A 72089-nucleotide genomic window follows, 5' to 3' on the forward strand; every position below is an offset into this window, starting at 1 on the left:
GTAAATTAATTAATAATTTCTCATTCATTAATTGATTTAAAAAAATAGGAGGAATTAATTAGCCAATTAAATAAACATTTAATTGTGACAAGAAGACTTAGGATAAATAAATAAATTATTTAACCTAAAGGGAAAATGCCAAACAAGATTAAATGAATAAATCATAAAACCTTGGAAGATGAATTAGAAATGCAAAGATGACAATTAGGTCTTAACAAAAGATAATTGATATCGATTCGATCATGATTTTGAATTGATAAATGACCAGTGTTGATAAATGATTTGATTGAGAAAATGCGCCAATTGACGAGGAACAATGACAAATTGATCCAAATTGACACGATTGAGAAGGACGATGATCGATGGCAAATTGATCATTAAATGACAAGATCGAACATGACAACGATCGATGACAAATCGATCGTTAAAATGACAAGATTGAAGGATTGATGATAAATAGACTAGATTGATAAGAGGACAATGATCAATGACAAATCGATCGCAAGATTGATAGGAGGACAAAACCCTAAATTAGGATTGACGATGTCCAAAATAATGACAAATGAGCATGCACATTGATGCAATAAGATAAGATTGATCAAAATCATGACTGGATAGCATTGTCAACAAGACCAAATTCGAGAGCGAGATAAATGAAGAATGTAGAAGAATGACTCGATGTTCGCAAATGATAAAAACCAAGTACGAATCATAGGAGAAATGTTAATGCGACACAAAAACCTAAAATGAGGCAATGCGCCAATGTTAAAGTATGACTCTGCAAGCGTTGACCATTTTTAGGTGTCTACATTTTGCCCCTCTTTGAGACAATGCGATTTTAAGCGTTGTTTCAAAGAACAATAATGAAAATGCCCCAGACGCTGACAATGACATATGAAAATGCCCCAGACAATAACAATGATATATGCATGCCCCCTCGAGGAATTGGTCGGAAACATGCAGAAAAGAGGCCAATTGATCGATAAAAATGATAAGATCGAACGGACGGACAATCGGAGATCGGATGCATGAAGGAAAAGCACTTGAAGATGCAAAAGACTGCGACCAACATAAGATGGAGAAGACGCACGTCCATCTATGCAATGACAAAGAGCTATAAATGAGACCAAGAGAGTGAAAATTTGCTCATTTCCACTAGACAAGGAGGAGAATTTGTTGCTCTGGACAAGGACACTTGCAGATAGATGGCGAAAATTCCCATGACGGATCAGCTAGGGGAATGTGTACGCACATTCAGACGACCGGAGGATGCAGGAGCAGCGGTATCTATCTCGAAAACCCATGTTTTCAATTTGATGAATTTGACTTGTTTGCGAGACATTGCAGGGCCCACAGGGGATGCAAAAGAGGACTTCTGCGCTTGTGTAGTCTAATTCTGCGCTTGTGTCATGTCTTCTACACTTGTGTAGGAAGACACAAGCGCAAGTTACCTGACACAGGCGCAGGTTCTCTGACACAGGCGCAAGTGTGCATTGGAAACTCTAATTTTGGTCAAAAAGGCATGCAAATGCTCCGGAAAGGGGGGACAAGGATAGGATAGGTCAAATGAGATGAAAAACACCCTGATTAGACATGAAAATGAGGAAATGCAACCCATAGGAGCAAACCCTAAAACTGACAAAATTTGCCCCAATTATGATGCAGAGTCGACAGTATTCGTTGATCACACGGGAGAACTGACCGGATTGCTTTATGCTATGACATAGACTCAGGAGCACAGAGAGAGATACTTTAGCAGGACTGGGGATATACTATGTCACATTCATGCCGGAGATTAGGGCAAACACAGGACTACTTACCGCATTGGCAGAGCAATGGCATTCAGAGACCTCGTCATTCCATCTGGCGACCGGAGAGGCGACGGTGACACTAGAGGATGTATGGCGTATCCTCCGCATTCCGATTCATGGAGAGATGATAGAGTATGACCCAATGATAGGGAGAGAGGCATTGTGCAGATTATTTGAGTGCGACGCAGATGAGTTGGATATCGTCGAGAGGGAGATTGGCTAGGAAACTATGGCATCAGAGTATGATCGACGATATGTGGTGATAGCACTGGTGATAGCATGTCTACTAGCAGGAGACAGACGAGGACATGGATTCCCTATTGGATGGGGAAGAGTGCTGGAGCGGATGGCGACAGAGGTGATAGTGTATGCATGGGGACCATGTGTACTGGCTATGCTGTATTTTCAGCTGCATCAGATAGCATATCAGGGAGTGCAGACTTTGAGCTGTGGAGTTACACTGCTACATGTATGGGCATTTGAGCACATAGCCATATGTCGACCGATTACAGATAGATAGGTTGTACCACACCGACCATATGTGTATTGCTATGGTGGAGCACTAAGACAGGGTCCATTTGGATACATACTATATTGGCGACATGAGCTAGACAGATTGAGAGAGTTCATATGGAGGCCATATTGTGATTGTCCGGGATGGTCAAATGATAGTGATGAGCTACCCTATTGTAGACAGGAGAGGTACCTGATTGGGTGACCGGTGAATCGGCAGAGAGTGATTGAGATGTACCTGCTAGAGAGAGTCAGACGACAGTTTGGAGAGAGGCAGGATGTACCTAGGAGGACTGCATGCTTTGCCTGATCTCACAGGGAGACGAGTCAGTGGGGGAGTATGATTCAGCCACACATAGCATATGCCGACTTTGCAGAGCTACATCAGAGACAATGGGATTGGAGGTCAGATGTGGCAGACGCCGGGACGACAGATGAGTACGAGAGATGGTTTGCACAATGACGGCCAGTGCCATTGATAGATCCGGACATTCCAGTACTGAGGCGATAGGAAGACTTCCCACTCACAGGAGAGGAGGGAGATGATGAGGACGAGGAGGATGAGGTCAGGGATGAGGATGGAGACAAGGATGAGGATAGAGATGAGGGAGGCGGGGACGAGGATGATGAGGAGCAAGAGGATGAGCCAGATTCAGGTGAGCATGAGGCATTACAGGACATACCCATAGAGCCAGGGACAGCTAGGACAGAGGAGATGGAGATATTCAGGGCTACCATAGCGAGTCAGCAGGATCACATTAAGACTTTAGAGAGAGAGCATGATCAAGTCAGAGTGAAGATAGCTAGACTCACAGTGGCTTGAGATGCAGCGATGGCTCAGGCACGGCGAGAGGGACAGAGAGTCACCAAGTTCATTGGGTCGATTAGGGATGCCAGTGCACGGGAGATGGCACAGATGCTGGTAGAGACCGGAGAGGAGAGACTGTATTGGAGGACACTATATGAGAGTGCAGTTCCATTGGAGCAGAGAGCACTATCATATTGGGCACGATTGAGGACAGAGAGCAGGTCACGCTCTCGAAGGTCATTGAGCAGCATGGGGTGAGTGGACCTATGAGACCACCACAGCTAGGACCAGGAGGGACATCATCCGTGAGACATGGCAGGGATGAGGAGGATAGATGGAGCACCCAGTGACAGAGGCACGTGCTCCTTATGACAGATAGTGGACATTATGTAGTTTGACATGTTGTAGTCAGCCTGCGGGCCATATTTAGGACAGACAGTCCGATTTTGTACTTTGATATTATTATGATATGTGATATGAAATGCATCGATATGATGGGATGCAATGTGTTATGATTTGTAGTTATTTTGCTATGTATGGATGACTTATGTACTTGTTTATGAACATGTATGGATGGATTTTTATGTATTTTTGATGTATTTATGAAATGAAATGGATAAAATGCTTGATGTGGTGCAAATGTAATGCAAATGTACTAACCAAATGGATGCAGGATGCAGCATATGTGTTTGGATATCGGAGCACTAGACCGAAGTGACTATCTAGACTGACGGAAGAAATGTTAGTAAGAAGAAATGAGACAGGGGAGATAAACATACTAATCAATAGCTCAATCACAAAAGCTCATTGCAATGATCTATCCTAAACAACACTCAATAGAGACATGAAATAAAAACATTCAAAAGCAAAGATTATGCAAACCAAAGATGTGATTTGAATGCTCCTTCATGCGGCTCCATTGTTCTTCTTTCCTCTTCAAATGGTTTGGTTGTGGATCTCACCTACAAGTGCATACACATAATTGAAAGCAAGTAGACAAGATTTTTGATCAAGAGTACTAGAAATGTGATTCGATAGTCTGATTACCAATTATTAATTAAGGGTCAAGGGATTTGATTGAAGAAATTCATCCAATTTATAGATAAATTGAAAAAATGATCAAATTAGCATGATAATGATTCGAATGGAAATTCAAATCAAGAATAGCAAAATTATGACATAGGAAATAGGAAATCATCGGGTTCACAATTGATGATTTCCTATTTCCTATTTCCTATTTTGCAGGAGTTGGCTTGGGAGGAGCTGCAGGAGCGCCTTTCAGGACTATCTTGGATCGACGAGTGGTGACTGCACAAGAAGGCTCTTGCCCCTTTATTCTCAGGGTAGAAACATACTCAGTTGAAGCACGAAAACAATTAATGACATTATTATAACTAGAACTTGCATAATTGGCCATTTGGGCAAAGTTGGAAGAAGACACTTTACCCTTGTCATGATCAAGCAAAGGAGTTTTTGCATTCAAAAATGTCCTGAAAAAATTAAAGATCATAAAAATTCAAAAATGTCCTGAAAAGATATCATAAAAATTCAAAAATGTCCTGAAAAAAGATCATAAAAATTGAAAAATGTCCTGAAATAATCCAAAAAAATCATATAATGTCCTAAAAAAATCTCTAAAAAAATTGAAAAATGTCTTGAAAAAATCCCTAAAAAGTCATATAAAGTCCTGAAAAAATGAACAAATTTTTTTTCAAAACATTAAAATCCAAAAAACATGCATTTTGCAATAAATATCTTCTTGGTGCATAAGACAGATCACTAAGCATACATCCAATGACTCGCAATCCAACATTGTGCTTTAATGAAATCATGCGTTAAAAAGATGAGCTTTTCCATCAAATCAGACATTCAAACTGATCAGAATTGTCATATCAATCAACTTCAAAATCATTCATCCTTGGCACACTATCATGGGTCTTATACAGGGTGTGGTATACTCGAAACCAGACTGTGTCTTGTCTTAAACGGGGTACCACATGTCCTGAAACCAGACAGCATGATCATCCTCTCAACACTTTCAACTTTTGACAATGAAGATCAAGATGTTTGTTTGATTTGTTGGAATTTGTGCATCTTATCTTTTTATTGGTTTATCTTTGGCTTCGATCATGTTCCTATGTTGCTCGATGATGTCACTGAGTGATTTAGAGTGACTGGGATGGTTCATGATCCTTTTCTTTTTTTTGATTGTGATTGTTGCTTGTCTATGATGTGTCTGTCTTTCGCAAAAAGGGTTGCATTTCAGCTCTGGCCTTCCATGCCATGATGCTACGCATCCATTTTGCTACATAAAAATAAAGGTTCTCACCTACAAAGTGCATTACTGAAAGCAAGTTTTTCTTTGTCTCTAACTATCCTCTGTTTCATTTTCTTCTTACTAACACTTCTTCCGTCCGGTCGGATAGTCAGTTCGGTCTAGTGCTCCGATTTCCAACCATACATACTGCATCTTGCATCCATTTGGCTAGTACATTTGCATTACATCTAGCATCCTATCAAGCATTTTATCCATTTCATACTATCAATGCATCAAAAGCGCATAAGCAAAACAATATATACATATTCCACAAAGGTCCATAAACAGTGCATGAGCCATCCATACATGGAAAATAACATAAGTCATTTGCATCTCATCATATCGATGTATATCATATCATATGTCACAATAATATCGGAGTACAAAATCGGATTGTCTATCCTAAGTATGGCCCGCAGGCTGACTACAAAATGTTAAACTACATAATGTCTACTGTTTGTCATAAGGAGCACGTGCCTCTGTCACTAGGTGCTCCCTCTGTCCTCCTCATCCCTGCCATGTCTCGTGGATGATGTCCCTCCTAGTCCTAGCTGTGGTGGTCTCATCGGTCCACTCACCCCCATGCTGCTCAATGACCTCTGAGAGCGTGCCCTGCTCTCTGTCCTCGATCGTGCCCGATATGAAGGTGCTCTCTGCTCTGGTGGAACTGCACTCTCATATAGTGTCCTCCAATGGCGTATCTCCTCTCCGGTCTCTACCAACATCTGTCCTAGCTCCCGTACACTGGCATCCCAAATCGACCCAATATACTCAGTGACTCTCTATTCCTCTCGCTGTGCTTGAGCAATCACTGCATCTTGAGCCGCTGTGAGTCTAGCTATCTCCACTCTGAACTGGTCCTCCTGTCTCTCTAAAGTCTCAATGTGATCCTGCTGACTCGTTATGGTAGCCCTGCACATCTCCATCTCCTCTGTCCTAGCTATCTCCGGCTCTATGGGTATATCCTACAATGCCTCATGCTCGCCTAAATTTGGCTCATCCTCGTCACCCCCACCATCCTCGTCTCTATCCTCATCATCCTCCTCATCCTCGTCATCCCCCTCATTCTCATCACCATCCTCCTCCTTGTCCTCCTCATCTCCCTCCTCCTCTCCTGTGAGTGGGAAGTCTTCCTATCGCCTCAGTACTGGAATATCCAGATCTGTCAATGGCACTGGCTGCCATTGTGCAAACCATCTATCATACTCATCTGTCGTCCCAGCATCCACCACATCTGACCTCCAATCCCATTGTCTCGGCTGTAGCTATGCAAAGTTGGCATAGGCTATGTGTGGCTGAATCATACTCCCCCACTGACTCATCTCTCTGTGAGATCGGGCAAAGTGTGCAATTCTCCTAGGTAAATCCTGCCTCTCTCCAAATTGTCGTCTCACTCTCTCTGGCAAGTACAACTCAATCACTCTCTGGCGGTTCACTGGTCGCCCAATCAAGTACCTCTCCTGTCTGCAATATGGTAGCTCCTCACTATCATCTAACCATCCTGGACAATCACGATATGGCCTTTATATGAACTCTCTCAGTCTGTCTAGCTCATGTCGCCAATATAGTATGTATCCAAAAGGACCCTGTCTTAGTGCTCCCCCATAGTAGTACACATATGGTCGATGTGGTACTACCTGTCTATCTATAATCGGTCGACATATGGCTATGTGCTCAAATGCCCATACCTATAGCAATGTGACTCCACAGCTCAAAGTCTGAACTCCCTGATATGCTATTTGATGCAGCTGAAAATATAGCATAGCCAGTACACATGGTCCCCATGTGTATACCATACCCTCTGTCACCATCTGCTCTAGCACTCTTCCCCATCCAATAGGGAATCTATGTCCTCGTCTGTCTCTTGCTAGTAGACATGCTATCACCACTGCTATCACCACGTATCGTCGATCATACTCTGATGCCATAGTCTCCTAGCCAATCTCCCTCTCCACGATATCCAGATCATCTGCGTCGCACTCAAACAATCTGCACAATGCGTCTCTCCCTGTCACTGGGTCATACTCTATCATTTCTCCATGAATCGGAATGCGGAGGATACGCCATACATCCTCCAGTGTCACCGTTGCCTCTCCAGTCGCCAGATGGAAGGAGGAAGTCTCTGAATGCCATCGCTTTGCCAATGCAGTAAGCAGTCTTGTGTTTGCCCTAATCTCAGGCATGAATGTGACATAGTATATCCCAAGTCCTGCTAAGGTATCTCTCTCTATGCTCCTGAGTCTATGTCGTAGCATGAAGCAGTCAGGTCGGTTCTCCCGTGTGATCAATGGATACTGTCGACTCTGTATCACAATTGGGGCAACTTTTGTTAGTTTTAGGGTTTGCTCCTATGGGTTGCATTTCCTCATTTTCATGTCTAATCAGGGTGTTTTTCATCTAATTTGACCTATCCTACCCTTGTCCCCTTTTTCCGAATCATTTGCATGTTATTTTGACCAAAATTAGGGTTTTCCATGCACTCTTGCGCCTGTGTCAAAGAACCTGCACCTGTGTCAGGTAACCTGTGCTTGTGTCTCCCTACACAAGCACAGGATTCGCCCTACACAAGCACAGGAGTCCTTTTCGGCATCCCCTGTGGGCCCCACAATGTCCCGCAAGCAATCAAAATTCATGAAATTGAAAACATGGGTATTTGAGATCCATACCGCTGCTCCTGCGTCGTCCGGTCATCTGAATGTGCGTACATGTTCGCTAAGGTGATCCACCATTGGAATGTTCGCCATCTCTCTGCAAGTGTCTTTGTCCAGAGCAACAAATTCTCCTCCTTGGCTAGTGCAAATGAGAACTTTTTCACTCTCTTGGCCTCATTTATAGATCTTTGTCAGTGCATAGATGGACGTGCACTCTCTCCATCTTATGTTGGTCTTGGTCTTTTGCATCTTCAATTGCTTGTCCTTCATGCATCCGGTATCCGATTGTCAGTCCGTTCGATCCTATCATTCTTATCGATCAATTGGCCTCTTTTCTGCATGTTTCCGGCCAATTCCTCAAGGGGGCATGCATATGTCATTATTCTCGTCCGGGGCATTTTCATTATTGTTCTTTGAAACAATGCTTAAAATTGCATTGTCTCAAAGAGGGGCAAAATGTAGACACCTAAAAATGGTCAACGCTTGCGGAGTCATACTTTAACATTTGCGCATTGCCTCATTTTAGGTTTTTTGTGTCGCATTAACATTCTCCTATGTCATGCACTTGGTTTTTATCATATGCGAGCATCGAGTCATTCTTCTACATTCTTTATTCATCTCTCTCTCAAATTTGGTCTTGTCGACAACACTATCCAATCATGATTTTGATCGATTTTATCCTGTCGCATCAATGTGTGTGCTAATTTGTCATCATTTTGGACATCGTCAATCCTAATTAGGGTTTTGTCCTCCTGTCAATCTTGCGATCAATTTGTCATCAATCGTTGTCCTCTTATCAATCTTGTCATCTGGCGATCAATTTATCATCAATCCTTCAATCTTGTCATTTAACGATCGATTTGTCATCGGTCGTTGTCATGTTCGATCTTGTCATTTTGTGATCAATTCGTCATTGATCGTGGTCATTTTCAATCCTGTCATTTTGCAATCTATTTATCATCAACTCTTGTCATCTTGTTCGATCTTGTCATTTTGCGATCGATTTGTCATCGATCGTTGTTTGTCTCAAATATGTCAATTTGGATCAATTTGTCATTGTTCCTCGTCAATTGGCATTTTATCAATTAAATCATTTATCACATTGGTCATTTATCAATCTAAAATTAAATCATGATCAAGTCAATTATCTTTCAAGACCTAATTGTCATTCTTGCATTGCTAATTCATCTTCTAGGGTTCTGTGATTTCATCATTTAACCTGATTTGTCATTTCCTCCTTTAGGATTAATAAATTATTTATTTATCCTAAGTTTTCTTGTCACAATTAAATGTTCATTTAATTGGCTATTTTATTCCTCTTTGTGAATTAATTAATAAATGACAAATTATTAATTAATTTACCTAATTTCTAATTTTCATCAATTCTCTAATTTCCTAATTTTCTAAATTCCTAATTTCAAATTCCTCCTATTTCTCTCCTAAATTCATGGAAATGACATGTCAATTTGTCATAAATTTGTCATAATTGACAATCAATCAATTTTGACATAGAAATTGTCATAATTTGTCATAATTTGTCATAAATCATCAATCAACAAATTTTGCATAGAAGGTGCATAATTTGTCATAATTGACATAATTGATTTGCAATTTCCATTTGAATTGAATCGTGCTAATCTTGTCTTTTTCTCCAATTTCTCTATAAATTGGATGAATTTCTTCAATCAATCCCCTAATCCTTAATCAGACTATCGAATTTACGCTTCTAGTACTCTTGATCAATAATCAATGTCAATCTTGCTTTCAATTGTGTATGTGCACTTGTAGGTGAGATCCACAACCAAACCATTTGAAGAGGAAAGAAGAACAATGGAGCCGCATGAAGGAGCATTCAAATGTGCTATTGGTTTGCATAGTATTTAGTTTTGAATGTTTCAATTTTCATGTCTCTATTGAATGTGTTTAGGATAGATCATTGCAATGAATGCATTTGTGATTGAGCTATTATGTTTATCTTGTCTTGTGATGATTTCCTATTTCCTATGCTACATTAATGATAATGACTCGTCGGGTTCACCAATTATCATTATCATTTCCTATTTCCTATGCTATCATTACGTTTATCATTATCATTATCATTTTCCTATGTATATATTGTTTTGCTTATGCGCTTTTGATGCATTGATAGTATGAAATGGATAAAATGCTTGATATGATGCTAGATGTAATGCAAATGTACTAACCAAATGGATGCAGGATGCAGTATGTATGGTTGGAAATCGGAGCACTAGACCGAGCTAACTATCGGACCAGATGGAAGAAGTGTTAGTAAGAAGAAAATGAAATAGAGGATAGTTAGAGACAAAGAAAAACTTGCTTTCAGTAATGCACTTTGTAGGTGAGAACCTTTATTTTTATGTAGAAAAATGGATGCGTAGCATCATGGCATGGAAGGCCAGAGCTGAAATGCAACCCTTTTTGCGAAAGATAGACACATCATAGACAAGCAACAATCACAATAAAAGAAAAAGAAAAGGATCATGAACCATCCCGGTCACTCTAAATCACTTAGTAACATCATCGAGCAACATAGGAACATGATCGAAGCCAAAGATAAACCAATAAAAAGATAAGATGCACAAATTCCAACAAATCAAACAAACATCTTGATCTTCATTGTCAAAAGTTGAAAGTGTTGAGAGGATGATCATGCTGTCTGGTTTCAGGACATGCGGTACCCCGTCTAAGACAAGGCACAGTCTGGTTTCGAGTATACCACACCCTGTATAAGACCCATGATAGTAGAGACAAGGACAAATGATTTTGAGGTTGATTGATATGACCATGTTGATCAGTTTGAACGTCTGAGTTTGATGGAAAAAGTTCACTTGTTTAAGTGTGATTTCATTAAAGCATAGTGTTTGATTGCGTGCCGTTGGATGTATACTCAGTGATCTGTCTATGCACAAAGGGATCATTTATTGCAAAATGCTTGTTTTTGGATTTTAATGGTTTGAAAAAAAATTTGTGTTCATTTTTTTCAGGACTTTTTATGATTTTTATGGATTTTCATTTTTCAATTTTTAGATATTTTTTCAGGACTTTATTCGATTTTTTTGAAGATTTTTTCAGGACATTTTTAAATGTTTCGGATTTTTTTTTTCAGGACATTTTTCATTTTTTTTGAATTATTTCAGGACATTTTTCAATTTTTATGATTTTGCCCCCAGTGTCTAGCAAGGCAAGGAATATGACAGGTGAATAGAAAGGCTTGCTGAAAAGATGGTGGATAGAGGGAAGACAAAGGCCTGTTATCATGGAGACAATGCGAATGCAATTTTCAAGGGCTATGGCATGATGGGACAAGAGACTGGATATGACAATGTAAAGCAGGAACATGGCATGAGGGACATGTCAAGAGTTTTTTGAAACCATGTTTAAATTTTGCATCCTTATGTCAGATCAAGATCAAGGAATGAAAAACAGTGTATGGATAGTGATAAGATATGGATAGGATAAGCAAGACCAAGAATGGATAAAGGACATGGACTGAAGGTCGGGATAGGATACGGAATAGTGGCAGAAAGTTGCAATAAGCTAGGGAATATGGATGAAAGGTTATGATAAGCAAATGGATAAAGACCAAAAGCTATGATAGACTGAAAGCTGTAAACAAGATGCATGATGCTCATGAAGATCCTCAGCCTTGTCAAGATCAAAGGTGGAAAGGGAAAATGGACAATAGGATATGAAGGGTAATAGGATATGAAGGAGGAAATCTGCCCCCAAGTGTGGTGTGCAAGAAGTTCATAAATTACACATGACGCCTGTTTGCCAGGTTTTCATCATGGTACTTGCCCAAGGCACCTATTTGCTAGGTTTTCACCAGTGGATGAATTTTTATTTTTCTTTACTTTTTTTTTCTTTTGTCTTGTTTTTTTTCTTTTTTTTTTTGTATTTTTTTTGTGGATTTTGACTTTTTCAATAGAAGATGGACACATGATAGGGGATGGAAGAAGAACTCAAGCATCTTTTTGTTTGGATAGTAACCTTGAAATAAATGGACCATGACCTTTAAAAGCATGCTCAAAGACGTTGATAGGATAAGGACATGGAAAAAGAGATGAAACTAAGGCAAGGATTTATGCAAAGGATGGGATCAAAGGTATCGAAGGATGGAAAATATGCATTGGATAATGGATAGGGTATTGGAAGAATTGAGCTTGAGTGGATGGAAATGAAGGCAAGATTGACATTGGCACACACCTTGAGGGGTGATGGATTGACGAAGGAAAAATGTATTTTGGATATTGAGATTTTGATGGAGGAATAGCTTGGGATTTTGGGACATAAGAGCCCAAAATGGATGAAGAAGGTGATGGAGGAACAAATTTGAGAGGGTTGGATGGAGGACTATCAATTTTGGATGCCAAGTTGGATGTTTCTTTAGGATTTTGTGCTTCAAGGATCCGCTTAGGGATCCACATGGTTTTTGACTTTTCATGCTTTTGTGGTTCGTTGGAGTGCATTGCTTGCACAAGGGATTTAGGAACCCATATAGATTTTGAATTTTGTTTTTGAGCAATGGGCCTTTGTGACCTTTTGGATTTTTCCTTTTCTTTTTGGATCATATTTTTCTTTTCTTTGACATGTTGATTAGATTGGACATGTTGATCCTTGAATACATGTGGATTTCTAGACTTATGACTTTTATACGTGGCATCCAAATTGCTTGAAGGGGGAAATGAATGCATGGATGGATATGAATGAAATGGAGTTCTTTTGGATGGATGGAAGGTTCTCCAAGATGTGTGCCTTTTCTAATGTTGCATAGGAGATGGAGGGATATAGGGACCTAGAATGGATGGAAGCGATGATGGGGAAGGTGGACATTTGGATTTTGAATTTGAAGGGATACCAACACCTTGAATGTGAGCTTTGTAGCCTTGACCATTAGTATATTCTTTGATATGAAGGGGTTCTTTCTCATGAAGGTCTACTCCTTTGCCTTTATGAATATCTTGACTTGTAGGATACTCTTTTCTTTGGGAAGAAGACGCGAGTCCATTATGAGGTGGATATGATATGAGAGAAATAATGAGATCTTGAAGTGGATCGGATTGCACCAAAGTGGAAGAACCCATTGTGCATGTCGAGGGTTCATGAACATCTTGCACTGACATGTTAGAATCATGAGGGGGATTAGGATCATGAGGGGGACTAGGATTGTGAGGGGGACTAGGATTGTGTAGTGGACATGGTTCAATGATGGGCTCTTCAAGAGATGGAATGGGAGAAATAATGGGATCATCAAAAGAAATGCGATCTTGGAGTGTATATGGAGCATTAGGACAAGGAGATGGATGAACAAGTGGATCTTGTGGAGGATCTGAAGGAATAATTTGATCTTGACAAGGAGGAAGATCATTGGAATCCTCTTTAAAGGTGCTTTGCTCTTGACTTTCAATGGGATCATCATAAAGGATGGAAAGGATATCTTGATCTTGCTCGGGGAATGGAGTGTCAATAGGACTTTGGATAGGATGGACAAGAATAGGGGAATCATCGTGAGTGTCTGGGAAGATGAGATCCTGGTCAACAATTGGATGAGATGATAAGGTTTTAGGATCTTGATCTTGATCTGTTTCAAGACACGTTTCTTCATGCTCTAAACTATCCTCTTGATATGAGGTTGGACTTTGGATATGCATGGGGGATTCTGACAAGGGATCAATGTTTTGGGATGAAGGGGATGCACTTTGAACATTTGTGATGGATTCTGGCAAGGAATCAATGCTTGAACATGAGGAAGAGGGACTTTGAATGGGGTCCTCTAAAACAGGTAATGGCAATAAAGTGCATGGTGGCATTGGGTCTTGTATTTCTAAAACATGACAAGGATGGGCATCATGAATTGGATTATCGTGGCAATCAATTATGGATAGCTCTTGGATAATTGCATCCTTGGGTGTATTGTTTGATGAGGACAATATGGAAGGTTCTTGTGAAACTTCTAGAGGTGTAGGGATAAATGCCACTGGAGAGTCAATTTGTTTGTGGGGGGATGAGGCATTGCTAGACATAAGTGTATTATCTTGATCTTCCTCAAAGAACTCACTTGGTATTTTCCTTAAGAGCATTGCAATAAAGCCACCTTTCTTTCGAGGTTTTGACATGATTGGACCTCGAATTTGAACTTGTTTGACAAGGAGTTGGTCTTGGTTTGATGTCATGTTTTTATATTGGACTTGGTTCAATTGTTTCGACATGTTTGAAACTTGGGTTGGTGTGTGCTGCAACCTTTGTTTTTGAATGTTGGGTTGACATTGATATTCCACCATTGGTTGAACCATTTGTTGACATTGTATAGTTGGTTGGACATATTGTTGAAATTGGACCATTGGTTGTGTCTGTTGGAAATGTTGGAGCTGTTGAACAATTGGTTGTGATGGTTGAAAATGTGATTGATAGTAAACACCTTCTTGTTCTTGTTGTGGAGGCACATAATGTTGAAATTGATGTTGTCTCATTTCTTGAAATTGTTTCATCATCTCTATTTGTGAGAGGAGAGCTGGTATGTCTGATCGTTCAAGAAGAGATCTTACATCAATTGGCTCAATCTTTGGATTTTGACCTGGAAATTTTTGAAACACTTTGGACATTTGTGATCTATTATTCTCAATGTTTTTCACTCTTTGTTCCAATATCTCTTGTTCTTGAGCTAGTTTCTCCTCTAGTTTTTGTATTTGGAGACTTGTTTCATCATAAAAAGTTTGATCAACGTTGCTTTGTTGTTGGGTTGGATATAATTGTGATTGCCTCAGATTAAAATTTGATTGCATTGTCGATTGATATGTCAAACTTTGTTGCATCATTGGTGCTTGGAACCTTGTTTCAATAGACATGTCACTATGCAAATGCAATATTTTTGGAATTTTTCAAGGATAATGTATGATATGCAACTAAATGCAAACTAAATAAATGAGAATGCAACCTATGGCAAGAATGCAACCTATGTTTTTTTGGTTGTTTTTCAAGATTTTGACAAACTCTTTGGAATGAAAATCTAAGAAAGAGACCCTTAGGAAATTGAAATGATGTCTAGGCCTCAAAGGACAAAAGGACCAAGTGAAAAAAGGACAAATGACAAAGTCTCCCCTATATGCTTGGATACTAAGCTAGGTTTGACCAAATGATATTGATGGCAAAAAGACAAAAGTTTGATAAGGTCTAGACTTCTTAACAATGACTTAGGGTTGTATCAAAGATTTGCATTACTCAAGTATGACAAAACCTAGTTTTGACACTATATGCTAAGGGACAATTACTAGGCAAGTGACCCTAATATGATATGATAATGACCTAAGCTTCATGAAGAGACCTAGGGTATGAAATGTATGACAATGGTATTACTCTAATACAAGAGGACACATGCAAATGGATGACCCTTATTGATATGCAAAGGAGTATGACCTAGGTGGAACCTAACCTTGGTACTTGACAATGAACTTTGCAAAATGCAAACCTAGGATGAACCTAAATCTAAGTGACATGAATGTTGAGACAAGATTTTGAACAATGTTTGACAACCATGTTTGAAGGTGCTTTTTCGAATCTTGTTGAACTTTTGTTGGATGAATGTCTCTTGTGTTTAATCTTATGTTGGATCAATTTGTTTTGTTTTTGAAATGAGATGCAATTCAACTTTTGACAAGCAAAGAATACAAGATATTGCAACTTAGACTCAAGACAATCATGCTCATTTCCACATTTCTTATGGTAGGAAAGGACATTAGGTACTTGAGAGGTAGACTCATTATAGGATTCAAGGAGAATACATAGATGCTTGACCCCACAGGCTCCCCTCCACGGCACTCACTTCTCAGGGCAGCCAAGCATCAGTCCCCATGGAAATCTCCCCATGGCGAACTTAGTATCTCTTCCAAGTATCCGAATTTGTCCTTCTCAAGCAACTAGAAGGGTTTTTGGCCTCTAAAAACAAGGTGTTTAGTAAGGATTTCTGTTAAGCATTACTCCTTGATGTCACACAAGCGTGATTGAGACATTAAACCCATCAAGATACCAAACAAATGTAGTCGCACAAGCACGATTTAGACCATGAGGTCCTACTTAGATGTTGATATGAGAAAGAGTTCAAGGGTCATCACTTCCCAAGTAACTACAATTCCCACGTAACACTTCCTTCAAAGCTTTTGCTCATCGGGTATTTTTTTATAGTGAGTTAGAATGCCAAGGTATTCTAGCCGTACTCACTTTGGGTCGTTCCCTTCTCACGATTATCACTTGCTTGCAAAAGCAAAGTGGTCGGGAAGGCAGGCCCTCTAAATGTGACAAACAATCAAAGACATGAGCATGGTATCGAAGATCTGGATTTCTGATCACCCTAAAAAGGATGAGAGCATACTCTCCTACTCCAATGTCACACTCAACAATCAAAGCAAAAACATGTTCATTCCAACCTATTTAGAAATCACTAGGTGCCTAAAACATTAATAACAAACACCAAGTTTAGTTGTTTCTCCAAGGCAACCTGCAAAAACCCAAGTTAGAAGTTTGATACGCTTATTCTTTGACTTTTGAATCTGCACAAAGCATGTTAGTAGTTTGATTTATTGTCTTTTCCATGCGTATGCCAAGATTCTACATAGATAATTAGTACCAAAAACCAAAAAACAGAAAATAGAATGCAAAAACAAGACAATTTTCAAGTAAAACACTGCATTTTTACCTCTGTTCTGGACTTTACACAGGCACAGAAGTCATGACACAGGTGCAGAAGCCATGACACAGGCACAGGTTGCTTGACACAGGCGCAGGTTGCCTTACACAAGTGCAGTTTTTTTTTTTTGTTTTTTTTTTTTTAACACAAGCGCAGAATGCATGGACACAGGCGCAAAACTCATAAAAAATGGAATTGTGTGCCTTACACAGGCGCAAAATGTCTCACACAGGCGCAGAAGTCTCCAGAAAACCCTGCACGACCTTGTTTTTGGGTTTTTGGCCTGCAAATCAACTTGAAAGCACTCAAAAACACAGTTAAGGGGTTAGATGGTTAGTGTTCACGTCGGGTTCACCAATTAATGTACGTTAGGAAATAGGAAATCATCACAAGCAAGATAAACATACTAATCAATAGCTCAATCACAAAAACTCATTGCAATGATCTATCCTAAACAACACTCAATAGAGACATGAAATAAAAACATTCAAAAGCAAAGATTATGCAAACCAAAGATGTGATTTGAATGCTCCTTCATGCGGCTCCATTGTTCTTCTTTCCTCTTCAAATGGTTTGGTTGTGGATCTCACCTACAAGTGCATACACATAATTGAAAGCAAGTAGACAAGATTTTTGATCAAGAGTACTAGAAATGTGATTCGATTGTCTGATTACCAATTATTAATTAAGGGTCAAGGGATTTGATTGAAGAAATTCATCCAATTTATAGATAAATTGGAAAAATGATCAAATTAGCATGATAATGATTCGAATGGAAATTCAAATCAAGAATAGCAAAATTATGACATGTTATGACAAATTGCTATGCAAGGATTTATGACAATTTATGACAATTTATGACAAATTGCTATGTAAGGATTTATGACATGAATTTGAAATAGAAATAGACATTTAGGAATTTAGGAGAAATTAGAAAATTAGGTTAGAAATGATGACTTGGAAATTAGGAATTGATGCAAATTAGGTAAATTAATTAATAATTTCTCATTCATTAATTAATTTACAAAAATAGGAGGAATTAATTAGCCAATTAAATAAACATTTAATTGTGACAAGAAGACTTAGGATAAATAAATAAATTATTTAACCTAAAGGGAAAATGCCAAACAAGATTAAATGAATAAATCATAAAACCTTGGAAGATGAATTAGAAATGCAAAGATGACAATTAGGTCTTGACAAAGGATAATTGATATCGATTCGATCATGATTTTGAATTGATAAATGACCAGTGTTGATAAATGATTTGATTGAGAAAATGCGCCAATTGACGAGGAACAATGACAAATTGATCCAAATTGACACGATTGAGAAGGACGATGATCGATGACAAATTGATCGTTAAATGACAAGATCGAACATGACAACGATCGATGACAAATCGATCGTTAAAATGACAAGATTGAAGGATTGATGATAAATCGACAAGATTGATAAGAGGACAACGATCAATGACAAATCGATCGCAAGATTGATAGGAGGACAAAACCCTAAATTAGGATTGACGATGTCCAAAATAATGACAAATGAGCATGCACATTGATGCAATAAGATAAGATTGATCAAAATCATGACTGGATAGCGTTGTCAACAAGACCAAATTCGAGAACGAGATAAATGAAGAATGTAGAAGAATGACTCGATGTTCGCAAATGATAAAAACCAAGTACAAATCATAGTAGAAATGTTAATGAGACGCAAAAACCTAAAATGAGGCAATGCGCCAATGTTAAAGTATGACTCCGCAAGCGTTGACCATTTTTAGGTGTCTACACATATATGAAGAACTAAATTTCCAGGGTTCTTTCCCATAGTATTATCTAAACTGCCTCGTGGAAAAATACCAGCCTTGAGATGTTGAAGATTCTCGGCCAATGTTGGAGAGAGATGGACGAAAAATTGAGATAATAAACAAGAGTAGAATGTAATATGACAAAGAGAACAATTACTTTGCTATAAATTTTATGTATTCATAGATATAATTTATACATAGTTCAATTATGAAGAACATAACTATTGCTCATTTTATAGAAAAAAATTCAAAGATCATAACTCCTTTGTTCTTTTTCTGCTATACAAAACCCTTGTTCTTCTTTTTTCATTGACTACTTCTGCAGTCTAATTCCGGGCACACCTTTTTTTTTATACATACACTTTTAAAACTACATATATTGTCTTTCTATTCGTATGCCCCATGATAAACAAAAAACATATTAAAATGAAGTTTCTAGACCACCGTGGAAAGATCTAAGAAGAAGATTTTGCAATAAAAAACATGTTGGAATTTGTCCTTTTCTTGATCAGAAGAATGGAGATGACAAGACAATATATAGTGAGAGGAAGAAAATAGATACAAAAGCATTAATTTTGGTAGTTAGTGATTAACTCCAGTACTCTCCCTTAATCACAATTGCCATCTATGATACCCAAATTGTTTATTTGATGCATAAAGCTTTCTTTTCCGAATGCATTGGTGAAGATGTCTACAAATTGATACTATGACCTGAAATGTTCCAAAATGATTTCTCCATTTGTGATCAACTCCCTGATGAAGTGATACCTTCTATCTATATACTTACTTCTTTTATGAAAAATTGGATTCTTTGACAATGTTATGGCTAAATTGTCACAATAGATCTTTGTTGGTCCTTCTTGTCTATACCATAATTCTTTCAATATTATTCTCATCCAAACTACTTGAAACAATTTCCTAGTAGTTGTTACATAATCCACTCAAGTTGATGAAAGCATAACTTTAAGTTGTTTTTTTGAGGCTCATGATACTACACCTGATCCAAAGTAAAAAACATAGCCTGAAGTACTATTCCTATCATCTATACTCCCTTCACAATCACTATCAGTATATCCTATCAGCTTGAAATCCTTTGACCTTGTGTTAAATATTCTATAATTCCTCGTTCCACTAACATATTTCAAAATTCTTTTTCCAGCTTGCCAATGTGATACTTTTGGATACTCCATGAACCTTGAAATGAGACTAAATCCAAACATTATATCTATCCTTGTTGTTGTTAAGTACATGAGACTTCCAACAAGTTTTTTGCACAAAGTTGAATCAACTTTAGATCCTTTATCATCCTTGCTCAATTTCAAACCTATGACAATTGGTGTTGGGGTTGATTTACAATTTATCATGTTAAACCTCTTCAAAATATCAGTTGCATACTTTGACTGTAAAATGAATATACCTTTTTCATTTTGATTTACTTCAGTGCCAAGAAAGTACTTCATTAAACCCAAATCAGTTATCTCAAATTCTATTTTCATAGCTAATTTGAACATGTCAATTGACAAATCATTTGTGAATACAAAGTCATCAACATATAAACAAACAATTATGATCTCACCTTGCTCATTCATGTTGTTATACAATGTAGACTCACTATTGCACCTATTGAAGCCATTTTGCAAAAGATGAGTCAATTCTTCTATACCATGCTCTTGGGGCTTGTTTGAGTCCATATAGTGTCTTCTTGAGCTTGTAAACCTTGTTTTCATGACCCAAAAATTCAAATCGAGGTGGCTATTCTACATAGACCTCTTCTTCTAAAATGCCATTCAAGAAAGCTAATTTCACATCCATTTGATATACTACCCACTTGTTTTGAGCTACTTTGGCTAGTATTGTTCTCATAGTGTCTAGATGAGCCACTAGTGCAAATGTATCATTGTAGTCTATCCTGGGTTGTTGTGAATAACCTTTTACTACAAGTCTTGCCTTTTGTCTTTGCACATTACCATTTGCATTCAATTTAGTTTTGTAAACCCATTTCACACCTATCAATTATTTTCCTTGTGGAAGGTTAACTGACTCCCATGTTTCATTCTTTTCATTAGCGTCTATTTCTTCATTCATTGCATGTACCTATTTTTATTCCTTAATAGCTTCTTTAAAATGAATTAGATCACTAACATGTGAGTATAAAGGAAAAAGAGAATTCTAACCTGCATTATTTCCACCTTCATTTCGCTCATAAATCTCTCTTAAACTTCTAATTTTTTGTCTCCTTGAGCTTGCTATTTTAGGATTCGACATGTCACTTGAATTTGTTGAATGTGGGTTGGATGGTCCAGCACCAAGACTGCTATTTAATGATGGAGTTTGTTGCATATTTGATGGTGTATTTGTTTGTATTTGTGGGGTTGTCCTTACACTTAATGGTATCATTTGATGTCCACTTTGTTGACCTTGAATAACTATAGGAGGAGTCATATTTGAAGGAGTAATTGCTGATATTAAATCTTTATTTTCTTCTTGTGGTAAATTGGCTACAATATTGATTCTTTTATCCAGAGTTCCATCCCATGCTTCATCTTCTACAAACTGCACATCTTTGCCGATAATAACCCTTTTGCTAATTGGATTGTATAGCTTGTATGCCTTTGACTCATCACTATATCCCATAAATATACATTTTTCTACTTTTTTGTCGAACTTTCTTCTTAACTCATTTGGTACATGTGCATAAGCCACATATCCAAATACTCTCATATGAGAAAAAAATTGTTTTCTTCCACTCCATGCTTCTTCCAAAATCATGTTAATGACACTTTTGGTGGGACACCTATTAATTATATATACTACGCATGTTACAGCTTCAACCCATTATTTATTTAACAAATGTTTTGCCTTCAACATGTTTCTTGCCATTTCCATAATTGTTATATTTTTCCTTTCAACTACACCATTTTGTTGAGGGGTGCATCTAGTGGTAAACTGCTTATGGATTCCATGGTCTTCACAAAATCTAATGAAGTCATTTGAAATGTATTCACCACCTCTATCTATTCTCAATGCTTTGATGTGATGCTCACTTTGCTTCTAAACTCGAGCCTTGAATTGACAAAAATAATCAAACATCTCATTCTTATGTTTTTGAAAGTAGACCCATATTTTTTTTGTGAAGTCATCAATGAATATCAAGAAGTACTAGTTCCCACCAATTGAGGGTGTTTTCATTGGTTACACAAATTTGAATGAACTATCTATAATGGTTTGTTTGCCCTTATTCACTTTCCTATTGGGAATGATTCTTTATGTTGTTTACCCAAAATGCATGCTTCACACATTCTATCCGGTTTTCCTATTAGTGGCAACCTCTTCACCATTCTTTTTTTATGCAATAAGTTTAAGCTTCCAAAGTTGAGATTCCCAAATCTTATATGTCATTACCAATTTTTATCTTTAATTTCAGCTTGATAAATTAATTGGAGAAGTGCTGCAACTTTTTCTTTAGGTACTTGTGGGTTCATTTAGGGGTGTTCTTGAGCAAGCTCTACCCTCAAATCTAGTTTTATCCTTAGGGGAAACATTCTATTTCTTGTCATTTGGACTTTTCTATGAGATGATTACTTGAAAATTTATCTAAAATTGTGCATTCTTTGTTTTTGAAATAGACTCTATACCTCTTTTGAATGAGCTACCCTATACTCATTAAGTTATGCTTCAACATAGGAACAAAATATACATTTCAAATTAAACTTTTTCTCCCCCTTTTTGGTTGGAATATTGACACTTCCTTTACCAATGACTGAAACTTTGTTGTCATTTCCCAATGTTACATCTGATTTCACTCTCTTATCTAAACTTGAAAACATTTCTAAGTTTCCACTCATATGATTGCTACAATCTGAGCCTATAAACCATATCTATTTCTCACTTTTTTGTGCAACATTACAAGATATGAACATTTTGTCTTGAGTTTGATTTTCCTCGGTAAAATTTGCACTTTGTTTCCTAGAATCATATTGCTTCTTTCTAAATTCACTTAAATAATGCCCAAATTTCTTGTAGTAATGACATTGGACTAAAAATTTATCATACCTTTGACTTTGGGGCTGATTTTGAGTTGATGTTTGATGGTTGCCTCTTCCACTTGAGCTTGATGGGCTTCTACCTCTTCCACTTGAGTTTGATGGTTTGCTTCTTCCACCTCTATATGAATTTCTTCCTCTACTTTTAAAATTGTTCTTCCCCTGCCTCTACCATGGCTGATTGAAACTTGTGTCTTGAATGCATACTCCAAATTTGAATTTTCTGACCCACTCAGCCTGTACTTGTAAGAAATGAGAGATGCATGTAGCTCATCAACCGAGAATTGTGAAAGATCCTTTTTTTCTTCTATGGCCACCACAATAGATTCAAATCTTGTAGGTAAACTTCTTAGAATTTGTTCAACCACTCTCTTATCTTCAAGGGTTTCACCATGTGATCTGATTTGATTTACCAGTCCAATGATTTGAGTAAAAAATGAGTCTATTGTTTCTAACTCCTTCATGTAAATATTCTCAAAGTCCCTTCTCAACATTTGTAGTTTGACTATCTTCACTTTTTCCATTCCTTCGTAGGCTATTTAGAGAAAATCCCATTCTTGTTTTGATTTTTGTTGCTGGTTGAATCCTTGGAAAAATGCTTTCATGAAATCCTTGAAAGATGTAAAAGAGGGCTTTTGAGTCTTTCTTTCTATTTTCTTTGAGAAGATCCTTCTTTTCTTGACTTAAAGCATTGTATGTTGCTGTATCAACTCGTTCTGGGTAACCACTTTCTTCAAACTCCCATTAATCTTGAGAAATAAATAAAGTCTTCATTGTTGCTGCCCAATATTCATAGTTTTTACATTAAACTGTGCAATTTGTTGATTTGTAAAACTTGTTCCTGATGTTGTTGCCATTATAGGCTGCAGATTTCCTTTCTATCTCCTTTCAAATTTCTTTAAAAGCTTCATCTTAGTAACCTTAGGCTCCGATACCACTGCTGGAAAGACTCTGATACCACTGCTGGAAAGAGACAGAAGAAAAACCAAGATCATAAAACAAAACCATAATGTAATATAACAAAGAGAAGAATTCCTTTCCTATAACTTTTATGTATTCATATACCTAATTTATAGATAGTTCAATAATGAAGAACATAACTATTGCTCATTTGCAGACTCATAAAAATTCAAATATCATGACTCTCTGCTATACAAAACCCTGTTCTTCTCTTTCATTGACTGCTTCTGCAACCTATTTCTAGGCCACCTTTTTTTTATACATACACTTTCAAAACTACATATATTGTCTTCCTATTCGTATGCCCCACGATAAACAAAAAAAAAACATATTAAAATGAAGTTTATAGATCACGGAAATATCTAAGAAGATGATTTTGCAATCAAAAACATGTTGGAAATTGTTCGTTGCTTGATCAGAAGAATGGAGATGATAAGACAGTGTACAACGAGAGGAAGAAAAAAAATACGGAAGTATTAATTTTGGTCGCTGGTGATTAATTCCAACAGCCACATCTCATATAAAAATTGAAATGTTGCTTGCTTGACAATCAATTTCTCTTACACCATCAACCAACATACAAGGAATTTGCCAGCTGTTTGACTGGACGACTCAAATGACTAATCGCCTGCATTCATGGCTAATAACCTTATTCGATAAGTTTCAAATGTTCTATTAAGTAATTTTCAAGTCCGTCAAATCTCGTATATATCAAATTCAAAAAAGTCACTGTGATATATCAAACATTACTTCTACACAAACAAAAAGTTTGATATTTGATAAATCATAAATGGTTTATCCTTCATATATACGTAGTTGTAGGTACAGGAAAAGATTGTAGATTATACATTTCTTGTACGCTTACACCATTAGACTGAATTACATCTAAAACCACGAGATGTATTATTATTTTTTTTTGAGAAGGTTAATTGGGCATATGTTTTATGACCAAATTATATTTCTCATCTATCATGGTGATTCTTTAATTTGGATTCTTCGAATAAATTGACAATTTGACAACAAATGGGCAACTGTCAATTTCCTTTCTTATATACGTAGATGGCGTCCACAGATATTTCAATAAAAAAAGTATAGATCTCTTCTGTGGTCTCTCGCTGAAACTGTGTGGAAACCTAGATTTTAAGAAGTCTGTATCATACATGATAGGGCAGATTTCACTCATACCGTCAAATATTGTGAAGGATTACTTTTGTACATATCTCTAATTTTATTTTTTTATTTTTAAGTGAGCTATTTGTTTGTGAATAGTTTGGATTAAATATCTGTAATTAAAAAAGAAAAGAGATTCCAAGATGGGGATGTTATTATGGATGTTATCCATTTATGGGCATTTGCAGCTAATTAAGTGAAAGCATAGAGCACACAACACCAACCCACAGTCAGATAATACTTCAACAGCATATGTGAAATAATTAAGTTCACTAACTTACATAAAAATCAGACTAAAATCCACAGAAAATGAACTGTGAAAGTAGCATCTCCTAATACTTGATACAGTTCTGGTTAAACATTATCCTCTCCAAATTACATGAATAAGTTGCCTATAAATACAGATATCACACGATACCACCAGACCAATATTATGATTTACATTACATAGCATGGACCTAATTCATGTCCAAATGATTATCCATTTATGAGCATTTGCACCTTTTAAGTTCTTTATTCATCTATTATTACTTCTCAATCTCCCATAATTTTATACAATGTATGTCACTCTCTTGGGGGTAAATAATTATTTAGAAGTGTACCACTTTACATGGATGTAGATATTTTAATTGTAAAATTCTAAATATGTATGATTTAATAATTATTTAGAAGTGTACCACCACCCTTTACATGCATGTAGATATTTTAATTGTAAAACTCTAAATATGTATGATTTAATGTTAATTTTTATTTATTATTTTTTTCATTAAGTTCATTTTTAAGTCATAAAATTAGGTAAACATCTACTTCACTAGTACCAATAAAATTTGTGATCGTAACAATAGAAAAAATAATATTCATACCACTTGTAGAAATATAAAATCTTTAGAGAAACTAGAGAAAAAATAACTAAAGGTTGTGAATTGGATAGATTTATTGACTCTTGATAGTGCTCAACCTATTACATGAAGTTTATATAAATGTGTATGTATATCACTAGGAGATGTTAAGTATTTTTAATGGGTAGATATATAGAACTATATTCAAATAATTAATTACTATAGAATAGATCGAGGATTAAGTATATGCTATGCTATAGTGTGGATATGTTTTGAATAAGTGAATTGGGATAGGGCTCAAATCCTTGCATAGAAGTCCATTGATAATAAAAAAAGAGAGGCCTCATGAGTTGTGAGATAGCCCATCACTAAAGAACATAACAAACAAAATCCCAACACTATATAGAAACCATAAAGAAGGCCAAGAATGAGAACAACAAAACATAGTCCCTAGGAATAACAAATAGATTGTCTTACAAATTAGGAGCTTTCATAACCTTCCATTCCTAATTGACTGCATTCAATTGCTCTTGAAAAGAGAGACTTTAATATTTAGTGAACTCCTTAGTAGGACCAAAATTTGGGGAAACAACATTATCTTTACCTTTATTGGATAGCTCCAAAGCACTAGTAACAATCTTTGTGGACCTCTTTCTTTTGGCATGTTTCCTATCAAGTTCTTATTGCAAAACCTACATTAGTTTCACTGAATTTATCAACATCTCCATCCCAAAGGCCACAATATCCTCCAATTTTTCATTAAGAACATCCTACTTAAGTTGAATAACAAAGATATGCCTATCCATATTCATCCTTTCTAGCTTTGAATCCACCTTCGCCTTCAGAACATGTACCTCCTCTTATTGGAAATCACATTTATTGAGTCTAACTACAAGATCATTAGCCTACACCCACACCCTCCCATATTTATCTTTTGATGATGAATCCCTAGTCCTCACATTTTCCTCATCCAAGGCCTCCAACCAATTAATTTTCCTTTTTGGATTGTGTACCTTAGCCAACATCTATCTAATTATCTAATTCTATTTATTGTAGGAAATTCATAACTCATTAACCTTTATAGAAATATTAACAAAACTAAGCTCTCCATGGGAGGAAATATGGAAATGGGGATGAAAGACCTATGTTGACAATGAAGGATTAGGGGCATACCTATTCACATTAGGTGGAAATTCTTCAAGGATCCATTTAGAAGAAGTAGACTAAGAAGATGTAGAGTCATCTAAGATGACATCCTACTCCACATTAATCATCACATTCTTTCCCTTATCCTTCTGGGGCTAAGTAGGTCTTTTGAGATATTTTATTTTGGTCAAGCATTGAGGATTAACATGAGGGGCAAAACGTGGAGTGAACAAAGTTGAGCTGGAGATGCTTTGTAACTAGGCTGAAAAAAAATTAGTTATTTCTAATCCAAGGAAGAGTTATATTGGGGACTACAAGCAGGGGTGAGCCTCAACTGAAAATTAGTAAAATCTAAGGATCAACTCTTGATGAAGGTTTAACACATTCTTGGACCTGGTCATCACAACCAACTAAGAAAGAGTAGAGAGAATCTAGAAAGTGAAATTAATCTTAACTCCATGCCTAAAATGGTTGAGCTTAAGAAAAAGTTGAGAATAGATCCTTTTTTACATGTCATTGAGAGTCATGTACTTCATCAATGTGATGACCACATCTATCCACTCCCTTGAGAGGTCCTTGTTAAACCCACTTTGGAGCTTAGAGATCTTTTCAACACACATTAGAAATTTCTTTAAATCCTCTTTAAAGTTGCCTTTGAGCTTCTTAGGAAGTACAACCCCCTCAACTAAAATGATATTGGCTAGTGCAATGAGCTCCATCAATAGAGCAAAATATATACCCCCAAGGGATAAACTTATGATTATTTCAAATATTATTTTTTGTTATGTTTCGAAGTCAAGCTAATTATAATTTATGCATAGGTCTGTGAAGTCACACATAAATTTTTCTATATATATCAAAATTTAACCTTTTTTGTTGGAACAAGGACATCAATAATTATTCCATAGATATTTTTCAAATTTTAATTTAATAAATTTATTATTTTTCCACATGTGTAGAATAGAGAAGTTTATGTTGGTTGAAAACCTATGTTTAGTAAAATAAAAGAAAATGATAAAATAAATAAAATATATTTAAACCATACCTATTGGAATGATCATTTTGATCTATGATCTTGCAACTGAGTTTAAGTTGATTCTATTTGATTCTCAACGTGAGCCTTGAAAGCTAACAATTTGTAAAAAAATGTAGATGGAGGGGGCAAGTAAACAATTAGGGGATTAAAATGAAACCCTCTTAATCCTTCAATTGAAGGGGGGTTTGAAGGAAGTGGGGTTCAAATTGACCCCTCTACATCTCAATAAATAATTAAATATTTGGCCAATAGGGCCTTTGAATGAATGCCTCTATGTTGAGGTATTCGTTATAAGGGGCATGCTTGAGTGAGCACAAAAAAAAAGTTTGAGGAAAGGTTTCCCCTTCGTTCCAAGGGTAGGGCCTTACAAATTCTATTTTGAAAACCAATAAGTTTTTCCCATGACTAAAATTTTAATCCACTTATATGAGATGACTAGGTGCAAATTATTTGCCATTGGCCTACAACAACCTTGAGATTGGGGTATCGAATTAAGAGAATCAATATGAGTTGATCAATAAGTATAAAGTACTACTTTGGGTGGAGAGATAAAACACTAAAATTACCATTAGGCGATTGTTTCATTTATTTTGTTATTCTACATGGGTTTAGGAAAACACTAAGATGAATTAAAGGGGATCATTGAATTATATCCAATATGGAACATGGGATTTTTTCTAATGTTACCAAGGATTATAGTTTCTATGAAATGGGTCTCTAGTTGTCATTATTTGATGAATCTCCAACATATAAATAAAAATAATGAGAATATTCAGAAGAAAAAGGTTATCATGGACTGGGAATGGGTAATATTTTATATGCTACAAAAACTCAATATTATATGCTAACTATAAAATAGAGGAAAGATACTGAAATTTATTAAAATTTGACATCGATTTATAGTTGAAAAGTTTTAAAACTTAAATGTATATAAATATACCTAAAAATGCATGATACCTATGTTTGTTGTTGGTATTTGTTTGATATTTTTTTATTGTGTGTAGCATCCATGAAGTGTGGATAGTAATAGGTAAATACAATTTGTTTTCCCTCTAATGTTTTTTCTAAGATTCATTTTTTTGTTGTAATAAGGTCAAATAATTAGTATGTGGCAGTCAATATTTCTAAGCTGATGGGGCAATTTCTAGCTCCACCCCATTTTGACATGCTCAAATTTGCAGGCCTACAATCTAGGAGTTACTACTTCTAGGAAAGATTCCAAATAATTCTCTATCAAAAAAAATCTTCATGGGATAATCCGTTCCTTAATAATAGAAGCTTGATCCTCCATGGGACCCCTAATTAAGATATGAAGTCCCATCCATAAAAAATTTCCTCAAGTTCCACTTCATGAGTGGACAAGGCCCAAATCATTCCTTTGGGTCGAGCTTTCCTCTACCCTTATAGGAGATTATTCTTTCTTCTTCTTTCAATAATTTTGCCTACTATCACCAACTTCATAACTACTATGTTCATCATTTTTTCATTGATCTTTACCAGATTATCCATACCATTCTCTAGGCATTTGATCCATTCTTTTTTTCTTTCACATCTAGTGTAGTTCGGGGGCTCTCCAAGAAGTCAACCTTGGCATTTAGATTGTCTAACTCCATGTCCAACCCTAGGACTTAGTATCACCACTAGCATTTTATTCCTGAGGCCCATCATCCTCATAATCCTTAAGACTGTTCAACTCTTCAAGTGCATCATTAACTTAGGTCTCAATGAGGGGAGAATTAGAGATGGAGTCTTTAGGATCTAGTGTAATGACTATTATGCTTTAGTTTCCATAGATGTTTTACCTTAAAAAGTAATAATTTTCCATTACCAAGTCTATTCTATAATCATTATAGTATGCTTATATATGGATGATCTAAATAAAACAAAATATATATGATTGTGTGTGGAAATATGTTGAATTTATATGATTATCCTTATGTGGAATGTTCTTGTTTACTAATCTATTATGCAACACCTCAATTGGATTTTCAGAGGCAATTCCTATAGTCAATGACAATAGAGCTAGAGGTAGCTACTACAAGCAAAAGACACCATAGAGATTGAACATTCAATGCTGAGGTGTTCATCCAATAACTATCAAAAGGACTCCTATTAGATGTAGACCTCCTTAACATAGGATAACTCTACCATACAAATTGTCACTGGGATTGTTTTCTAACTGTGCATCATGGATATTTATATTTCATTAAGATTGGTTGGATAGACCAAATAGGACTCTATTTTTCTTGAATATGTTAAATTTATATGATTATCCTTATGTGGAATGTTCTTGTTTGCTAATCTATTATGCAACATCTCAATTGGATTTTTGGAGGCAATTCCCATAGTTAATGACAAAAGAGCTAGAGGTAGCCACTACAACCAAAAGACATAGTGTAGATTGAACATTCAATGTTGAGGTGTTAATCCAATAACTATCTCAAGGACTCCTATTAGATATAGACCTCCTTAACATAGGACAACTGTACCATACAAATTGTCACTAGGATTGGTTTCTAACTGTGCATCATGGATATTTATGTTTCATTAAGATTGGTTGGATAGACCAAATAGGACTGTATTTTTCTTTATGCCTTTCAAGAGTTAATAATCCTCTTCCTAAATGCTTGGAATGAGTGGAAACTAGTATAATTAGTTAGTATGAGTCAGTCTATATATAATTTGAGGTAACACTAAATATGCTCAACAACTCTTTTGAGTATAGGTTCTTGTGGTTGTAACAACATTGTACATTTTATGTCTAACAAATCTTCATGAATGAATGAATATATGAATATCTTTTGATTCAGCAATTTAATCTTACAACTAATTTGAGAGTGCATTTATCCAAGACAAAGCCCACTTGAAGTAAATGTTACTCTATGATCCATTTCTACTAGCTAGATAATTATTTTAATTTAGTGACTTATGTTCATTTTTGATAGCCTATAACATATAATAAAGTGAGAGAAAAAATATATAGTTAAAGAGTACATACAAAACCATTTTTTCCCCTCATTTTGTGCATGCTTTAAAGCCCTCGTTCATTAAACTTTGATTTCAAGCATATTTCATTCTATTAGAGAATAAAACATCCCATGATCTACCGTCGGACACCATTCTCCCGCTCATATTTCAATTTTTATGCAATCTAGAGTGGTCGATGCATAGCATTCCTATCATTCTTATAAGAGTGTGAAAGCTATTGTTGCCCAAAACTAAACTCCACTTTTCAATCCTCATCTTCTCTATCAACTCCTAAACTTATTAGTTCACTTCCAATTGTTAAAAATTACAATTTATAAATTGGAGGCCATAGCTTGAAAATGATGTAAACATAAGCGATAATAATTTATAGTGATGCTTTTTCAAATAATTTCTGTCCATTCTTTCGAATATAAAGTTAACAATCATATGAAAAACTTCTATCACATCAAATAATCAGGGAACCATTTGACAACAAAAAGTATGAAGGAAAATTTCCACAAGGAAAAGGACACCTGTATTCTAGCAAAATATTTACAATCACATGGGACTACGCAAGAAACGTGATTACGCCACCATGAGTCAAGTACAACGTAGCTCACAAACCACCTAAATTTGAATTATTAAGGCTGCAATGAGGCAACAACAAGAATACTATACAAATATATATCTTTATAAAATAGCTCTGTAAGAGCGTTAAGAAAAGCAGCATAAAAAAATTAACATGGCCCGCGTTTAACATCACCATCTGGGATGGGAGGAACCACCTCATGAGTTAATAACATCCAAAACACCTTCGCCGAGTCCTACGAGAACTCCATCTACAAAGATCCGAACAACTTGAGAAGCATATCGAGTAGCCCTTGCAACCTTGCCCTTCTTAGGCGGCGCATTGATTCCCTGCGCCTGGAACCCATTTATCACCCCTTTTGCACACAGAGCATGCAGATAGAATTTGCAGGGAGCACAGTAATATACCCAACTGGTGCCGATTTTGTTGCATGCATTGCATGTGTAAGGAGAGTTGTTGGGTAATGGCGAGGCAGATGCGAGCTTGAGGGAATGCTGAGGATGTTCCTTCATGGTGAGCTCTGGAGGAAGTTGCAAGCAGCATGGATGAATGCAAAATGAGCAGGTTGGGCAGCAAAAAGCGGAGCCGTTGGTGGCTTTTCCACATACCCCGCATTTGGACTTTTTCAGTCCGCCTGGTTTATTGTGAAAGAAGAGCTGGTGCTGCGTGTGGTATGGGTGGATGGCCGTTGATGGAGCCTTGGCACAGAATTCGTGCATGTGGAAGTTGCACCTATTGCACCTGCGTGGAAAAACATTGGACACATAAGATTTATGCAGTATAATATTCTGATTATTATTTTATACTCCAGAAGCAAAACAAACAAGGGGCCTCATCATTAATTTTCTGATTTCTATAATCTATAATGTTATTGGGCAATTGTCTTTTAAGTATTGAGTTCTATAATCCTTCTTTAGGAAAAAGAGAGTAATGGAAGAACAGCGAAATAAATGATTGTTAGACGATTGTTAGAATACAAAGTTTATTTTTTAGTTAGATGATTGATCAATATTTCATTTAATTACATATAAAAATATTAAATTATAGTTATTAAAAGAGAATCTTATAAAAACAAATTAAAACAATCTAATTATTAGTACTTTTAAACTAGAATAACTCTTTAAAAGCTACCAATAATTGAAAAATGAAACTTTTAACAATAATTTATTTAAATATCATATATTTAAATCAACAATAATTTCAATATCTCAATCATAGCAAAAAAATAAATAAAAATAAAAATTTATCTTTTTTTTATTCATTCTCGACTGCTAAACTAAATAATTCTGAAAAAAAATATCCCTTATTAAAAAAGTTAATAGATATTCTTCGTCGACTTGAAAAGTTTATTCATTCTTCAAAAGTTTAATAATCTTAAAACTCTTATAAATTTTAAGAGAGACATATCTACAAATGGATCCACTCTTAGGGAAATAAAGCACTTTTACCTAAACGTCCTTCTTAGAATATGTGGAAGGCTTCTTATTTCTAACTTGTACAGTTAGGACTTTACATTCGAAAAATAAAACATCTAGCTTATCCCTTCTTAATTGAACTTGCTTAAATACCCAACTCAAGAAGAAGCAACGAAAAGTAATATTTTATGGGAAAAGTAAAAGTAACGATCAAGCCCCAACATTTCCCAACTTTTGTTTCCCGGATCCTACAGTTATGGAAGACGATACATAATGCCCATATCAAACAGCCTCAAACTAAGTTCCTCTATTATCCATGATAGAAATAACATTTCAAAACAATCCCACGAAAATACACAAAAATGCTAAGCTTATACTGATATAAGACGTTTTACTGACAAAATTTACAGATGAGTTTTGAACCCCTTGATGTTTAAGAAAACAAGAAAAACCAAAGAAATCATAAAGTCAAACCTGTATCTTAGCCCAGCTCCATATTCCTTGCACCCACTGCAGGTGTACAGTGATTGCGCAAAGACAAGATTCAGAGAATGCTGTGGATGACTCCAATGCTGAATATCCTCACCTACTTTAGACAACATTTGAAAAGTTGCCATCAAGTCTCAATGAATCCTATTGAAACCCTAAAAGGCTTGTAATCCCAACTCAGGTCTTCCTTTGGTCTCGTTAATTTGTTAAGGACTGATACCCCTTACTTATATGCAAATCTAGAATTATAGGGTTCTTGCCCATAGTATTATCTAAACCGCCCCGTGGAAAAATATCAGAAAAATCGACTTCTGGAAGATTCTCGGCCACATCTCATATAAAAAGTGATATGTTGCTTGCTCGACAATCACACAAGATACATAACTTTTGAACGGACTACTTTATTTTATCTGTCGTTTAAGAAATTTGAGTAACTGAGAATATTTTCCAATGGAGGAACGTGGACAGGGAATTTGCCAGCTGTTTGACAAGACGAATCAAATGGCGTATCTCCTCTATCGATCATTAAAATGATCTTGTTCCATGCAGTGTTCAGAAGCCAATATTAAGTAATTTCAAGTCCGTCAAATGTCATTTACGAAGAAAACACTGTGGTATCAAACATTACCTTTTACACAAACGAAATGTTTCATATTTGATAAATCTCAAATGGTATATACTTCATATCTATTTAGTTGTATACAGCAAGATATGTAGGTACAAAAACAGATTATAGATTATACATTTCTTGTACGTTAGCAAGATATGTAGGTACAGAAAAAGATTGTAGCTTATACATTTCTTATACGTTTACACCATTATATCGAATTACAGCTAAAACGACGATGCATTATTAAAATCTTTTGACAAGGTTAATTGGGCATATGTTTAAAGCCTAAATTTAAATTGTAATCTATGGTGGCAATTCTTTACGTTGGATTCTCTTAATAAATTGGATTAAATTGAATAACACATGCGCAACTGTCAGCTGTTTTCATTGAATACGTAGAAGGCATCCATGCAACAAAAGTATAGCATCTCTTATATTGTTCCTCGTTGAAATTGTGTGTGGAAGCCTATATTTTATTTTAAGAAGGCTCTATTATACATGAAACAGCAGATTTCTCTGTTACCAATTTGCGAAAAGTGCGGATTGGATATTTCTCATTAAAAATGAAAGAAAGATTGGGAGATTGCTTTCGAGCTTTAAATTATTGTAAGATAAAGGTAATAATGTCTATAGTTTGTTCAAATGTCAAGGGAAGGCAAGCTTTATATAATATTAAATAATATGATCTTGAAACTGTCAAAACAAGTTTTAGAAAATATTAAATAAAATAGTTTTTTAATTTATGAATAAATTGGAATAGAAATCTCAAATATATTTATTTAAACATACTCCATCTGAAGTTGTTATATTTATTGAAGAGTTGTTTATTTATTATTTTAATATAATATTTTGTTTAAATACTATTTATTTTATTGTTACTTGAAAAATTTATATATTTATTTGAAAGATATTTTATTTTCAGTCAAAATTATTTAATTTAATTTTTTTGATTCAATAAGCGCTACAAGAGGGAGGAGTAGGTCCCTTATATTTATAATTAAGAATTGAAATAAGCAAAAGCATGTTGTTGATGCACAAGGACAGACATAGAGAGCACAAATGCACTGGTACACGATCAATATCGGATCTTCTTCTTCACCATGGAACCACTGAAGCCAACAAGCATTCCTATTACCTACTCCTATCCTAAAGTATCAAATACTCCAAGTTTGGCCAATGTGAAGGACTGTTAGATATTACTTCTTCCAAATCTCCATCAATTGTAACATTTGTGAGATGATCAACTCCTTTATTTGCCTCACAATACAAATGATTAATTGAAAAGAAATTAAATTTCTCTAAATGTTGCCAAATCCTCAATATCTATCCCTAAAACTTCCAGCTTGTCATGGATTTGACTTTGATTGGATTCAAACACACTTGAGAATCTCCCTCAATCACAATTTCCATCAGATTTTTGGGGATGCACAGCTTGAGGCTAGCCTTAACTTCAAGGAGTTCTATTTCATTGTTTGGTGCCCTCAAAAATCTTTTTTGATAGTCCCCAAACCAATTTACTTTAATAGTGCCTGATGATGCACCCAATACCCGAAATCCCTGGATTAGCTCGTCTAACACTATTAAAGTTCAACTCCAAGTGCCCACTAGGGGTATGAAACTATTTGGCCGAAGCCCTCTTTTCTTTGTCCTTGGGGGTAGGATTGACATAGTGCTTGGGGATCTTGATTCCTTTCCAATTTTTCATTGCTTGAGCATCCCAGGTTGTATAGATAACGTTAGTGCAGAGGGGGGGCTCTGGCATAAGTAATTCTATAATTCCTTCCTCTATCTAATGTATTACTTGCTCCATGTTTCGTTCATCTCCTCGAAAGATATGCCTATTTCATTCTTTCCACAACTATTAGAGGGCCATCTATGGGGAGACAATTCATATATCTCTCCAATAAGACTTGGGTGTGGGATGGAAGTAACTCTTAAAAAAGAGTAGATGGATGCCACCTTATAGTTCAAGAGTAGATGGTTCTCATTCTCTTCATTGGCTTTGCGCATTGGGCATTTGCTTTGCCCTAAAATTCCCAATATGTGTTGTCAATCCATAGTCAAAAATTTCTTATGTAGAGTGGTCCAAATAAAGGCCCTACCTTTGAAAGGAACAATTTGTCCTAACACAACCTTACCAGCCAGTATTTAGATGCACATCTTAAATTTAGAATATGGTAACCCAATTTAACTGAATAGTTGCTAGAGTTATCCCCACACCAAATTATTTTATCCTATGACTAAGAGAGAATGATTTTCCTACCTTTTAATTCATTCCTTAGTTCTTCTTTAGCTTGATCGGTGACCTCCAACCTCTCCAGCAATCACCAATCCCAATCATATTCATCATTAGGGGATTGAGAGATCATGTCTACTACAAACCTATTTGCAAGATCAAGCCTAGTTTGGTTGAATTCCATCAAATTTTCAAATTTTATCAATGGCCTATATCCATTCCAAGAATCCAACAAGATTTTGGGTAACAGTCCATCTCCAATTTGTCATGTGATGTGATCTATTATCACTGATCAATAGTACCACATAAACTTCCAAATCTGAGAGCCTGCATAAGTGTTTTCCTTCGTCAAGATCCTCTTAGGTTCATTTCAGTCCAAGTAATTTTTCCTTAGTATTCAACATTATAGTGAGTTGGGGGGCTTATAAAGTTTCCATATTAATTTAACCCCAAGCCCAATATTTTGAAGGTCTATTTTTTTAATGGTTGTGCCCCCATTGATTTTATCTTCTCCAGTAATCTCCCAACTGAGAAAAGGTACCCAATGGGTCTCGTTTGATCCTTCCTAAATAATTTTTTTAGTCTTTTATTAATACCCATTTTCACTAGTTTTGTCAATCGAAGGGTTGGCATGACATATATCAGAACAATAGTTAGAACTGATTTCAACTTCATGAGGCTGTCAAATAATGTTAGCCATTTCCCCTTCCAACTCACCACTTTCTTCTGACATGTTTCCAATGCCACTTTCCAATATTCATCCTTTGTTACTCTGAAGCACTCACCAGTGAGGAGGGACCTCAAGGAGATCACTCCAAATAGGTGAGCAAGAGTAAACACAACGAAAACACACTGACATGATGGAGGCAATGCAAAATAGATAGTTTTATTGCATAAAATTTAATTACATGCAACCGGTAACAATCGAGTTACAATATACCAACACACGGGCCTGGTAGAATAGGTCACACCGTGACCTTGAATCGAAAGATCTATCTTCTAGGCAAAGTCTATCTCTGATTGATTATAATTACTCATCAATTAATTACATTCTAAAGAATGATTACAAATATATATATTGATCCAAAGGATGCAGTTGGTCTAAAAGGGATCAAAACTTGAAGAACAAGACTTAACATGCAAAATGAACAAGGTCAACCTCCGCTAAGAGATTCCTCTAGAAAATTCAAAGGATAAAATCTAGAAGGTCCACCACACACCAAGAAATATTGAGATCAATGTCCAAGGCTTTGCAAGCTTCAGAATGGGTTCTCATAGATCACCAAAATAGGTCTTAGGCAACCGGTAACAAAGGAACAACCGGTAACAATAATATATCATGGAAACCGGTAGCAATATCTTACCGGAAAGTGATCAAAAGGAGATGCGGTTTGAAAGAAATAAATATGATCAAGTCTTCAAGTGGAATCCAACTTCACGGGATCTGGTGAGCCCAAGTTGGGACATAGAGAAAGAAAAAATGAAACTGCAAACCAAAACCAAAATAGAAATGAAAATGTTATTGGTTGATGCAAGATTGTTGTGAACCGGGAATGCTCCTGCATCTGACATCTAGGGTTAATGAAAAAGTGAGCCTTTCCCTTTTCTAGGGTCAGAGGGAAACCAAGGCGGTCTACCTCTTCCTAATAAATCCAAGATGATTCTTCAACTGGTTTCCTCTTCCACTTCACAAGATATTATTTGTACTAACTGTTTTGGGTACTATGCCTAATCCTACTGTCCAAAATTTCTTGAATCTGATCTAGTTCCTTCTAGGGCAATTATTTCTCAGGGTGTGCAACACTATCCTCACTAAATTTTGGTTTATGGTACTCATGAAGATCTGCAATGTTGAATATAGGTGAAATACTTAAACTATCTGGTAGCTCCACTTCATATGCATTTCCAAAACTGAACTTTCTCAAAATCTTACAAGGTCCAAAATTCTTAATCTACAACTTATTATAAGTTCCAAGCGGGAATCTCTCTTTTCTTAGATTTACCATCACCTTGTCACCAACATAAAATTCCTTATGTATCCTCTTCTCATCTGCCTTCTCCTTATATTTTCTATTCATCTCCTCCAAATGTTGTTTAACCTGAATATGCAATGCTGCCATGTGATCTACAAATTCTTTTGCTTCCAAACTCTTCTGGTCATCACTGCTAATGTCTCTTAATTCTGCTATTCCTTTAGGATGCACTCGGATAACAATCTCAAAAGGTGTATTTTTGGTACTTCTATTTACTAAATTCTTATAGGCAAACTTTGCTTGTGCAAGGATCAAATCCCAACTTCTGGTTTTATCTCCCACTAACATCTCAACAATTTTTCCAAACTCCGGTTTACTACTTCTGTGTGTCAATCAATCTATGGATGAAAGGTAGAACTGAACTTCAAATCAGTCTTCATCTTCCTCCAAAGTGTTCTCCAAAAATAGCCAACAAACTTAGTGTCTCTGTCTGAAACTATGCTCTAAGGTAATCCATGCAATCTCACCACTTCCTTGAAAAATAGGTCTTCTACATGCAATACATCTAATGTCTTCTTACAAGGTATGAAATGAGCCATATTTGAAAATATATCTAGTACAACAAACATAAAATCATTCCCTCTTGGTGTTTTAGGAAATCCAAGTACAAAATCTATGCTTATATCGTCCCAAGGTCTTACCTATACTGTCAAAGGTTTATACAATCCCAGATTTTGACTACTACCTTTTAGAACTTTACAAACTCTACAACTTTGCATATATCTCTTAACATCCTTATAAATACGGGGCCAAAATTACTACTCAGTCACTAATGCAACAATTTTATCAATGCCAAAGCATCCACCTAAACCTCCACTATGTTTCTCTCTTATCAGGTTCTCTCTCATGGAACTCTTGGGTATGCATAAATGAACTCCCTTGAATAATATCCCATCCCAAATGAAATAATCCAACCATTTTCTTCTATCAACCATAACTAGTTCTCTAAATGCTTTGCAAGGTTCTGTAAAATCCGCATCTTCAACATACAAGGTCTTCAAATCTTCAAAACCTAATATTGGCACTCCCATCTTTGTTAGTAAATTCCTTATCCTACTCAATGCATCAACAACTTTGATAGATTTCCCACTTCCATGCTTCAAGACAAAGGTGTAACTCTGGAAGAATTATACCCATCTCATATGTCTCTGATTCAACTTACTCTAACTATTCAATTACTACAAAGCTTGATGATCTGTATAGAACACAAACTCCTTAGGCAATAAGTAATGTCTCAATTTCTTCAAGGCCTGAACTATGGCATAAAATTATTGATCATACACTGAATATATCTTTCGGGCATCACTCAATTTCTCACTGAAATATGCTATTTCTCTCCCTTCTTGACTCAAAACTGCTCCTATTGTTGTTCCACTTCCATCACAATCTACTTGAAATACCTTGTTGAAATCCGAAAAAAGCCGACACAGATTGCTCGACCACTTTTTGCTTCAACAATACAAAAAAATTTCTTACTCTAGTGCTCCACTTAAGTTCCTTCGGATCCCCTCCCATGGTCTCAGTTATAGGGTTACAAACTAAACCAAAATTTTTGATAAACTTCTAGTGAAAACTAGCTAATCCATGAAATGATCTCACCTTTCCAAAGCTTTCCAATGTAGGCCACTCAACAATGGCTTTCACTTTCTCAGGGTCCATCTTCAAACCATCCTTAGATATCACAAATCCCAAATAGACTAACTCATCCTTCATGAAAGTACACTTATTGATATTGATAAACAACTTCTCTTCTCTCAACCTTTGCAAAACTTGTCTTAACTACAACAAATGCTAATCTTTTATTGTACTGAAAATCAGAATGTCATCCAAATACACAATAACAAACTTAGCCAATAATTTCTTCAATACCTCAATCATCATCCTCATGAAAGTAATCAGTGCATTAGTCAATCCGAAAGGAATCACCAACCATTCTTATAGTCCTTCATTTGTATTTAATGTTGTCTTCCACTCATCACCTTCTTTGATCATGATCTGATGATATCCACTCTTCAAATCTATATTTGTAAAGTATTTTTCTCCACTTGAACAGTCCATTATGTCATCCTTCCTAGGCAAATGAAATCGGTATTTCACTGTGATCTTGTTTATTGCTCTTGAATTGATACACATCCTACATTCTCCATTCTTCTTAGATGCTAATGTCATTAGTACTGCACAAGGGCTCAAACTTTCCTTGATCAAACCTTTCGTCAACATCTCCTACACTTGTCTATTTAGTTCTTCATTTTCTGCTAGTGTCAACAGGTGTGCAGCTTTGTTAGGCAAACTAGCTCTGGGAACCAAGTCTATGCAATGACTAATACTTGTAATAGGTGGCAATCCATCAGGTACATTATCTGAAATGATGTCCTCATATTCTGTCAACAAGTCTCTTATCTCTGTCGCGTGTTCTCCTTTCGATTTTATTCTCTATGTCTTCTTAGGAATTAAGGAAAAACACGCATTCTCATGTCTTAGTCCATTTATGAATTTCCTTCCGTCTACTAAACAGATTATGGTATTTTTACAAATTTCATTCTTCAAAGATTCCTCCAAAGGTAACAAGGTTTGTTTCATCCCATTGGCCACAATAGTGTATGTATTCTTTCTCCCATCATGTATTGCCTGTCTATCAAACTGCCAAGGTCTTCCCAATAAAAGATGACAAATATCTATAGGCATTATATCACACAAAACTTCATCATGATAATTCCCAATTTCTAATTTTACCAAACACTATTCACTTACTAACAACTTATGTTCATCTTGAATCCATGATATCTAATAAGGCTTAGGGTGTTTCAATCTCTCCAATTTCAACTTATTCACCATCTCTTTAGAAACAAGATTATCTGAACTACCACTATAAATAACAACTTTATGACACTAGTCTTAAATAGGTTCTTCCTCTACAAGAGTTCTTCATCTCCTTTGGTATGACACAAAAGTCTCCTCACTATCAATAGTTTTCCATATTCTGGTTTATTCTTTGATCCGGTGGGGTTTTCTTCCACCACTATTTCACTTCTGGTAGCCTTTGTCTTCTTACATTCAAATCCATAGTGTCCTTCTCCTCCACACTTAAAGAAGGTTCCTCTAAATATCTTGTTGTCTTGTCTTCCAAAGTTCTCATTTTGGTAACCATTTGGTTCTCTCCTCTGATAGAAATTTCTATCATCCTTCCGGTATGAATTACCTTCTTTTCTCACTTCCTTGTCCCTGTTCTGAACTATAATGGTTCTTCTTCCTCCTTGAAATTTTCCTCCAGTAAACCTTCCACCTCTACCTCTCTATCTCTACTCATGTCTTTTGTTCAATTTCTCTTAAGCCTCTTCAACACTCTCCAATTTGATCATACCAAGTTCATCTTGTAGAGACATCCACAATCTGTTCAAATATATTGCAATCTATTCAACTTCATCATCAACATGTCTCGATTTGATGTACAACTTGTAAAATGATTTGGTGTACTCCTTCACACTAGATTCTTTTTTTCTCAGATTCAACAATTTCTGGAATAAATCCACTTGATAATTCACTAGGACAAACTTTAATTTTAAGTTAGCAATCATCCTATCCCATGTCTTAATCATTTATTTACCTCTTATTTGTCTATCAACTTGCAAATGCTCCCACCAAAGAGATGCATGACCTTTCAACAGGGTATAGGCATATTTCACCTTCCTCTATTCTACAGTGTTTTCAAATACTTCTCCATCTCCGAGATCCAATCCATCAATTCATCCGAATCTAACATCCCATCATATTTCGGTGGGGTAAAATGAGGTTTATTGTTCACCCTAGTCAAAACACTTAAAACACTTTCTTCATCCGGATCAACTGCTAGTAGGTTCACTTATTCTATTGGGATTTCTTCTCCTTCATATTCACTCACATCCTCAATATGTCAGCCTCTTCTCTAAGTTGTCTCCACATCTTCTAACGGGGTTTCTATTCCTCACAACATATCCATTACAGCAGGGTCTATATTCCCATGTGCTCCACCATTCCTATTTCCTCTTCGCACCATTTATTCATATTAGTCCTCTACAATTGCAAGTCGATTTTGCAATCTACCACCCTACAACAAACATTGAGGACAAGCAACCTTTGAAACAAAAATTCACTCTGATACCACTTGAAGCAATCATCAATGAGGAGGGACCTCAAGGAGATTAGTCCAAACCGTTCAGAAAGAGTAAACACAATGGAAATACACTGACATGATGGAGGCAATGCAGTTTAGATACTTTTATTACATGAAATGTAATGACATCCAATTGATAACAACCTAGTTACAACATACCGACACATAGGCCTAGCAGAATAGGTCACATCAGGACCTTGAATCGAGAGATCTATCTTCTAGGCACAGTCTATCTCTGGTTTATTCTAATTGATCTTCAATTGATTACATTATAAAGCATGATTAAAAATATATAAATCGATCCAAAGGATCTAGTCAGCCCAAAAGGGATCAAAACCCAAAGAACAAGACCTAATGTGCAAAATGATCAAGGTCGGCCTCTGGCAAGAGATTCCTTCGAAAAGTCCAAAGGATGAAACATAGAAGGTCGGCCACACACCAAGAAACATTGAGATCAATGTCCAAGGCTCTGCAAGCTTAAAAATGGGCTCCATTAGATCACTAGAATAGGTCTCAGGCAACCGGTAACAAAAATCTATCATGGAAACTTGTAGTGATATCTTGCTAGAAAGTGATCCAAATAAGATTTGGTTTGAAAGAAAGAAAGATGATCAAGTCTTCAAGTATAATCAAACTCCACAGGATCTAGTGAGCCAAAACTAGGACATTGATGGTATGATGAAAGAATAAGCATCTAGTCAACTACTAAGAGGGGGGGGGGGGGTGAACTAGTAGATAGAAAAACTGATACAAACTTCACCAATCTTAAAAATCAATCTCTCAAGGTAAACTTAGAACTAACAATATAATACCTCTATCAAGATAAAAAATCACAAGATAAATCAATTGACTGTTATAACAAATTAATAGTAAACAACTTCTTCATTTCTTAATGCTTCCGGTTATCATGACTTATCAAAATAGCTAAGTCGTTAAGTAAACCAACCATGAAAACATAACCACAAAAATATTCACCACTTGACACAAATATTTTTGATGTGGAAACCAAAATAGGTAAAAATGACGGTGAGATGGAGACTCACAAGATAACTATCTAAACTCTTCTGAAGTTCGCCCTGTTAGGAGCCTAACTTGTTAAAGCTTTACAAAAAGTCTTATTAAGAACTGATCCTTTTATGAATCACCTGGCTAAGGGATTGACTACAAATTCCTTGTTAGAAGCAATAGAGGATTTGAAAATCCAAGCTAATGGATCACCTTGTTAGAGGATTTGAATAATACCAAGCTTGTTAGAGCTTACTCGGTTAGGGGATTTCAATTCTGTTGTAATTATTAGAAAACAATACTATTTTTCTGATTTGTCTAAATAGCACTACACTTGATTGATCAGATCCATTTCATGCTCCTATCTACATTTACTCAAACTACAAATACACCATTTGGTTTATCAACCACACACTCAAATAATCTGTGCTCACTCTTTGCCAACTTATTAAACTAAACAACTTCATGGACCCTATAAATAAATCAATCAAGTCGGTAACAGAAAAAAGACTTAGCTCTCATAGAAATTATAAATAAATCGGTTCAAGTATGACCATTGGATTACATAGAAATATTTGCACATCAATCAAGAAATCCTTGATCTCTTCTTGATCACTACTTCATCGAACTTAGTAACTCATCACACACTTTGTATTAGATGCAATACATTTGCTCATTCCCTAGACAAAAACCATTACAACTCACTAAAATCTCTTGAAATTGTCTTCATACAATAATCATATGTGTCATAATCATTACCGCTCATCATCAAATAATAAACAAATATAACCAATTCACCAAACTTAATTGGTTAGGGTTTATGAAAAACAACAGGTAGGGTTTACTAGTTACTTCAATAGATAAGGTTTACACTGGTTACTGGTTGTCTCCACAAATTATTCCTATTGGTTACAATAAAAATATTAACAAAAATATCAACAATATTATTACCGGTTAATTGACATCAATGATAGCATAGCATATCATTAATGCAATCTTCATGCAAATTCCAACAAACACATAGAAAGGAAAACTGAAATGACAAACATAATAGAAAATGTTTTTGGTTGATGCAAGATTGTCGTAAATTGAGGATTCTCACATGATACACCTTGAAAGATATGAATCCTTAAATAGGTACATGAAAACTCCTTAATTCTAAATCCTAGAATATTTTTAATTCGATGTTGGACTTGTTAATTTGTATTGAAGAAGAATATGGTAGACTTCTTATTGTTTATTTGTTGGCTGGATTTAGTGGCAAAGACCGGTAGTACTATTGGAAGTATAAATTGATGTGTTGATGTGTTATTGTAGTTGTCATTGATGTCAAACTTGTTGTTATAGAATAACATTGGTCCAAAATGTTTTTGGTGTAGAAATATTTTGTTGTGTTGATTTGAAGGTGTTCATTATTTGTTCCAGAAGTGTTCGGGTCTTTAAAGTGTTGTTGATACTGTTTATTATGGTTATCTTTGTTGGATATAGTTTTGGTATCATGGATATGATTGTTTTGTGGTCCGGAAATATCTTTGTGTTCTCTATGTGTTGTAGCAATGTTATTTGTTGGCTGTGATATTCTATGTTTAACCTCTTCTTAGGTTCAAATATGAGTGTGGGAGATTGTTTGATGTGTTATGGATCTTAGCATAGTGTGAGGAGATTCAGATTTGATTTTCTCGCATTGGATAATATTTTTTGACAATTAAGTTCTTATGCGAATGTGTAGTGTGAAGATATGCTATAGGTTATGTTTTGGTAATTGCAAATTGTTGAATTAATCTTTGCATGATGTGTTTTGGTCCTCTCATTCTCCTGGAGTGGATCAATGTGTGTATTTTTAGTCTAGAAGGTATATTTTTGTTTCAGGTTGACTTGAGTCAAGCTTCAATGATCTATCTTATATATAAGGACTTGTATGGTTGAGTTGTGTTAAGGAAAGGAATAAAAGTGTGATAAGATGTGGAATGTAGATGCATGATAACATGATAATCAATGAGGTTTAGTAATGTGTAGAGAATGAAAGTTGCATTCGAATCATATACAAGATGTGTTGATTCTGTGATAGGGATATGAGACAGAGTGTTAGTAGCTAAGGTCTGACTCTAACTTGTGTGTTCTGATGTCGATCACTTGATACAAAGTTTAAGGACAAATTCATGATCAACACATCCTCCTTTCCATATCATTTTTTATATCTTAACTTAAGTGCAGTTAGCTTCAAGTTTTGCAAGTCCTATTTTGTATCTTGCACCATGAGTAGTTAGCCCTAGTTTCCCAGACTAGAGAAGTTAGCTCTTTTCTTTGTAATCTAATATACATAGTGGTTATATATTATGGATAAGTTCCCATCATTGTTTTTCCCTGTTTTGGTTTTCCATGTAGAAAATATTGGTGTTCATGTGTTGGATGTGTGTTGAATTTTAATTGTTTATATGCTATATTTAATTTTTATTTTGGAGTGATTCAACCCCCCTCTTAGTCTTAACTTGGGTTGAAAAATTGGTGTCATAGTAATGTTCCTCTCGAATAAGTTTAATCTCTTGAGGTAGATCTGGTATGGTATATGATGTGCATTACAAAGTTTTGATATTTAATCGTACAAACTTTCCATACTAGAAGCAGAGAATAGAGTCACATTTGGAAACATTGCAAAATAGAATTTGGGAAATCATTCAAACTGGATATACACCTCCATAAGGTGGTGCTCAAACTTCAGATGAGATAAAGTAGAAGGAGACTGATGCTAAGGGTAGAGCTATAATTTTAGCTATATAAGTGATTCAATGTTTGGAAGAGTAAAAGGATTGAAGGAAGAAAAAATTCTATGAGAAAAGTTGTGTTTGGCATATGAAGGAAAAGACAATGTAGGCTGGGCTAATGAATCTAAAGTAGACATATGAGTATCTAAGAATTCTAGAAGATGAAAGTGTTAAGAACTATATTCATAGAGTGATTGATCTTGCTGGTGGCATTAGAGCTTTCAGTGGACATTTGGATGAATGTGATGTTATTCATAAGATCTTGATCACTTTTCCTAAATCCTACAAGCCATAAAATGTGTTATACAAAAGAGAAATAATTTGAGTAACTATACCATTGATCAGCTTATTGGTACTTAGTAGCCTATGATATTTCAGAAATAGAGGAAGACAAAAGGGAAAATAAAGAAGTGACATTAAATGTTTCAAGTCATGATGATCAGGAATGTAGTGGAGATCTCAATGAAGCTGAAGCAAATATTGTGAGAAGATTGTAGCAATGCACTAAACTATACAAAGGTGAGTTACATCTAAAATATTTTTCTTATGGTAGAATTGGATATTATGCCTCTAATTGTACTTACAAAGGATACTAAAGAGATTGGATGATGATGTGAAAAAAAAAAGTTTCAGAGCTGTAATTTTAGTAGTAGAGAGAAGAAGAGATTGCGTTCTATCGAGGAGCATACAACAAAAAAGAAGTTGATGATGATTTGAATAAAGAATCGGGCTATTTCTAGAAATTGAAGATAAGGAGGATACTTTGAAGAAACCAAAAGAAGAGAGAACCATTAAGACAACATTGCATCCTAAGAAAGAATTGAGTACATTAGTTATAGGCTCTAGATGTTCAAATCATATGACCAGTGATATAACAAGATTGCTAATCTCAAGAAGTGTGTTGGAGGACCAATAAAGTTTTCCGAAGAAGATGGTGTATCTATTCGAGGTATTGGAAGTTTTCCAGTTGATTGTAAGCATAAAAATGATGATGTTTATTATGTTGAAGGATTGAGACGTAGTTTTTTAAGTGTTATTATGATGTGTAGAAAAGAATAAAAAGTGTTGTTTAGTAGCAGTAGATGTATGATTAAAAAAGAGAGGTCTCGTAAAAGAGTTATAGAAGGAGTTAGAACAGGTGGAGATGTATATTATATCAATTATAGAAAGAAGAATAAGTATTTTATAGACCAAAGTCATAAATGTTGGTTGTGGCACAAAAAAATGGGACATGTCAATTTTGATAATATGATCAAGATTTGTAGATATGAAGGAGTTTGAGATTTACCTAGACTTGTGATGCCTACTAACACTATGTGTAGAGAATGTCTATTGGGAAATCAAACAAAAAGAAGATTCAAGAATAAGTAATTCTACATCAAAATCACTAGAGCCGATTCGTACAAATTTATGTGAACCTACAATAACAAGAGGTTTGAATGGTGAAAGGTATTTCATGTTACTTATTGATGATTTTTCTAGAATGACTTAGGTTACATTTGTAAAGGTTAAATTTGAGACGTTTGATAGATTTAAAGTTGTTAAATCCTAAAAATCAAGTAGATGTTGAGATTAAATATTGTATAAGATAAGACAAATGAGGATAATTCACTTCATGGGAGTTTGATAATTTTTGTGAAATTCATGGGATTAGAAAGCACCTTTTTATCCTAAGGACTCCTCAGCAGAATGGTATTGTGGAAAGGAAAAAAAGAACTATTATTTAGATGGCTAGGACTGTGTTAAAAGATGCTAAATTGGCTAATCTATATTGGAAAGAAGTTCATATTGTTGTGTACCTTCTTAATAAGTTGAAAATAAAAGTAAATCATATCAAAATATACTGAGCTATGGAATGGATGACCACTTAGAGTGAAGTATTTCAAAATATTTGGAAGCAAATTCTATATTGGAAGAGATGAGGACAACCTTGGGAAGTTTTACTCTAGAGTTGATGAAGGGATGTTTCTAAGATGTGTTACAAATAGTAAGGCTTAACTCTGTTTCAAAAAAAGGCTAAATAGAATAGTGGAAAGTACAATTATGAAGGTATGAAAAGAATGGAATCAGAGAGCACCTAATACTGAGACTAGTATTGAGATTGTTCCAACCATTATGGAGAAGGTAAGTGATCTAAAATAAATCAAAGTGAAAGAAATAAGTGATGATGATGAAGAAGAAGAGGATAATTCAGAGAAAGTTCCTCCTAAGTATGTTTAGAAGAATCATTCTGACAACTAGATAATATGAGACACAAAAGGTGTTCAAATAAGAAGAAATATTTTAGAGGCTCAAGAATAATCCAATTACTATTTTTTATCTATGGCAGAGCTGCAAAATTATGAGCAAACAAGTAAAAATAAGAGTTTGGTAAAAGCAATGGAAGAAGAATTAAGTCAAATCCAATGGAAGAAGACTTGGATGTTGGTACTTAGACTGATAGACAAGAATTTAATATGAACTAAGTGCATATTTGGGAATAAGTTGAATGAGAAAGGAGAGTGACAAGTAATCAAGCAAGACTAGTATGTAAAGGATATTGTCAGAAGGAAGGCATAGACTTTGAAGAAACATTTTCTCTACTAGCAAAGATGGGAGCTACTCATATGTTTCATGCATTTTTCAGCTCATAAGAGATTTAAAGTTTATTTTATGAATGCCAAATCAACATTTTTTATGCAGACCTAGAAGAAAAAGTTTATATTGAGCATCTTGATGGTTTTAGACTGACAAAAGATTCAGATATGGTGTGTAAACTAAAGAAAGTCTTGTATGATCTTAAATAGGCACTAAGAGCTTGGTATGTGAGATAGGACATGTATTTCATTCAATATAACATTGGGAATGGTATAGAAGACAATAATATTTACTTCACAATTCAGGAAGGTAAGTTGTTAATTGTTATAGTTTATGTTGATGACATTACATTAGGAGGAGATGATAGTTTATGTAAAGAATTTTCTAAAGAGATGGAAATTCAATTTGAAATGTCAATGATTGGTGAGTTGTCTTTCTTTGTTTTGTTTCAATTTATTCAATCAAAAAATGGAATTTTTTTTCTCTCAGAGAAAGTATGTGAAGATAATATTGAAGAATTTTGGTTTTGATGACTACAAACAGATTACAACTCCTTTCACCCTTGGATGCAAGTTATGAAAATATGATGAGTCTCTAGAGGTTGAACATAAGAAGTAAAGGTCCATTATTCATGGATTATTGTATTTGACTGCATCCAGACCAGATATCATGCAAGTTGTTTGTCTGGTAGGTAGATTTTAGGCAAATTTGAACATAACACATGAGCAAACTATAAAGAGAAAGTTGAGATATTTGAAGGGTATTGTGGATTATGGAATTTGGTACAAAAAAGGTGGATATTTTATGTTGAAATCCTATAGCGATGTAGATTGCATTGGAAGTGTTGATGAATGGAAGAGTACTAGTGGTGTGCAGAGATCTAGATACTTACTACAGTGCCAAATATTTAGCTATAGAAACTCAAAACAAGCTATACAAGGTAGAATAGTGCAATAATAATTAAGATATATGTTGTAGAGACTAAATATAGACTTCAAGAGAAAAAAATAATATATAAAAGATCATTAGATGTGATAGGAACAAGAAATGTATTGCAAAGAATAGTCTATGGTTGTAGGAACAATCCTAAAAATTATAGAATGTAATATAAATCATGCTACAAGAGTTTTAAAAACATAATAGCCACTCATTAAACACCCAAATTCTCTCTCACACACAAAAAACTTGTTTTACCAATAGCACAACTCATATAATCTTGAACATTCATAAGAAAACACATAGTGCAAAGAAAAATTATATTTAGAAGAGTAATGTTTTTATACTATGGTCAAAATACTATCTTTACACAATAATTTATAAAAATATCCAGATTTATTACAAAATACTGAGGAAATTCTAAGATTCCCATAGTCTTCTTCCTTCCCCTTTCCTCTTTGTTCTTATTTTTGTCTACTAATATGTTCTTTTTTCTTCTATTCCTATAGTCCTCTCATCTTCTATTTTATTTTCTTCTGTACTTCTCTCTCCTCTTCTATAACTTTTTCTTCCTTTCAAAATCCCTCCAAAATTTGGAAGCTTCTACAGTAATCCCACCTAAATTGACTACAACAAATGGAAATTCTCACTCACCTATTTTGAACTCAAAAAATACCTAAAAAACTGATATGATACTAATTGGGCTTCATACTAGGGCATAAATAAGGTTGTACGTAAGTAGTTGCTACCCCAAACACTCATAAAATTTAAATTTAAAATTTGAAAAGCTAATGAGTTTTCCATTTACAAATACAGTTGTAGGGAGTTGAATACAAAAAGAAAAAAATTTAATTTATGATGCCCCTACATCAAGCTATTCAGGTACAAAATTTTGTGAGCCCATCCTCAGTTATTTGAAATCTTTGATATTCTAGGTCAAAATTAGTTGATGCAAGGACAATGTTTACTCAAAGTTACTACCCTATTTCTATAGGATGATCATTTGGTTGCTCCAAATTAGCAATCCTATTGCTACTAGTTGAATAAAATGACTTTAACTCTACTAGGATTAAGCATGTAGCATCCTCTATTGGTCTATTTTTCCATTTCACCAAATATTCACTATATTCCTTGCCTCCAGTCTTTCTAACCACTCTTGAATCCAAAATACTCACAACCTCCTCACATTCTTGATTTGTTAATTATTCTATTGATTTATTTGATGGCATGACCTCCTCTTTTTCTTCTTGGTGTGAGCTATCTCATTTATAGTAAGTCCATAAATCATAAACATTGAAAATTTGAGAGATGTCCAAACTTTTAGGTAGCTCCAACTAATAACCATTTGGTGAAAACTTCTTGATGATCTTACATTTTCCAATCTTCTTCCAAATGAGCTTATTGTATGTATGGTTGGGAAATTGTTCCTAAATAGATGTTCCAACACCAAGTCTCTCACTTCAAAATTATTTTCTCCTTTTTAAATTTTCCTTCTCTTTATATTGTTGGCTGCTTCAACTAAGTTTTTCTCTTAGTTTATTCTTCTCCTTCAACACTTCTCCTATATCCTTCAATATTTTCTAGATCTTTCAATATTTAAGTACCCCTAGGATTGTAACTATTAACAATTTGTAATGAAATATTACCTGTTCTCTTGTTGACGAAATCATTGTATACAAATTTAGCATGAGTCAATATCAAATCCCATTGCTTAAGGTTGTCAACCACCAAACACCTTAATAAATATTTTAAGTTTTGTTTAATAACTTTGGTTTCCCAAACCATTTGATGATGATATGCTGAGCTAAAATTTAAATTAGTACCTAATTTCTTCCAAAGTGTCCTCCAAAAATGGCCAACAAACTTATTTTCATGGTCTAAATCTATACTTTTTGGTAAGCCATGATATAAAGTGAGTCATATTTGAGAATCTATCAATAACCACAAAAATAGAATCCTTAGCTTTCTAAGTTATTGGTAATTAAAAAAAAAAGTCCACGCTTACATCATCCCATGGTCTCTTAGAAATGTGTAGTGACTCATATAATCTTGTGTTTTGACTCCTTCCTTTGGCATATTGACAAAATTGACATCTTTGCACAAATTTTCTGATTTCAACCTTCATCTTTGGCCAATAATATCTTTCACTAAGTTGTGCCATGGTTTTATGAAATCCAAAATATGCAGTTAAACATTCATAATGATTTTATGTTATTGAATTTTGTCTCATTAACCCTTGAGGTATACACAACTATTATCCTTTGAATGACAATCCATATTGTATGAAGTAATCCACCCAAGGTGTCATATCCATACTAGTAGGTCACATACATGTTGTCCATGCATCCTTAAAGTCTAAATCATCTTTGTATAAATCTTTCATAGGATGAAATCCAACTACTTCCGTCCTCCTTTCAGTTTAAAGTGCTACTTTTCTACTCAATGCATCTGCTACTTGTTTGTACTACCACTCTGATGCTTGATAAAAAAAAGTATACCCTTGTAGGAATTCAACCACTTCATATGTTGCTGATTAAGCTTTACTGGACTATTAATAAATTGCAAAGCTTGATGATCCGTGTAAGTAATAAAATCCCTAGGAAGTAAACAATGGCATAAAATTCTTGGTCATATACTAAATACTTCTTCTTGGCATCATTGAGCTTTTCACTAAAATATGCAATAGGTATACCATTTTGACTAAGAAATGGTCCGATGGATCTCCCAATTGTGTCACAATCTATGTGGTTTTTTTCTCTAAAAAAATTTGGTTATGCTAATATCAGTTCCTTCGTGACCTTGTTTAAGAGCTCAAAACTCTTTTCTACTGCTACTATCCACTTAAATTCATTTTTATCTAACTTTATCATTTTAGTTATGGGTGCAAATATTCCACTAAAATTTCAAATAATTTTTCTACAAAATCTTGTTAAACCATGAAAAATTCTAACATCATGCACATTGCTAGGTGTAGGCCACTCTATTATGACATGTAGCTTTTCTAGATCAATCTGTAGACCATGCAATGAAATAATATATCCCAAATAAACCAGTTTCTCCTTCATAAAAATACACTTCTTTAAATTTATTCGCAACTTCTCCTCCTTGAGTCTTTCTAGGACCTTCCCAATACGTACTAAATCATCTTCTTCATTGTTGCTAAAAATTAGAGTATCATCAAGATAAACAATCACAAATTTTCCTAAATATGGTTCTAGCACTTCGTTCATGAACTACATAAAGGTAATCAATTCTTTTTTTAATCCAAATTCCATTACTAACCATTATATAGCCCTTCTTTGGTCTTAAATTTTGTCTTCCACTCAACACCCTCTCTTATACTAATTTGATGATTCCACTTTTTAAATCAGTCTTAGTAAAATATTTAGCCTTCCCCAAATAGTGCATTAAATCATCCATTGTCGGCAAATAAAACCTATACCTAATAGTTTTATTTCTTAAGGCTCTTGAGTCTGTGCACATCCTCCACTCACCATCCTTATTTGGTGCTAACATAGCTAGGATTCCACATGGGCTAAGAGTCTCTTGAATTAGTTCTATTTCCAACAACTCTTGCCCTTGCTTGTTAACTTCTTGATTTTCTATTCTTTAAATTTGTATATAGCTTTATTGGGTAAGCTTGCCCCGGAAATCAAATTAATATGATGACTTATGCTTCTAACAAGTGGTAGTCCTTCTAAAAACTCTTTGGACATAATCTCTTTAACTTTGTCCTATAGCTTCTTTACTTCTAAAGGAGTTACATTTTTATCATTTGTTGCATCCACCCATAACACCTTTGGAAATACTACAAGACATAATTTCTCATCTATAAAATCCTTCTAAAAAACATTTCCTATTACCAATAGTTTTCTTTGACCACTTTCCACCTCTTCCTCTTTAGTAACCAATGGAAGAAGCGTATGTTTCCTTCCATTTTTCTCTGATTTATAAGTATTTTCTCTCCCATTATGGATTTCCTTCCTATCAAACTACAATGGTATCCCTAAGAGAAAGTGACATATATCCATTGGCATGATGTCACACCACATCTCATCTTCATAACTCCCTATTCAAAAGATCACTATGCATTGCTAATCAACTAAGACTTGGTGTTGTTTTTGTAGCCATGACACCTTGTAAGGTGTAGGATAAGCTATCCTCTTTAGCCTCAAATTATCTACCATTTGAATTGAAACCAAATTATCAATGCTTTCACTATCTATTATTGCCTAATTGCAACATTTTCTACATTCTTTACATAATGTTCTAAACAAAGTCTTTCTTTGGATAGGTTCATCTTCTCTTTTTCTTGGCTTCAATAGTGTCCTATTCATCATAAGTCCTTCTCCCCTCTTAGGTTCATCCAATTGGTTAATTGATCCCATGGATTAACTCTCTTCTTTGGATATATGCGCACTTGTAGCTTTTATTCTTTTTTATCGATCTAACCTACATTGTGGAAATTCATAAAATTTATGCCCTAACTGGCCACATCTGAATCATGTGCCTTGGAAACCTCTAGCTTTTCCTATTCTATATCTACCTCTACCCTTCACATAGTATTGTCTTTTCCTTTTTTCATCTCTTTCCTTTTGACTCTTTGAAGGGTTGCCTTTCTTATCACTATTGTACATTTTTTTTTGTTGTCCCTTTCTTTTTCTAAATCCACCCCTGCCTTTGGCTACCCCTTTATTTCTTGCCAATTTCTCCTCCACCTTGAGTGCATATTTATATTCATATTCCATAGTTTGTAGCCCCATCATTCTTAACTCATCTTGAGTGTTTATCTTCAATCCATTAATATATCTAGAAACCTTCTCATGGTCTAATTCATTATGCTATGATCTTATATACATTTAATAACTCTTAAATATAGTCTTTTACAATTAACAATCTTTATCTTAAATTTTGTAATTTTTCGAGGAAATCAAGATCATACTTATCTATTAATAACTCTTAAATATAGTCTTTTACAATTAACAATCTTTATCTTAAATTTTGTAATTTTTCGAGGAAATCAAGATCATACTTATCTATTAATAACTCTTAAATATAGTCTTTTACAATTAACAATCTTTATCTTAAATTTTGTAATTTTTTGAGGAAATCAAGATCATACTTATCTACTAGAAACTTGGCTTTCATTCTGCTCACCATTTTGTCTGACTGAGTGATCTCAACTTTTTCATATCTTCCTCTCTCATCCTGCACCCTCCTCCACCAAAGTGTAGCATGTCCATACAATTGTTTTTGAGAAATTTTCACTATCTTAAGATCCTTCACTTCATCAAACTCAAAATATTTTACCATTTCTGTTATCCAATCTATTAATTCATCAGGTTCTAAAATTTTTTAGAATCTTGGAAAATACATTTTGGTTCCTTACCAATATTAAAGATAGCTCCTATTAACCTTCTTTCTCAACATCCATTTCTCTATTTGCATTCTCACCTTCTTGTCCTTCAAATTCTATTAATTCATCATCACTATCAGTGTCTTCATGCACTTCGCCCCTTCTCATACTACCTTCTAGTGCATCCATTATTGCTTGCACACCTCTATCTTCCTCCACTATTTCATCATCCTTTCTGCTACTGCTACCTCTACCATTCTTGTCCTTGGTGGCATTTTGTTTCCCTAAATCTATTTTTCATCTTACTATAGGTACGCACCGATAATTACTACTCACAAGGGCTTCTGTATACCCTAATAACAATTCAAATCTCCCTTCCTAGAGTTACAACTATGCTCTGATACCATGATGATGGAACCCACACTATTGTAAATATAAAAAACTCATACAAACAAGGCCAACAAATATTGTAGATATCTAAAATCTTATGACAATGCCAAATATTTAGCCACAAAAAATCAAAACAACCTACAAACGATAAAATAATGCAAAAATAATAAAGATATATTGATGCAACAACATCCCCGATTCACAGCAATCTTGCATCAACCAAAAAAAAATTCTTTTCTATTTTGTTTTATGTTTGTAGTTTCAGTTTTCCTTTCTGTGTGTCCTAGTTTTGGCTCACTAGTTCCTGTAGAGTTGTATTCTACTTTAAGACTTGATCATCCTTCTTACTTTCTAATTGCATCTCATTTGGATCACTTTCTAGCAAGATATCTCTACCGGTTTCCTTGATAGTTTCTTGTTACTGGTTGCCTAAGACCTATTCTAGTGATCTATTAGAACCCATTCTTAAGCTTGTGAAGCCTTCAACATTGATCTCGATGTTTCTTGGCATTTGGCCGACCTTCTACATTTCATCCCTTGGATTTTCTGGAGGAATCTCTTAGTGGAGGTTAACCTTGTTCATTTTGCATTTGTTTTTCATCTTTTGATCCTTTTTGGGCCAACCACATCCTTTGGATCAATATATATATTTGTAATCATGCTTTAGAATGTAATCAATTAGAGAATCAAGGAGTTTTAGATAGATAGATTGTTCCTATAAGATAGTGTTAGATGCAATGACAATCCCAAAGACACTGAGAGGGGGGGGTGAATCAATGTCTAATTGGTTAATGGAATATTTGAACTTATTTACAACTTTACAACTTAAATTAATGTACCGGTAAACAAGAAATAATGTAGTAATAGAAATAATAGGGACAACGAAAATGCGCACCATAACAGAAAATATTTTGGTGAGGAAACCCAATGTGGGAAAAACCTCGATGGGATTTGTGACGCACAATATTTACTCACTGGCCAATATGAATAAATAATACTTACAACAAGGGCCTACACATGCAGGAAGGCCAACATCCTAGAGCTCAGTACTCAATAGAAGAGTCTCACTGACTACAAAATGGATAAATTAATCCAATACAATCTATTGCTCAATTAAGCATCTCTAATGCTTGGTTCAATACCGGTTTAAGCTCAGTTAGATACCTTAACCAAAAACCTTTTGCTGTCTTTACATATACCAATAATAATAACCTATCCTTCTCAATCTTTTTCATAAAAAATGATCTATAAGATCTCATACATATATGAGGCTTTACAATACATCATGTCAGCTTACAAATAAATAATTACATTTACAATACAATTCATTTAAACAAAACTTTGTCTCATGTTGGCCTTAGAGCTAGTATACTTCATTGCCAGTGTAATCTGGATGCAGGTGAATGTGCCTGGTAGTGTCGGTGCCTGTTGGTGTTGATGTCTGCAATGCTGGTGCCTATGTAGAAACCTATTACTGGTTGGTTGCCATCAATGACAACATCAATCATATTCGCATAGAGTGTAGAATGCCAACAATATCCCCCTTTGGTAGTGATGGCAACACTCATGAGAAAAATCCAAAAGTGTTATCCAAAAATGAAGTCCAAAATCTGATTCCAAAAAGAGTGTGCTTCCCTTGAGCAAGTGATCTCCTCTGTGAATTATTTTTCTCCATAAAACTCCCCCTTTGACATCAATGGCAAAGGATGTCAAAAAGAATCAAAGAATACAAAAATGCTATCTCATAGACTATAACCGGTTTTATATAAGTTGAAAAATGTCTGCTAAAATTAGATTCAAGCTTTGCATGAATTTGTTATTGTCAGAAAGAATGGTTTCTATTTGCTGGATCATGTCAGTCAGATAGTGCATATGCTGCTTCAGTGACCATTCTCCTTGAGTTGTTGCCTTTGATAGCTCAACCCACTGAGCGATAAGACTGTCCAATCTTGGACCAAGTTTTCTTTTCAGTTCCCAAGCCTTTAACCTTATTCTTTCTTTTTGTTTCTAAAGTTTCTCCAGCTTCTCAAAAACTGCCATTTCTTGTTCAAAAGTTGAGATGTCCCGAAGAACCTATCATATTATCCGCAATATCATCTATCTCTTTCTCTGTCTTCTTAATTTCCTCATCAATATCTTCAGCCAGGTGGTGAGGCTTGCAAGCTTATCTATACAACTCCTTATATTCCAAAATTGTTGAATTAAGTGCCAGTAATAGTGAATCCATGTGATCAGTATAGTCTTTGACGGTTTTCTTAAAGAATTAACCTTTCTATTTATCTACTCTTTCCTTCATAGTATCCCCATTCACCTTATCTATAGTTAGAACATTTTTAGCAATAAGTTTGGACAATGTGTCCAATTTACCTAAACAATCCTCAATGTGATCTATCTTACAGGTTGGTGCAATCATATTCAAGATAGGTAATGTGTCATCAATAAGCTTAAATGATAAGGCATTGCAATTTGTTATCCTCTAAATAGAATCCAATAGAACATCTGTTACATTGATGGGTCTGAATTCTCCAATAGATGTGCTTGGTTTTTCAATATATTTCCTTTCAACAGATATTTTCCCAATTACCTTCACTATTTCTTCCTTATTTCCATCAATTGCCTCCTCTTTATTTATATTTTCAACTGGTTTCTTTGTTTGAGTTATTACCTCTACTTCTTTTAGTTTTTCAATCTGTATAAGTACCTTTTCAACTGTTGGTTTCTCTAACTCCAGTTTCTCTATGTTAGTTACCTTATCCTTTGTCGGTTTCTTAGTCTCTGGTTGCTTAGCTTGTGCTGGTATCTGAGTGTTTTGAGAGTCAATAGTGTGTGCTAGTAACTCAGAGATCTCACTGATCTTAGCATCATATGCCTTAACCTCTATAGTTGCTTTATCCACAACAATGTTAATATCTTGTGTATCTACATTCATGGTGAAAATAATTTCAGAATCAGGGTTAGTGTCATCATGTGTAACATCTTCAGTTTCCTTATCTGATTGATTGTTTGTATGTATCGGTGTATCATAAGTTAATGGTGGAGTATCCTATGTTGGTGGAGGAATGTTATATGTTACCTTTATAATAGCTATACTACCAATTTTGCTTTTCCCTTTGTCTTTCTGGTATACCTTAGCAAAATATTTGTCCATTTTTTGTCTCTCCCTTTCCTCTTTCTTTTCTTTTTGGACAAAGAATATGTCCCATTTTTCCACAGTTTCATCAACAATCTCTTTCACCCTCCCAACCATTAGGCTAACTTGTCGGTGTCCACTCACAAAAACTGACTGGTTTGCTTCAAAAATTAGTTCATCAATTTCCTCTTTATAATTTACAAGATGTACTGCCAATAATGCTTCAACCTTTAACTTTTTGTCTAATTCCATCACTGACATTCTCTTAGCTTCTAATCTTAAATAAAATTCATTCGACATATCATCTACAACTTCAATCAAAACCTTCTTATAGATGTCTAAACGCAAAATAATACTGGCCTCTATAGTGTCCTTGTCAGAATGTTAAATGAATGATACAATTTTTGTACATTGGAAAGATTTCCATCTTTTGTTATCTCATTTACCAGTTTGTCTGGTGTAAGGGTATCTGGTGTCTTAGTTTGTTGTTTCTTCTTTAGTGTTAGTTTCTTCTTAGGCTCCTTTACATCCTACTTCTTTTTTCTTAATGTCCTTGCCTTTTTAGGTGATGGAGAAGGTACTGGTGAGGGTTTTCTCTTCTTCCTCTCTACTCTTTTGATCTTAGCTACTTTTCCATAGTCTATATCAGAAGAAGTGACAACCAATGAAACATGAGCTTTTGGTTTTAGTCATTCCAGTTCACTAGTAGATATACCACTCAAGTTCATTACAGTTTCCTTAACCACCTTAGCTATCTTGGATGTATCTCTGATAAAATTTTCTCTTCTTTTTCTCTGCTTCTGCATTGAAACAATACTCTCAATGGTCTTAGTGTTACAAAAAATTTGTTCAGATGGTTCTTTAGGTGCATCAAGAAGTGTCTTGGCATATGCTTCAAGAATATTTAGGTCAACTTCATATCCCATTTATGTTATCTAAATAGTTCTAGGGGTAACAACTTCCATCCATGTTTCATCTCGTTTGATTACAAAAAATATTTTCTTATCATACTTATCTACTATGCTTTGTGGTAACCTTTCTCTTGCTCTCATCATAGTTTGGAAGTTTTTGAAAGTAGTCTGCTATAATGTTGTCACTCTTAGAGCCCATACTAGTGATAGCTTCCATGATTTTCTTGCCTACTGTGATGTCATATCCAAAGTCCTTATGACCAATGTCGGGTATCTCTTTGGTGAAGTAAAGCATTAAACACACAAGTAGGTTGCCAAAATGGAATGTCCCCTTCTTGTCACCCTTAATCTTCTTCAGCTTATCAATCAGCTCATCCTTAAGCCATTCACAGATATCAATCCTAGCATTGTTTTTGACCATCTCATATGCACTATGAATACATAAGATGGAAACAAAGTTTAATCTATTTGTGTGAGCTACTCTATAGCCAAGTATCATGCTCACATATCTCACATTTGCATTAGTAATGTCATTAACCCAAAGCGATCTATTGTCAGATGTAGCTCTGGTTAAATCCATAACACCCTTGACGGTAAACCAGTAAGTTCCTTGATTGCTTCCTTTGAGATTTTAAAAACCTAATCAAGCCACATAAATTCTCCATGAACTTTGCTCAGTACAAGATGAACTACCTCCTTTGGAAATTCAGGTATGTTCAGTATATCAACAAATCCTAACTCTCCTGCAATCTTGTGCTCCAGTGTAACCAAACCTTGATCATCAATAATAACAACATTGTACATGTTTTTCAAATGATCAATCCCTAAATTTTCTATGTTGCAGTGAATGTAGATTCTAGGGTCTTTGGCAAAAGTGACTCCCTTTAGAATTTTTGAAAGAGCTCCGATAGAATCATCTTGTTTGGCAATTTTAGAGATGATCTTAAACACGGGTCTAGGGAGCTTAACATTTTCCACAGTAGGGTTAACAATAAACTCAGGTGCAAAAGATGAAGATGCCATTTCGAAAGATAAATACCTCTTACTTGAAATCCTTGAATGCCTGAAAAAACACTTTTGTTGCTTCACCTTTGGATGCCTTTGCTCAATTTTGTGTTGTCTGAATGCTTGGCGGATTGAAATGAGAATTTTATGATGCTATATAACCAAAAATTTCTTCAAAAACCGCATTTAATGCTTGTTGGTTAAGTGAAATCTTAACACATCTTCTGGTAAAGAAGAAATGTGTCTTCTTACCATCAACCAAGGGTAGGATGCATGATTTTCAACTTGCTGCTATACCCCCTAAGGATTATTCCTTAGTTAGATGAAGAATCTCCTACCGGTGGAGGGTTACTCTATTCTACCAGTGTAGAGATAGACTCATCAACTCTCTGATCTCTTTTCTTATTCCATTGTTTTGAACATTCTTGCTTTATTTAATTTACCTTTTCTTTTCCCTTCTCATTAGATCCTTTATTACAGTTCGTCAGTATAGTCTTTCTTCTAAATTTTTTTTCTATATGCCCAATCTTGTTACATGCATATAAAGTTACATTATTCCTCTAGATAGGTTTTCCATATCCTTGATAGGTTTGTGTTCTGCAATGATTAGATAAATGTCCAAATCTACCACAAACATAACATTTCACATTTATTCTACAATTTTTATAATTGTGACCAACTTTGTTGCAATTGAAACATTTTCCATTACATTTATAATCATTTGGTTGTCTTACGGGTTTATTGTGATCTTGATTATTTGTAGTTCTATAACTTTCTCCATGTTCAAATCCAAGTCCAATTGTATCTCCATCGAGTTTTTGTATTTTCAGCATGTCATAAAGTCTTTTTGTACTTTTCTTGAATTTGTCTTTGTGTTCATTTGTAGTGATCAACTCATTTTCCATAATGGCAATTTGTCTCGTAAGCTCCTCTTTATCATGTTGCATGTGAATCAGATCTGTCTCTAGCATATCATTCTCATGACAAAGTCTCAAATTTTTATTTGCTCCATCATTAAGTCTCCTAGTCAAGTCTTGTTCATTCTTCTTCCTATCTTCAATATCCTTACATAGCCTCATGGTTAAATCTTATATTTCATTCCTCATGTTAGTGTTCTCTTGCCTCAACTTGTCTAAAATATCACTAAGAGTTTTCTTTTCATCATCATATTTCTACATTTGCTCATGAAGTTCCTTCCTCTTGTTTTGTGCTATAACCAAGTTATCCTGAAGTCCTTTAATGAATTCCTTAGCAGTCCTCAAATCATCTTCAATGTTGATATTCTTCAATTTTTCTGCATCAAAATATTCAAGAGCTTCTTCCAACTATTTTCTCAAACTTTCCATCAGTACCAATTTTAGAATCTTCCTCAAGCTATTAGGATTTTTTAAATAGTGGACCAGGCTTTGATACCAATTGTTAGATGCAATGATAGTCCCAAAGACACCGAGGAGGGGAGTGAATCAGTGTCTGACCGGTTAATGGAATATTTGAGCTTATTTACAACTTTGCAACTTAAATTAATGTATTGCTAAACAAGAAATAATGTAGTAAATAGAAATAATAGAGACAACATAAATGCACACCATAACAAAAAATATTTTGGCGAGGAAACCTGGTGTGGGAAAAACCTTGGTGGGATTTGTGACCCATAATATTTATTCACTGGCCAATATGAATAAATATTACTTACAACAAGGGCCTGCACATGCAGGAAGGCCAACAATATAGAGCTCACTGCTCAATAGAAGAGTCTCACTGACTACAAAATGGATAATTAAATCCAATACAATGTACTGCTCAAGATAGCATCTTTAATGCTTGGTGTAGTACCAGTTTAAGCTCAGTCAGATACCTTAACCAAAAACCTTTCATTGTCATTACATATACCAATAATAATAACCTATCCTTCTCAATCTTTTTCATACAAAATGATCTTTAAGATCTCATACATATATGAGTCATTACAATACATTGTGTCAGCTTACAAATAAATAATTACAGTTACAATATAATTCATGTAAAAAAAGTTTTTCTCATATTGTCCAGTGAGCCGGTATAATTCATTGTCGATGTAATCTGGATGCCAATGAATGTGCCTATCGGTGATGATGTCTGCGATGCCAGTGCCTATATAGAAACCTGTTACTGGTTGGTTGCCATCAATGATAACATCAATGATATTCTCATAGATTGTAGAATGCCAACAGATAGATCTTTTGATTCAAGGTCCCAGTGTGACCTATTGTACTAGGCCTATGTGCTATTATGTTGTAACTCGATTGTTACTGGTTGGATGTAATTAACTTGCATGTAATAAAACTATCTATTTTTTATTGCCTCCATCATATCTATGTGTTTTCATTGTGTTAACTCTTGCTGACCGGTTTGGACTGATCTCCTTGAGGTCCCTCCTCACCGGTGACTACTTCATATATCCTACAAAGGCTAAATCAATGCTTTAGGAGTAGAAAATAAGACACAAAAGATTGTCACATTCTATAGCAATAGATAATATGATGCAAAGAGCAATCTACAACTGCAAGAACATTCCCATGAATTACAGATGTAACATAAATCAGGCACCATGAGATCTAAACACATAATAACCACTGATTAAACACCCAAATTGTCTCTCACACAAAAACAACTCCTTTAGTAGTACAACTCATATGATGTTGAAAATTCACAAGAATACACACAATGCAATAGAGAAATCAGATTTAGAAGAGGAATATATTAATAATTTGGTCAAATATTGTCTTTACACATTCATTTATACAAATATAAATATTTATTATAAAATATTGAGCAACCTCTAAGATTCCCCTATTATTTTTTCTTCCCCTTTGACCTCACATGCTCCCCTTTCCTCTCTATCCTTCTTTTTGTCTGTTGATATGTTCTTTCTACTTCTATTCCTATAGTTCTAGTCGCCTCCTTCTCTTTTCCTTTTTCTCTGTTGCTTTCTCTCCTCTAACATTTTCTTCCTTTCAAAATCCCTCCAAAATTTGATATCTTTAGAAGTGTAGGATTTTGCCAAGATCAAGGGCACAATGAAAAGCATAAAAGAGACAATAGAATGACAAGAACAAACAGTATTCTCATCAATATGCAAAATGATCAACTGGATTAACATATACAATGAATAGAGGCCTTCTTATATAGGCAAGGCCATATGGATGTATGAGCACACAAATATGACATGTGGCTCAATGAGAAACAAGGGTAGGTAAGAAATACTAAGGGTAGGTAGGAGAAATAATATAATATTCCACAAGAGGTGGATGACCCATTGAATGTGGAGTGTAACAGCAAAATAAGACCACAAAAGGTGGAATTTCTCCTACAAGCTCTATCCCTAAGTGCACACTTCCCTAAGTGTCTCAAATCCAAACTACGAAGAGATGCATTATCCTAAGTTAACTTAAGTAAGTGTAATAATATCCAAAATGAATATTTATTTACACCAACACCCCCCCTTAAGTGCAACTTAGGGGAATGAAGACTCAAGTCAACAATGCAAGATGGGTCCCGGCTACTGGGCCATGATAGGAACCCATGTACAATATGCAAATGCAAGCAAAACTATGCAATGCAATCTCTCACAAACGGAGAAAGGGAGAAAACCCAGTGGGAAAAAAACTCCCCCCCAAAAGAGAGATGAATGTACAAAAGGCTCTCAAAGAAGAAGGACAAAACCTCAAAGAGGAAAAAGTCCCCCCCATAAGAGAGGAAGGAGAAGTCAGCTGACCCCCCCTAATGACACATCTTGCACCCCCAAGAGAGCTCGCAACTGCTAGAACTTACTCTCGGTGAAGGGTTTGGTGAATATGTCAACAACCTACTCTGCTGTAGGACAATACTGCAAATCAATGACCTGCTCTTGGATGAGCTCTCGGATATAGTGCATATGAATCTCGATGTGTTTGGTCTGCTAGTGCTGGACCGGGTTCTTCGAGATTGCAATAGAACTCTAATTGTCACAATGGAGAATTGTCAGCCGTGGAGTGGTGAAACCAAACTCTGTGACAATCTGCTGAAGCCAAATGGTCTCAGTCGCTGCATTAACAGCGCCTTGATACTCAACCTCAGTCGAAGAGAGAGCAATAGCATGTTGCTTCTTGCTCTGCCAACAAATGGGGCCCAAACCAAGGTGAAAACTGTAACCAAAAGTAGAATTACGATCAACTAGATCGCCAGCCCAATCGGAGTCTGTGTAACCAACCAAGCGAAGTCCTATGCTTGTTGCATAGTAAATCCCATAGTGATGTGTACCCTAGATGTAATGAAGGATGCGTTTGGCGGCTTTCCAATGAAGCTCATGTGGATCCTGCATGAAGCGGGAAACCATGCCAACTACAAATGAAATATCAGGGCGTGTATGAGTCAAGTAGATGAGACTACCCACAAGCTGATGATCCAAAGTGGCATCAACTGGTGGAGAAGAACACTGAGCCTCAAGCTTGACACTTGAAAGAAAGGGAGTCAAGGCAGGCTTACAATCAGCCATATGAAAGCGTGCAAGTAGATCAAGAGCATACTTGGGCTGCGATAGTGTGATCCCGGAAGGTGGCTGTGAAATCTCTATCCTGAGAAAGTAGTGCAAAACACCCAAGTCAGTCATAGCAAATCTGTCATGCAAAGCAAATTTGACCCTGCTAATGATGGATGAAGTACTCCTTGTAATGATCAAGTCATCAACATAGAGCACAAGTATCAAGTGAGAGTCATCCTGTTGCAAAATATAGACATTCGGATCGGAATGACACCTGGTGAACCCTGCGGAGAGAAGAAAGGAATCCATCTTGGTGTACCAAGCCCTGGGGGCCTGCTTAAGGCCATAGAGAAATTTCCTTAGTCTGCAAACCAAGGAAGTATATTGGATGAAACCCTGTGGCTGCTTCATATAAATCTCCTCATCAAGATCACCATGAAGAAAAGCACTCTTCACATCCATCTGATGTATAGCCCAACCATGAGCTATAGCAATAGAAAGTGTCAAACGAAAGGAGTTCATCTTGGCTACAGGTGCAAAGGTCTCAGTATAGTCAACACCTGCAACCTGCGAGAAACCTTTTGCAACAAGTCGAGCCTTATACTAATCCACACAACCATCTGCTGCAAACTTGGTTTGATAGATCCACTTACATCGAACCATCTTTCTCCCCTTAGGAAGATGGACTAAATCCCATGTGTTGTTCCTCATCAAGGAACTATACTCTTCCTCCATAGCTTGGTCCCACTCAGGAACCCTTGATACTTCCCTAAATGTCTATGAATCGGAAGCGGTAGCAATGAATGCATGTGGAAGATCCTGATGTTGTGATCGAGTTCTCCATGTATCTGAAGGATCCCCAACAAGAGAACCCACAAACTCAAGTTTCTGTCAAGCCCAACGAGGCCTAGGTGGAGGTGGAGAATGAGGCTCCTCAACTACAAGTGGACACTATGGAGGTGGAACCTTGGGAGTCGGAGTTGAGAGAGTCTCATCATCTGAATCACTAACATCACTATCCACAATGGAGGAAGGTGGAGGAGGTAGAGAGGCTAAGCTAGGAGAGCTTTCCTCAAAGTGCACACTCCTCTCAATGAATACCTCATGTGTCTCTTGATCCATCAATCTATATGCCTTAACATCCTCAGGATATCCAACAAATATGCAAGGTTGACTCTAAGGTTCCAATGTCTTGCATTTCTGTGGAGGTATCCGAGCCCATGCTGGACACCCAAAGACTCTGAAATCTCTCACAATTGGTTTCCTACTAGCCCAAGCTTCAAAAGGAGTAATACCTTGCAAAGCTTTGTGAGGAACCCAATTCTGGATGTGTGTGGCACAATTGATAGACCCTGCCCAAAAGGCGGGATCAAGAGAACGTGCATGTATCATACAACTAGCCATTTCTTTGAGAGTTCTATTCTTGTGTTATGCAACCCCATTTTGCTATGGAGTGTATGCTACAGAATGCTGAAGATCAATCCCCTCAAATGTACAAAAATCCTCAAGTCTCTTGTTCACATATTCCCTTCCATTATCTGTGCAAAGAATCTTGACCACTTTCCCAAATTGCTTCTCCACATGAGTCTTGAAGTCCTGAAATCTGTCAAATACTTCACTCTTATGAATGAGAAAGTAGACCCAAGTGAAGTGAGAGTAGTCATCAATGAAGGTAAGAACATAGCAAGCCTTACTAAATGAAGGTGCTAGAAATGGACCTACTACATTGCTGTGAGCAAGTTGAAGAACTTCAAAAGCTCTCCAAGTTTTCCCTTTATCAAACTTCCCTTCAGGATGCTTGCCCATGGAACAACCTGAACATACACCCTCTGAAAAACTGATTCGACATAGACTTGTGACCATGTCTTTAGTGCTTAGCTGCTGAAGATAGCAGTAGTTGAGGTGACCAAACCGCTCATGCCATAGCTTACTTTCTAAATTTGAATGAGTAAGCAAGGCCCTAGAAGGTGAACTTGGCACAAAGTGGGCGAATGAATAAAGTCTAGAGTTGTCATTGACTTGTCCCACGACTACCAAGGCATCATCATCAAGTTCCTTTACCACAACTGAATCTGGTGTAAACTCAACCTTTTTCCCATTCCCATAGTGAGTGATTTGGTAGATGGAGAGAAGGTTGGTAGACAAGTTAGGAACATAGAGAACATTCTCAAATGTTCCATCATCCTTGTCAATTGAACCTTTCCCTTCAACCTCTACTTGTGTGTCATCACCTATGTAAATGTAAGGTACCTTAGATGGCTCCAATGAAGAAAACTGCTCCTTTGTAGAACCCATGTGATATGAGGCACCCAAGTCAAGTATCCATTGCTATGAAGAACCTGTTGTAGCCACAAATGCTTGCCCTTTTCCCTTAGACTGTGAGGAAGAGGAAGGAGTTGAATCCTTCTTTATGTAGGTGGATGGCAAGTTGATGTTGTTTTTCTTGAGAATATTGGTTAACTCATCAACTTGCTTTGCGTGGCATCGATGCTCATCATGACCATACTTTTTGCAATATGCCCAAGTTGGTTTATCCTTCTTAGGTGGTGTCCCCTTCTTGGAAGAGGATGATGAATCACCTTGTGACAGAGAGGATGACTGTCCTTTTTCCTAGTGTGGCTTAGACTTAGATTGCTTCTTCTTCTTGTTGGAATCTTTGCCTTGACTTCCTTGATTTCCTTGATTTGCTACCAAAGCCTTGGACTTTGAAGACTTGAGAAACCCCATGTTCAACAACTTAGTTTTTCCAATATTAACATTTCTATGAAAGCATCAAATGAAGGCATAACATAAGAACTCCCCACTATCAAACGATGAGTTTGGAGGCTAGACACAAATGCTGCATATTTTGGTGCAAGCTTATCCAACAAGTTGAAGATCAACTGAGCATCCTTTTTGTCAATTCCACAATCCTTTAGCTTTGCTCTTAGCTCATTTGCTTTGGTTACATAATCTTGGATTGTATCAAAACTCTTGGGATCTAAGTTGGTGAGCTCATTGTTAATCTGATAGCCTCTAATTTCATCAACTTGTCCATACAATTTTTGAAACATATCCCAAGCCTCTTTAATTGTTTTACACTTCTCAATGTGAAAAATGAGGTCATTTGATACATACTTGTGTAAGGTTCCAAGAGCCATGCAATTCTTTGTGAGCCATTCTAATTGAGCAATCGGATCAGCCTTAGGATCAGGTGGTGCTATTATTGTTCCATCTATGTAGTGTGTGAGACCCTTTTCCATTAGTTTACTCCATACTTTAATTTTCCATGGTGCATAATTATGTGGAGTTAATGGTGGAAACTTATTAGGACTCATTACAACAAGAATGGAAAGAGCACAAAGAGAGGCACAATCACACAAGACACCCCCCCAAATTCACTCAATCAAAGAACCCCCCCCAAATGTGATGATTTGGCACTTTATATGTAGTGCGTATACAATGGGCCACTGGCAAAAAATGGCAAAGTGGACTTCTAATTTACAATTTTACAACTACTTCAATAAGGCCAAAAGAGTCTCAAACTGATAATGCAAGAGATCTAACTAAGATCCAAGCAATTTACAAGTACCTAATAGGCCAAATAAGACAATGATCTCAAAGTACAATTTTCACTCAAAATCTCTGAAATCTGATCATAGATTTTGAAAGTAGACGAAAAAATAAGCACTTTCAAAAACAAATGGCACTTGAAAAGGAGGTCGTATGAGCTCAAACGAGGCCTTTGCAGTTTCAAAATTGAGGATTGGACAAGTACAGCTGAGAGAATCTTAAAATTCTGAAAAACCTATGCACCAAAATTAGAAAATAACACACCACTGCGAAGATCATTAAATTTTAGCCCATTTCAAAAAAAAATTGCACCAAAAAAGGAGCAAAAATGAGCAAGATATGGCCTTCCAAAGTTGGACTGCAAAACTGAAAAGCCCAATGGAGAGGGGTCAAAAAAATTTCAAAAAGTGCTGATGTGGTGCTGATGTCAGCAAGTCACTATGTTAAATTTGACGGCCGTATGACCGTCACAAAAACTTTGCCTCCCTACGGATTGGGCGTCCGTACTGTACGAACTGCTGATTGTGCAGACCGTACGAATGACATGGCACTGTACGGATGACTACATGGCGCATTGATTGTGCAGTATGGATTGTACGGATCTGACCTGGCTGTGCAGATGTCTATTTTCCCATGGGCCAGTGGCTACCTACCATGTGGCGGACACGGTTGCCGCCTGGGTTAGGTGGTCGCTAGTGGAGAAGGTGCTACCGGAGATGGGAGATCCCGACAAGCCGGGAGCCGAGGACCGACAGTGGTGGATCTCGGCGTAGGCGGTGACGGGAGGACCTACATGGTGGCGACGACCAGTGGGAGTTGCGACCGGGAAGCGGGGGAGGCGCCAGTGGCGATGGAGCCGGTGGGTCTCGACGGCGAGTCTCGGTGGGTGGACCTGCACGAGCGATGACAAGTACACCTGCGACAACATGTGGCAGCGGCGCGATAGAGTACGGCGCTGTGACCTGTAGGCAGAAAGGGTACGGGGGGGTCTGCGGACCCCTAAAAAACTCTTTTTTTAAAATTTTTTTTTATTTTGAAATTTTTCAAAATTTTTTTTTTTTTTTTAAATTTCAAAATCTGTACGATAATAGCCAAAATGGGGAAAAAAAAATTTCTCACCAGAATAGATTGACTTTATAGTTGAAATTTATGGAAACGGCCTCCCGGATTCAACGGTGATGTCCAAATCGCTGTATGACGCCCCCCAAAAATGAAAATCCCCAAATCCAAAAATAGAAGCCTTCCACGATGTCTCCAAAAACCGATCAATGAAGCCCCAATAGCTCTGATACCATGTAGGATTTTGCCAAGATCAAGGGCACAATGAAAAGCATAAAAGAGACAATAAAATGACAAGAACAAACTGTATTCTCATCAATATACAAAATGATCAACTAGATTAACCAATACAATGAATAGAGGCCTGCTTATATAGGCAAGGCCATATGGATGTATGAGCACACAAATATGACATGTGGCTCAATGAGAAACAAGGGTAGGTAAGAAATACTAAGGGTAGGTAGGAGAAATAATATAATATTCCACAAGAGGTGGATGACCCACCGAATGTGGAGTGTAATAGCAAAATAAGACCACAAAAGGTGGAATTTCTCCTACAAGCTCTACCCCTAAGTGCACACTTCCCTAAGTGTCTCAAATCCAAACTACGAAGAGATGCATTATCCTAAGTTAACTTAAGTAAGTGTAATAATATCCAAAATGAATATTTATTTACACCAACAAGAAGCAATCCCACATAAACTAACTGAAGAAAACATAAATCTATTATAAATTCTAACCCACATATTTTGAACTCAAAAAATCCCTCTTAAGCTAATATGCTACCAATTGGGCTTCATATTAGGGCATAAATGAGGCTCTATGTGGATAATTGCTACCTCAAATAGCATAAAATTTAAATTTTGAAATTTGAAAAGATAACGATTTTTTCCTTTGCACGTACAACTATAGAAAGTTGAATACAAAAATAAAAATATTGAATTTATGATGCCTCTACATCAAATGATGTCAAGTGTTGAGATCTCTTTTTGGTCTCTTCCATGTTCACCCATAAAGACATTTTCCTTTTCATCTCATGTGCTCTTATTCCATTATGTTTGTAGTTCTAGTACCTTTGGGGGATGAGGTTAATATAAGACAATTATCCTTGATATACATTATTTATCAAAAGTGTATAAATGACCATAAAGTTAGTGGATCCCTTCTATGCTCTTTTCTTCCCATTATGTTTTGTGGCTGTTATCATATAATTATTCTTGATATACATTATTTATCAAAAGTGTATAAATGACCCTAAAGTTAGTGGATCCCTTCTATTCTCTTTTATTCCCATTATGTTTTGTGGTATCATTATCCTTTGACTTGTACTTTCTTGGAGGCATTTCATTATGGTAATGTGCTTGTCTTTTGGATGTGTACTACCTTAAATCCATTGCTCCCAATAAGGTGTGCACAATTTCCTTAATGTGGGGGCATACACTCCACTCAATGTTACTTTTCATGCACACACCATGACATGCTTTTGATTTAATTTTCAATATTCAAGGTAATTTGCAAATTGCTTTGTAATTTTGTATGTCAGCATTTTAATTTCAAATTTCCTTTCACGACTCATAGTAATCATAAATCTTACTAGGCCAATATATTCGTGCTCTTTCCTCTTCATGTGTTGTACTTTTTATCTTGATATTAGAGTGCTAATATAATAAAGTCTTTATTGGCTTGGTACGTGTATTATCACTTTGGTATTTTGGTGAAGCTTTTCAATTCAACTTTGTAATTTACCATGAGTATGTGTGTAGTCTCTTATTCCCGCTAAAATGCGGGCTGAATGTAGCATCGTAAATTGTATCTACATATAATTCTATCCTCATCTAGGCCTCACATTGGCATTATCTATTCCAATGCTTGATGTCTGCTTTGATCCATCTTACACCATCTAATATTTTACATTTTCAACTCCTCTTGTGGCTCTTGTTTAAAATTGAGTCTTGATTAACAAGAATGGAGCACTGGAGGCACCCTAGTCTTGGCCTAAGACTAGGACACACCCATTTCTCTGGTCCTCCTAATCAAGATGTAAAATTTTCCCCCATTAATGATCATCTCCAATGCCCAAAAAATAAGGCTTTGTGTCAACCTACTTTAAGAAATTTAAACATTATATGTATGGTTAGTTATAAAAGGAAGCCTATCCCACTTCAATTGGTAATCTTTAGAGAACTAACTAGATCTCTCTCTAAAGTTGCAAATCAAATGCACTCTAGGAAATTCAATTTAAATTCAAGTGAGAAAGAAATCAAGCATTCATTATCCATTAAAGGAAACATCAAGGCATGTTCAAGCATTAAAGATGGCATCCATGGTCAACCTTCCATGAAGATATTCTACATGACATCCTAAACCCTTTTCATGAGTATTCAAGAAAGCTTAATCAAAGTATCAAATTCAATGACAAGCATTTGAATTCAGATCTAGTATTTCCTCCAAAAGGAAAGCATTTTACTTCAATTCAATATTATTTCCATTTTAATTATCATTTAAATTTCAAGGTTGATTTCTAAACCAAGGTTTGACCTATGGAAAACTCCTATCCACAAAAAAATTATCTCTCTATGTGTGTTGGAAATTGATTCATGTGTTGTGATTG

The 72089-nt window shown here is 35.7% G+C and overlaps 1 protein-coding gene across 1 annotated transcript; it reads right to left on the reverse strand.

The window, feature by feature from the left end:
- Positions 1-31373: 31373 nt before the first annotated feature.
- Positions 31374-33485, reverse strand: LOC131047753 (uncharacterized). Its single transcript, XM_057981545.2, has 2 exons — positions 33254-33485; positions 31374-32105 (listed from the first exon to the last, which is right to left on the reverse strand). The coding sequence occupies exons 1-2, from the start codon at positions 33394-33396 to the stop codon at positions 31562-31564; spliced, it is 687 nt and encodes a 228-aa protein (XP_057837528.1). The 5' UTR covers positions 33397-33485; the 3' UTR covers positions 31374-31561.
- Positions 33486-72089: the final 38604 nt, after the last annotated feature.

The sequence above is a fragment of the Cryptomeria japonica genome, chromosome 4 (genome assembly GCF_030272615.1).
Source record: "Cryptomeria japonica chromosome 4, Sugi_1.0, whole genome shotgun sequence".
Taxonomy (NCBI): domain Eukaryota; kingdom Viridiplantae; phylum Streptophyta; class Pinopsida; order Cupressales; family Cupressaceae; genus Cryptomeria; species Cryptomeria japonica.

What these genes read in the sequence shown, in the direction of transcription:
- LOC131047753 (XM_057981545.2), bottom strand. Translation starts at nt 33,396, where the DNA reads ATGGCAACTTTTCAAATGTTGTCTAAAGTAGGTGAGGATATTCAGCAT. An exon ending in GGAGCTGGGCTAAGATACAG is followed by an intron (nt 32,106 to 33,253) that starts GTTTGACTTTAT and finishes TTTTCCACGCAG; the next exon opens with GTGCAATAGGTGCAACTTCC.